This window comes from Mytilus californianus, unplaced genomic scaffold (assembly GCF_021869535.1).
Source record: "Mytilus californianus isolate M0D057914Y unplaced genomic scaffold, xbMytCali1.0.p SCAF_5, whole genome shotgun sequence".
Taxonomy (NCBI): Eukaryota; Metazoa; Mollusca; class Bivalvia; order Mytilida; family Mytilidae; genus Mytilus; species Mytilus californianus.
This window is the reverse complement of record NW_026262701.1, coordinates 55,516,323-55,588,411: the sequence shown is the minus strand read 5'-3', so window position 1 is coordinate 55,588,411 and position 72,089 is coordinate 55,516,323. Positions and strand designations below refer to the sequence as shown.

General features: G+C 31.8%; 1 protein-coding gene across 1 annotated transcript; it reads right to left on the bottom strand.

Moving 5' to 3' along the window:
* Positions 1-26,286: 26,286 nt before the first annotated feature.
* Positions 26,287-38,405, bottom strand: LOC127702662 (iroquois-class homeodomain protein irx-2-like). The gene is made up of 5 exons (XM_052206953.1): positions 38,101-38,405; positions 33,455-33,649; positions 32,857-32,969; positions 30,710-31,005; positions 26,287-27,188 (listed from the first exon to the last, which is right to left on the bottom strand). The coding sequence occupies exons 1-5, from the start codon at positions 38,155-38,157 to the stop codon at positions 26,626-26,628; spliced, it is 1,224 nt and encodes a 407-aa protein (XP_052062913.1). The 5' UTR covers positions 38,158-38,405; the 3' UTR covers positions 26,287-26,625.
* Between the last annotated feature and the right edge of the window lie 33,684 nt (positions 38,406-72,089).

Genomic DNA, 72,089 nt, shown 5'->3' with positions numbered 1-72,089 from the left:
AACAGAGCGTTTAAAAACATATTTCTGGATTTAGTCTCTAGATCCACCAAAGATAACCAGAATGAAGAGGAATAGATTGACTATATCCAGATACAGGTTCAAGGCTAATCCGTGTTAACATGAATTATCATTGATATGGTCATATTTATGAATCAACTTTCTCTATTCTGTAAACCTCATCCACAACCTCATTTATCTTGGGTTATTTCAAATAAATATCTGATATTTAAGCGCCTATTAGCGGGGTAGGATGCAGAATACTATTGGAGTATCTCCAAGGAGATTTTTCATGGTCTCTTAAAAGTCGGTGCATGAGATAAATACGCTACAACCAACCAACAAAAAGGATTACCTACTAGGAATACAAAAGCTATATAATATATTTTTATATTTTATTTTTTTTGCTGTTTGTCTTTTTGTCGTCTCTCTATGGTCATGGTGTATCAACGACAACACATGCAACTTCTTATTTCTTGTTTAAAAATTCTTCTCTCCGTCATAAATATGCGTGAAATATTTGCCACTGTACGTTCAGAAAACAACAAACAATCAATCAATCATGACATATTACAAATTAAGTCAGGAGTATTTTTTTTCCTTGTGAAAATTGCATACGTGTCAACGTAAACCAAACCAATTTAATACTGCTTCCATTTCTTCCATTTTCATTCCTGATCCCGTTAAAGTGTCCATAAAGAAAACGTCCGTCGAAAATATCCGCGTTCGTTTTTTTCTGAAAATTTCCGTTATTGATTTCCCGACTTTCACTGCATCATCATAATGAAACAACTACTGCACATATAGTTCATTGAACCGAGTATAATACTGATGCTTTTACTGAACATAATGAATAATCTACCGAATATAAAGAAACCGGGACCACTGAAGGTAATACATAATGTACTGCAAATAATATTGAATCTACTGAACATAATGTTGATGGTACTGAACATAATGAAAAATGCACTGAATATAACGTCAGAAGTACCGAACATAATTTAAATACCACTGCATATAATAATGAAACTACTGAACATAATAACCAAAGCACCGAACATAATGTCAAATCTACTGAACATAATGTGAAAACTACTGAACATAATATGAAAACTACTGAACAAAATATAAATACTACTGAACGTAATGCATAAAGCACCGAACATATTTAACAATCAACTTTAGAAGACAGTCATGGCGTTCCATAGGTTTGCGTTCACACAAATTTCGGATTAAATGGCAATGAACCCGGAGTCAAAACACTTGAGGAAGGTAGTTTGACATCCGAATTCAACCATTAGATTAATATAATTATGTGATGACGCCAATGCGTATTATTATCCAGGTATCAGTGTGTATGCTTCCTATTTACTATTTCATGCGCAAAAATACCACGTGCATGCATAAATATTAATTTCACTCGCGAATGTGATTTTTCGTTTTTCTTATCTAAATTCAGGACACGACAGTAAGAGTTTGACATGTGACTTTCAAGCATGGTCATCATTACTTACGGAATTCTGACCTCTAGCTGTTTCTCTTTTCATTTCTTTTTTGAGTCACTGTCCTTTTATAAACTTTGACATTTTCGAAATGCTAAGGATTTTCTACCCCAGGAATAGATTACTTCAGATGTATTCGGCAAAACCTTTGTTTCGAAATTTTGGGTCCTGAATTTCTTTCAACTTCGTACTTTATTTGGCCTTTTTAACTTTTTTATTCGAGCGTCACTGATGATTCTTTGTAGTCTTACTTAACTTGGATGGAGAGTTGTCTCATTGGACTTCAAACCACATCTTCCTATATCTATTAACTCGCGTCTGGCGTGCAGCATTTTAATCCTGGTATCTTTTTATATCAACATTTCTTTTTATAAAAATTGTTTCTTTTGAGAGTATGTTCAGGTATTCATAAAACTTCTGAAAATAAGATATTCTTCAAAACCAAGTTTTCCTGTAGAATATTTGGATTGATTTAAGTAAAATCAGGAAATCTTTAAGATTTGTGATGTTTTATGAGACCAAAATAAGTCTTTATATAAGAGGTCCCAATGAAGCTGGTGTGTTACTCTCAAGAAAAATACACAAAACCTTATAAGTTGCATGCCACAGGGTTTCACTTCACATGGAAATTGGGCTTTAAATTTATCTATACAACATCTACCATGAGTACAGAAAGCTTCAATAACGAGTTAAGAATAATTGAAGGCGTCCAGGAAACAAAATATGAAGATATGATAGATAAAAATAAATGCATCCAGATTATGAAGCAAACTGAGTGCTTAAATTTATATTGCGATTGGTTTGTGCAATTTGCATTAGACATCCGGTTTGCAGAAACTGGCATCTGCAATAGGCTTATGAAAAAATGATGTACACTCCCAAGTTATAAATAAAATAGTCGAGCCTTAAAATGTAAATTCAAATAGTAGCTGTATATATACACTTTTCTATTCACAACTATCCAACATTGCTTTCAACTGACTTGCGCAAGAATCTATACACAATTACATATTTTAGATAAAGTCGTTTTAACATCATCATTATCTTATTCTATTCACAGTCAATTATTTCAATTCAAAAGCAAACAAAAATTCAGCAACAATTTTTGGTGACTAGTCAGCAGTCTTGGGTTCACGTATTGCTTTTCTTTTTTTAAAGAAAGCAACTTGTTTTATAGATCTATTCTGTGATATGACTAGTTTGTGAGGCATATTTGTAAAAAGGCCGAGTTTGTTAAAGTCCGTGATTATTATGGCCGAGCCATCAGAGAGTTAAACGGAAACAGTAGGCATATACAAGTAATCCGAAACAGATGGTAATGACAGAAAGGACATCCAGAAATTATTTTAATTCTAGTTCAGTGAAAATGGACGTCACACTAAACTCCAAAACAAATGAATGAACTAAAAAAAAAAAATGTACAAGACTAACAAAGGCCAGAGGCTCCTGACTTTGGACAGGCGCAAAAATGCGGCGGGGTTTTTGAAAGCATCCCATGATGGATTTCAATATCGACTATTGTTCTTCGAAGTAGATTTCAAACTGCAGCATCAAAAGCATTGAAGGGATACACAATTCTGTATAATGTCAAAACTTAACATCAATTCTCTGTATGCACCAACCAACAGCTGGCCACCTAAAAAAAATAATGTGATGAAAAAAATACTTCTAACATCAAAGTTAGTTGTATTATTCATAAAAATCAACTTCAAATCTTAATCATCCAAGTCCTTCTTGTCGTTGCTAAGGAACATTAATTTCCTTAGCAACCAAGGAAAAATTTACCTCAAATTTTCATATTTGGTCTATAATACCAGAGAATTGATGTTAAATTCTCTAGAATTTTAATGAATCAAAATAAGATAAACGTTTAGTCATTATTATAGGTATACACGCATATTGAACCAATTACTTATAAAATTATAACCTTTATCAATGAGTTTTCTAACACCTAAACAAATTTTCGCAAAAAAATTGTAGAAGAACAATTCATAAAGTTTTCTGCTTAATAAATGGTATAACGGTAATAGGCCCGACGTAACATCAAAAATACGGAGTCAACTCGTGCAACTATAATGTGTGATAAGATTTTATGATGGAATTCGATGTTTGCTAAACCATGGTTCACTTTAACAAATTTCATGACAATACCGCTGAATAAATCAGAATGAAATTTTTTGCAACATGATTTTGCTCTGTATCCGTGTATTATATGCTAATAAATTAACGCTTTAAGAAGGCTGATTTTCTGTATAAAGTCAATAATTTTGTTGACTTTTGAAGCCCAAACTTTCTGTTGCTTTAAATACACTAACGAGAGATCAAAAACGATGTCAATACAGACATTTAGGTGTTTGAACTTCTAACAAAAAAGTTTGGGAGGTGAATTCGTTGTAGTATTAACAAGAAATTGTATTAAAAAATCTCACATTTTCTCCCTACGCAATTTACCACTAAGACTCAATTTGATATGCACTTGTCATTTTTATCAAATCTTACGCAATTCGATTGGCTGAAGTTATTATTGCTTCACCTTTAATGTTTCCCTGTTCAAATGTGTCCTTGTGTATTCTGTAAGCACACGAAATTGTATTACGTAACAATAATTATTGTTTATGAAGACAAGGATGGCACCTCTAGATCTGAAGTTAAAAAATCTTTAAGAAATTATAAGATTAACCTTGTTTGTGGATTAACAATTATAGTTATGGTTTGTCTTTATAGTTTTCTGTCCTAATATTGTACTTAAAGGTCAAGTCAATATTGAATTATCATCTTTTTTTAAAAATTCGATAAAACCAATGTTCTTTAACTAGAGTCCGTATATGTTACAGCCTTTCTTGAGAATAATAGGCAACATCAGTGAAGAAAAAAAAAGAAAAATGTATTGAAAATTAAAGAATATAGAAATGAAGATCCCCTTATCCAGAGCTTCATACTTATTCATGCTAATAATTCACAATCTAATTTTGCTGGACGATCTGAATCTGAATGCCTTTAAAGTATAATTATATTCTGTAGATCTGAAAACTGGTCAATTTGCATTTCTTTTTACATACACGTGTGGTTCAATTGGCCATCAAACTGTACACTGGAAGAGTTCATGATATTTTTATAAATGAAACAAAAGGTACATTGTATGAAAGGCAATTCTTAATTTTTCAAGATTTTTTTGTAATAATATTGACCTATAGTTGTTAATTTCTGTGTCATTTGGTCTCTTGTGGAGAGTTGTCTCATAGGCAATCATACCACATCTTCTTTTTTATATTTACAGTTAATTTGTACAATATTGAAAAGGCGCGTTCTTCAGAAATTTGAGAAACTTTACAGATCTTGCGTTTTCATTTTTTGAAAAATATATCATTTTGAAGAAAAGCATTGAAATATAGTTTACGCGTGTCTACGCAAGGTAAAACGCTTAATCCAACTTAGAGCAGTCAGTGAATTAGGCAAAATATGAGCCCAAAAGTCGTCCCGTTTATGATATTTTTTTGTAAGAGAAATGCCAAGAAACAACTATGTCAATGTCTTTTTCTTTTTTTTGTGTGCTTTATTTTCTTGTCTTTCAATTTGTCTTTCAATTTGTGGTATTGCTTCGCATCTAAAAACTTCTTGATGATCGGAAAATTATGAAAACACACAAATATAGAAAATTGTATGCATTATAACATATAAAATGATGTATTTAATAACTGAAATATTACGTTGAACAACTATCATATTAAATTTCTTATTTTGATGGTTTTTAAATTGTTATGCGGTTGATTTGCCCATTGAAAACGGAGCATCGTTAAGATTACACCTTATTACTTTATGAAGTGTTTCAATCTAATTCCCTACATGAACATCGTTTAGCTTTACATTAACATATATCTCTATAAAGCTTTTCAATTTCGTTTTATTACTTAAAAAAAATATGTAAGTTATTTTCTTTGTAATCATATCCGTAAAATGAATTTGTAATCAGATTTATTCAATTATTAAGGCTTTTTTAAGATTTGTAATGTTAACCCCATAAAAGATATATTTATTTAATAGAGAGTAAACGACAATGTTGAAAATGATGGTTTTTTCCATTTATGTTGATTTTCGCAGTTGGAGTCGTCTCTACTTCAATTTCACTAGCAAAAACTTCATAATTTTAAGTCTTGTAAACAAGCGTCACACTGGTACAATCTTATTCTTTTGAACGTTTATTTGTTGTGATCTTATTCAAATGAACGTTTATTTCAACTCTGCAGCGGGATATGTCGTCAAACAAATAGTATGGTCTGTGATCACCAGTATAAGAAAACATTCATCATGTTCCAATGTAGAAGTAAACTGGGCTGGAAACTTTGATATATATGATATTATTCAAATTATAAATGTTGAAAATATAAAGTTTCCTAAAACACGTCCATCTTTTCGTTGGAAATCCTGTAAACACCGTTTATTACCTACTGTGATTCAGTATTCGTATGTCATAAAGGCAAATAGTCGCTCAATCTTTTTGTCAAGTTATCAAGTTCTCATATTAACCATGTGACTTTACACAGAAAATAATTTGCTTCATATTATATTCCATACTTGTATGTCTTATTACAAGTACAATGTACTGTTCTACCATTGAAGTATCGCATTAAAGCTGTAGTATAAAAAAAAATATTGGAATATAAGTGTGTACTCATGTTGCTGCAAACAACAATGAACAGTTACAATTTCACACCTGGCTAAAACACGATAAAAGTATCTTTGCCATAACTTAACAAACTTCTTATCAAAGTCAATTTAGTTATTATATAATAATAAGTTGTTCGTTTGGTCTTTACGCTTGATGTCTGTTTAGCTGTGGGGGTGTATAAGTTCGCAGAAACTTCCATTCATAATGGGGACGTTAAATCCGATGCCTAGTGTATAGAGAGTGTGCTACGCTCTCTGCACGTTAGAATACTTTCAACAACTCTTTGAGGGTTCCGTAGGTGGCCTGTTGTAAGAGTACATTTCTGTCCGGCTAACCAATATACCTCATTTTCAAGTAGCATTCCAAATTGCTTGCCCTTTATCCAGCTAGGTGGAACCCCTATTACAGGACCTTATTATTGTATTAATCATTAATGTGTTCTCGCCCTATACTTGCATAACATATTGGCCACTGATGTTAAGCAAATAACAGAACAACTTAATACATTTCATGTTTTATATAATACTGAATATCTTATTAAACACAAAGATAAATGTATATCAGATAATGTATAACAAGACAGAATATGAGAGTCATGAATAAAAAATACGAATAAGACTTATCACCGAGTTTGTACTTAGATGAGTAACACCACGGATGCAACATGTGGAGCAGGATATGCTTACCCTTCCGGAGCACTTGAGATCACACCCAGTTTTTAGAGGGGTTCATGTTGCTCAGTATTTAGTTTTCTATGTTGTGTTTTGTGTACTGTTGTTTGTCTGTTTGTCTTTTTCTTTTTGCCATTGCGTTGTCAGTTTATTTTCGACTATGAGTTTGAATGTCCATTTGGTATCTTTCGCCTCTATTAAACAATATACATGTATATAAAAGGTTTTTTTCAATTTTCAGATGCTGATTTGACCCCATATTATCATGCTATATGGCTGGTCAAAAGAGAATTTCAGGAGGGGTCCCTTTTATTAGTTTTCTTTATCACCCGATCTCGCTCCTTTTGGAGTTCATGCAATTCCCGAGGTTTTTGTTTGTTGTCTTGATTTGTCATCATAATCAGATTTGAACATTGGTAAACTATTGTTGCCTTAATTTATAACACATCATACGAAACTAACAGAGTCCAGTTTTCGCTTGAATTCAGTAAAATATAATTTGGACTAAAGCCGAGTATGATTTTTGTTGCTATAAATTTATGGTAAAACTCTTTTTAAATATTGATTATCATAATGAAACATTGTATGAAATTGGAAGTCATATTTTGCCTCTTGTACAGATCAGAATAACTGTTTATGAACTGTCAGAACAAGTTCGCTCTTGTGTGCAATTAAAGGCATGCTAGTTTTCCCAGCACAAGTAAAATGTATTGTTTTTACATGGAATGACTTTCACTTATTTTAAACATAAGACATAAGAGTTTTGCATGCCTGCAAATGTAGAATCAAATATACAAAGCAATGGGACAATAAATTAGTGGTTTTTCTCAATAATTGTTAGTGTTAGTATCCCACCCCGTCCCCCTTTTCTCTGAATGTGACATACCGAATTAGACTTATCATCGGCTTTATACTTACATGAGCAACACAACAGGTGCCACATGTGGTGCAGTATCTGCTTACCCTTTCGGAGCAATAAATTGAGAACCTTTCAAACAATGATGTTCATACTTGTGATACAATGGAGGTTGCGTTTAATATTGACTATCACAGTGGCATTACAAAATTCTCGCCCGTTATTCCTGATTGATTTTTGGTTTAAATTGACTGCTCTCGTCCTGTATATGCATGACATATTTACATCTTGACGGTATAGAAACAGTCATTCTAAGTCATGACTTTCTATAATGTGTTATGCGTTCTGCAATAATCGTTTTAAAGATGAGATTTTAGTACAATTTATGTCTTCCCTGTATAGCGATATATTGTAGAAATTTGGATTGCCACTATATGAGAATATGATAGTTAGGGGCAAACAATTTGTAAAATTACAACGGGTCACATTCGGAACCTTGATGAGTTATTGTAAGTTCTATAGTAGGTTTGTATGCACTTGATATTGGGGCAAACCTACCACATGTTGTGCCAGTACATAGTCAGCCTTTCTAGACAGTTTTGTACGTGGATGTTTGTCTATGTTTGTATGTAGATTTTCTCGAAAAAATGAACATAATTTTGGTGATTCCTGTTATCCTGAAAGCCGGGCAATATCAAAAATTAGTTTGATATATCAACTCCATACTGATAATATCTGACTACGTATTTATAAATCAAACACTTCAGAAAAGTCGTTCCTTTACTGTTCTTGTTTTACTCTCTATTTCTATATACTATAGTCAACAATTGGAGTTCAAATATCATATAACGCACCGATTAAATGCAGCAGAATAAAATGCAAATGAGTTTTATATTTTCCTTTTTGCAGGAGAAATCAATCGCCTGACGCTGCCTTTGGACTATCAGTTTCCGCCCGAGGGTATCATCAGCTTAGTAGTCAGTACTTCGGCATATTTACATGATTTATAACAAACCTTTTTGAATTGTCCGTTTATAAATTAAGAAAATATTTATGAACTCGGGTTTCGACTCTCTCAGGCAGAGTTGACCTTCATGGATTTGGCTATTATCTTTAGGTCCTTTTTGGTCATACAGCTCTTTAACTGTTTCGGTTCTCATTAATCCTTGGCTTTCAAATATATTGGGATCTTTATTATATATATTGGGATTTGAGCTTTCCTGGTGAAGGCGAATCTAAAAGCGCTTCGAACGCATGCAATTTATCAAGTTTTGTTTTCTTTTTTTACAGCACTGAGTCGATACCGCTGGTGGTGGATTATCAGTCACCGAGGGTATCACCAGCTCAGTAGTCAGTACTTCGGTACTGACATGATTTATTACAAACCTTTCTTAAATTGTCCGTTTATAAATTTATAAATCATTAAGAAACTGAGGTTTCAACTCCCTCATGCAAAGTTAATCTTTCATGGACAAAATTATTTATTTTGTAAAGAATATTTCCGTACTCCATGTATACCTTGCAACAAAAATATTTTTATTTACCTGTGTACGTTATTTTATTTGGCGGCATTTTGTCCAAGGTTATGGTTGTCTTTCTGATATTGTTTTACATCTAACCCCCTTGTTTTATTAATTTTGTATTTACATTGTGTCATAGATCAAATTTATTTGTTCAGTGTATGTTCACTTGTTTTTGTTAATATGTCTTTTGATAGAGTTAAGCCATTTCAATTGATATTTTATAGTGTGTCTTTCTATGTTGTGATGTTACACTATTGTTTATAGTGTGAAGGTTGGTGCCTATTAAAACGTTTTAAACCCGCTGCATTTGTTTGCACCTGTCCTAAGTCAGGAACCTGATGTTCAGTGGTTGTCGTTTGTTGATGTGGTTCATAAGTGTTTCTCGTTTCTCGTTTTTTACATAGATTAGACCGTTGGTTTTCCTGTTTGAATCGTTTTACACTAGTCATTTTTGGGGCCCTTTATAGCTTGCTGTTCGGTGTGAGCCAAGGCTTCATGTTGAAGGCCGTACTTTGACCTATAATGGTTTACTTTTACAAATTGTTACTTGGATGGAGAGTTGTCTCATTGGCACTCATACCACATCTTCTTGTATCTATTGACTATTATTTTTAGGTGCTTTTTTCATAAAGCTCTCTTTTTATATACTTTTTTACTTCAAATATTCGACTTTGAGCGTTCCTGATGAAGGTAAATGCAGAAAAGTGTTTCGGATGCTTAACATTTATGTCGGAAATGTAAACAATTAAAGTCGTATGAATTTTCTCACTTGTGCTAAAACGAATAAAAAATGAATATTGATAAATTCAAAAAATTTCAAACCTCTAAGATGTTAAAATGCAAAGACTTTCTCTAACAAGTATTTACTTATTTATTGTTTTAATTGAAGACGAGCTTTAATGATGTCTGAAATAATATTATGTATGCTTTAATCTCCAAATATGGGTAAACAGCAGTTCTATGTCGAAAATGATTTTTTTCTATCACTCTGATGACAGTCAAGACATCTGCCCTGGTGATAGATCATTCTAACCTGCGTTGTCTTTCTATGTTTAAGTAAAAATTCCCTTGTCATATCAAATTGAAACTTTAAAACGATCTCTATATACTTGTAACCATGCGGTAATATTTCATTACCGTCTGCTGAGAGTCGTTCGGAACACACTGAGAGCGGAAGATAGTTTGGCGCCGCTATCAGTCGTCTGCATGTTAAGCTTAACAAAACACGCGTTTGTCCCCTTTAAAATGTCTAAAATACATATGACTACAGCTAAACAATCGATTAAATAGATTTAGTTAATGCTATTTGACGACGAATACGAAACCTAAGCACCACCCTCCGTGTATACGCTGATCAACACCTCTTGTAAATTAGCATATTTATTACTTTACGAATCATTAATTACAAAAATGAACATAAATTGAGGATGGCGTGCTAATATTAAATGACATACGCTCATAGATTTGCTTTATAAATGTATTGCTTGGGAATAATGAAAACGCGTATAAATTAATTTCGCATCATTTCATATTAAGTAAAGAAAGATCAAAGGTCATAGCTACTTGTATAACCAATACAACTCCATTAACCTTAAGAGTAAACATTTCAGCCACAGATCGATGATATGGTCTCATACTGGTTCATTATTTGGACACTCCTTAAATTTATGAAATGTTATTTGACCAGCACATTTCATTCATTTTTAAAAAAATCTAAATAAAGTGAGGCATTATATCCTTATATAATTTTTGATACCTTCTACAGAGCATAAAAAAGTTCTTTTTGAAATTATAATTTAATAAGTTGTGTTCATTAGTTTTGGTCCTAGCTTGAAATTTGTTAAAATGAATTTACCAGGCAAAATAGGTAGTTTTAATGTCCGCAAAAATCATAGTTCGGAGTAATGAAAGCAGTAAAATATTTTACATACTTAAACATTAGCATTTCCTATCATGGTTTCCTTGATATTGGGTTGTTGTTTACGAGGAATATATCTAACCACGGGTTCTTAATGTTAAAAGTAATACCGTCGAAGGTTTCGCTAACACAATCATGATATTATGGTTGACTAATATGGATTATGTATAAATATCACAGATGACAACCGAATATGTTCCATATTTCATAGAATCAATCCCGAACACCTCATTTTTCGGTTTAGTGATTGTTGTTGACTGTTGTGTGTCCTTTAATGATAAGTCTTGGTAAGGACATTAATGCTTTGACCTTGGTTTTTTTTTATTGTTAAAAAGTAAGATGGTATCGAAGGCATTCTTAGAAGAAAGTAAGACAAAACTATCTATACCTTATACCCAAATTAAGATAAAAATACAAATTTCAGATTGCAGAGATCTAAAAACTTATTAGTCACAAATAGCACACAAAGTACGTTTTAAAATGAGTAAAAGTTGTGGGTAACAACAGCGAGACAGCAACTTAACGACAAATGATAACCAAAAGACATTTAACGGTCTACATATAAAAAAGGAGAGATGTGGTATGATTGCCAATGAGACAACTATCCACTAAACAAGAGGATGTAAGCAACTATAGATCAAACAATGAGAAAACCCCGTACCATATAGTAAAGTATGAAATGTCCCGTCATGACAAAATATTGAACAATTCAAATGAGAAAACAAGCGACCTGATTTATGATGAACCAATAAACGAAAAACAAATACTAGTAGGACTGTCAGCAACCAACGAAACCCTCTGAATTACAGACTATGCAGGTACAGAATGAAACATATTTGCGAGCGCTCAACCCTTTACCCTAACCAGGGACAGTGGTGTAACAGCAAAATTAAAAAATAATAAAATGTAGAAATCAGTTGGAAAGGGCTTCAATCATAGTTATTTTTCAAGCCGATTTGACAATTGAAATACGATATTTAAGTTAGCAGATACCTTTTAGAAATGTTTCTGTTTCCTACTCAAAAGAAGTACATTGTTGTCTTCAGTGTCTGTTTGTATACCATTTAATACTGCTTTCATGAAGAAAAAAAATCGAAATGAGAGCGAATGACGATGATATTTTGCATGAACCTTGTGTTTGTTCTAAGTTCGACAAGTTGGTTTCGATTTTAAGGAGAAAATTACAAAGTTAATCCGCACAAGAAAAAAATATTAACAAAAATAACGAGCTCCAAGGTAAATTCAAAAAGGGGAAGTACATAAAACCTGAAAAAATCAAACGCTCGACTATATCAACGAACGGAACGAATAGAAAACAACTGTCATAGTCCTTGGTACAGGCATTTTCGGACAAAAATGTTGGTTTAAACCTGGTTTTATAACCAGACATGTCACCCTATGCAGAAACACTATTCTGTCTCCTAGCCGACCAGTTCTTGTTCTTTCTCCCATAAATGCCGCGTACTTAGTGGGAAAAAAACAAATATCAATTTTCAAGTCGAGAGCAAAACCCGACTTACGAGCTCTAGCATAAAAAACGAGCACAATAGCACATTGCCAGCGAGTCGGTTATCGTGTCCCTTTTTATATCTTATTAGATGTAAAATACTTACGTTGTACTAGTTATACATTTTAATATATAAACTAATCATTATATCGTATGCTTAAAAGGCGATATTTTGAATAAGACAGCAACCAAAAGTCATAGTAATTTAAAAATCGCAAACATCTAGAGGTCGACAAAAACAGTTGGTATCCCTTACAGTGTGTATAGATCTAAATCAAAAGCATGGAGATATGACACAACACATCAACTTATTAAATTGTCTCTAATGAACCAGTCACGTTAACCTGTTATAGAATAATTGAACGATTAATATACTTACCTCCAAAGGTTTCTGAATTTATATAGAGAGACCAAATGTTTCTGAAATTATTAACTATACAGGAACTTTATATGTTCGCATTCCATTAATCAGAGAATCTATATAGAATTGAGAATGGAAATGAGGTAGTGTCAAAGAGACAACAACCCGACCAAAGAGCAGAAAACAGCCGAAGGCCGCCAATGGGTCTTCAACACAGCGAGAAAATCCCTCACCCTGAGGCGGGCTTCAGCTGGCCCATAAACAAAAATGTGTACTAGTTCAATGAAAATGGACGTCACACTAAACTCCAAAACATATAAATGAACTAAAATTAAAAAAACATACAAAACTTACAAAGGCCAGAGGCTCCTTACTTGGGACAGGCGCAAAAATGCGGCGGGGTTAAACATGTTTTGTGAGATCTCAACCCTCCCCCTATACCTTTAGCAAATGTAGGAGAATAAACAAACACACAGCAATACGCACAGTCAAAAACTCAGATTAAAAAAACTCTGTTTCTCTCTCCCACACTTTGAAGTAGGGTGAAACTATTGTGGCAATAAAAGTCCATAATTAAAACCGGCGCGGGACGTTTGCGCTTTTTGATAGGCCATTTGCCCTTTAATTTTTAGGACATTTGTGCTTTTTAAAATAGGACATTTGCGCTTTTTCAATACATTTGCGCTTTTTAAAGTAGGACAATTGCGCTTTATCACAAAAAAATATAGTATATGTTTCTGGGTAAACGTTTGCGCTTCATCAACATAACACATGAGTTATTATGGTAAAAAAGTTTAAAAAGTCATTTCATATAAAAAACACAAAATATTCATATATTTATACATGTATATAGCTAAAAAAAATCAACCTTTCCTCATCATGCTTATGTCATGTCAGATAAAAACGACAACACTTCAAGAGGGTTGATAGAAATAAATTCCTTACTCTTTTTAAAAGTCAACATGCACAGCAGGTGATTTAAAAATCAAATTTCGGTCTTCACAAATTGATGGGTTTTACTCATTGTTGAAGGCCGTACGGTGACCTATAGTTGTTAATTTCTGTGTCATTAGGTTTCTTGTGAAGAGTTGTCTCATTGACAATCATACCACATCTTCTTGTTTTTATAGTAAATAAACTATGATGGTACAGTTCCTCGGACTGTTCGTGCAACAGAATGGACACAAGAGGCCTAGGAATATTCTTTTTTTCACTTTTTAAATCCACGAATTATAAAGATATTTATTTAGACCTAATTTCAATATTCCGTCCATAAAGATTTCGATTTCTCTATCGTTTACACAAAAACGTATACTATATTTTTTATTATATGTCTTGTTTGCCCGAATTTTTATTTTTTTGATTTTTCGTTTGTCCTGTCAATTTTGTTCAGGAGTATCAAAGTTTAAAGCGCAAGCGTCCATACTGTTTGGAGCGCAAATGTCCTTTCGAGTTATAACTTTCAGGTAAAAAAGCGCAAACGTCCTGCGCCCCTTATAACTTTAAAGACAAAACAACGAAAAAAACTAAAGATTGAATAAATAAATAAATAAATAAATAATCTTTATTTCAAGAGGATAATCCCATTAGTTAAAACTAATCTTCCTGAGAGTCCTCAAAATAATAATAACATATTTATAAGTACATACAATATTATAATGATATATTATACACAATATACAATTGTATCTAGATAATAATGAAAAAGCATATTAATTTGCACAATTGATGAAAAATTTGTAACATTTTGTTTTAAAAGATACAAGTGTATTACTCATTTTTATTTCATTTGGTAAACTGTTCCATATTTGAGAACCTGAATATGTAAATGTTTTCTTTAAAAAGTTTGTTTTTGGTTTCGGAAGATTTAATAGTTTTTCATCAGCCGAACGTAAATTATAATTCTGATTACCAATAAAATGAAAGTTTTCTTGTAAATTGTTAGGAACCATATCATTTAATGATTTAAATACAAGTATTGCCTTTTGATATCGAATGCGTTTTTCCACATTTAACCAGTTTAAACTATTAAACAACAAACTGGATGATGTCATTATGTTAGCTTCTACTATAACCCTAGCAGATTTCTTTAATAACTTATTAAGTTTATTTATTCCACTTTCATAACGTCCTATGGGAAAGGCCTAGCATTTGTACAGATTAAATTCTCTAGCATGAGAAAAAATATCTTTCTTAAGCACACATATAATTGCTTCAAAATTCTCACAATTGCAATATTTGTAGTGCAGTCCCAGAGTCTAATACATGCTGATTTTGTATGCATCAACAGAAGGGTAATAGTTGATTTTTAAAGTTTACATGCTTAAAAACCACCAAAACATATATTGTACCACATATTGTAAATTAATTCAGAAATGTGAATTAAAAAACATATTCAAAGACGTCAATAATCGCTAACATTCTTAGCTAAACAAAATCTACAAATTAATCTGTTTAATTTGGAAATAAAAAAATACGATTCCAATGAATATAAATTAGTTATTACACTACAACAAGTATTCAGAAATTAATTTGATATTTATTTAATATCAACAATTGCGTATAAAATGCCTAAATACCTATGAAAGAACTATTAAATTGATACAGTAGGTATATGGTAGAACATAGTCTTCAGTGATAGAAGAATGTACTGAAAAAAAACGATATCCTTTAATTATAAAATTATTTGGATTAAAATATACACATATACTAGTACGAATAATAATTCGTAAATTTATTTTAACAAAACTCACACTTAATAACTACAAAACCTTACAAAAAGACATGTGTCGAAGTCATTCTACCAAGCGGGATAGAATATTTACAATGACGACATGTACTTCTGGTACAGATAAAAACATGTGTTGCCATCGTTGAAATACGAAGGCGTTATATTTATTTGTCTTTTGCTATTGAAGTTAGTATATATATATATATAGGTAGATGTTCTGCGAATGCCTTGCCAAGCGAAAGGGAGCTTACCTCAATAGATATAAACAATTTACCAAAGTTGCATGCAAATTGGTTAAAGCATTTTTGATTTATTGTTCGAAAACTGGAAAATCCCCTTTTTTAATGAATAAAAGCCCACAACTCGGAAATTTTAAAATTGATAAAAATCGAAATGGAGCTCACGTCAATAGATATTAACAATTCACTAAAGTTTCATGCAAATTGGTTAAAGCGTTTTTGAGGTATTGTCCGACATGTTGACGACGGACACGGACGAACAGACGGACGGACAACGGTATACCATAATACGTCCCGTAAATGGGCGTATAAAATGGGAATCGCATGAACTCCAAAAGGAGCCCAGTTGCGCCGAGTAAGCGTCTTCTGCGTGCATCAAAGTTAGGGATGGACCAATCTCAAACCTTTGGTAAAAATTAAATAATATCAAACGAAATATGCTTTATGACATTTCATACCTATTGTCATGGTATCAATATATATATAATACATTTACATATACAGTTACATTATTACATGTGAGATGAGAGTGCATTATCTACAGTAGTTCTTTAAACAAATGTAAATGTTCCGCTTTAACGTTCGTCCCAACAATCAAGATCTTCAAGCGGGTCCATTAGACGAATCTTTTAATTGAGAATTCTGAATGTCACCAGGTTGTCAATCAAGCACAAAACAACACCAAGTATTATTTGTTGACATCATAATTCCTCTGTAATAATATCAGAAAATAATTAATTTTTCAGACGCCAACGGCATATACAAAATTTCAAGATAGGAAGATGAATTAAGATTGTATGAATTTCTTTTCGTAATACACATTTTGTGAACTCCAAAGTATGTGAACCGGATACAAAATAGCAAGACATTTTTGGCACGGTTGCAACAAAACCGTCTGCAAGATTTACACATATGTCCCTTTTCCATCCTCTCAAAACGTTACATGCATTTAGACATACTACAGTGCTCGTCAAACCTCATGAGAATTTAGTAATACTCATATACTTCTCTAATTTCTCTCCTATTTAGAAGGAAATCGTTGATACATGAGAGTTTTGATAAAGTTGTATACTTGTTAGCTTCAGTCGTGTGTGAAAATGATTTATTTGGAAAGCCACAAATTTTACAATTCAAAATATTACTCGTTAAAATATAATTACAATTATTTCTGTTGTTTTATGTCAATGTTAATGATTTAAAGGTTACAGTATATTCTCAGAAAAAAACGTATGTTGGATGTGTACTGATTGATAGTTTAATCTAAGATAAATAATTTTGTGTGTTAGTTGTTACTGACAGCTAATTCAAAGCCAATTTGAACTAGCTGTCAGTAACTGCGAGTACTCTCAGATCTGTACTTGGTGTCTTTTTTGTTGTGAGGGATGTATGAATTCCCTGCCACGTCCGGTCTGTGCTTTTGTTAGTTGTTTTCTGCATTGTATCGATCTGATGAGTTAAGCCCTTTTCAACTGATTTTGTTTAATAATTTGTTCTTATGTAGTATACATACTGTTACACCATTGTCCCAGGTCAGGGGAGGGTTGAGCACTCACAAAAATATATAACCCCGCCACATTCTTTATGTGTTTGTCCCAAATCAGGAACATGTAGTTCGGTTGTTGTCGTTGGTTCATGTCTGTTATATTTGTTTTTCGTAAATTGTTTTGTTATATATTAGGCCGTTAGTTTTCTCTATTGAGTTGCTTCACATTTTTCTTGTCGGGGCCTTTTTATAGCCGACTATACGGCATGAGTTTTTTCATTGTTGAAGGGCGTATGGTTGCCTATAATTGATCACATCCACTTCATTTGAATTTTGTTGGATAGTTGTGTCATTGGCAATCATACCATATTTCTATAGTAATCTATAATTCTGACTGAAGGTTCTTGATGATGACATTGAAGTCGACTTTTCGTAAATTTTACAGACGGAATCAAACTTTGTTGGCCTTTACGGAATATTTGTGCCATGAATGACCAGGGGAACGCTCCATCCATCCTATCCACGGTCCTTACCATCTGTGTCACTTTTGTCTGTTTGTCGTGAGCAATACAACGGGTGTCGCTGGCGGAGCAGGTATTGCTAACCATTGCGAATAATTTGTTTTGGCATGTTTTTTGCCTTTAGGACTATATAAAATAAGAAAATGTGGTATGATTGCCAATGAGACAACTCCTCTAAATGACAACGGTAAAAATCAAACGTAGAAAATAACGGCCTGATTTATGTAAAAAAGAAAATAAACGAAAAACAAATATGATAAACATCAACAAAAGACAACCACTGAATTATCGGCTCCTGACTAAGGACATGCAAATACAGAATGTGGTAGGGTTAAACATGTTTTAAGGCGCGTCTCTTCGTCCAGTTCTTTTTGGTCATATTATTTTCTGTTCTTCGATATCTGACTTTTAACTGTTTCCTTGGCATCTTATTAATTTGTCTTTATACAAAAAAATAATAATACTATTCGTACCTAATTTCAAATGGGATAGATATAGATAGAAGATAACAAGGTGCGATTAAACGTTCAGTTCTTGTTTCTTCTCTCCTAACTGAAACCTCCTTTTTCGATGTGCTTGTGCGATCAGTGCTGTGTATTATATTGCAGCTAAGTACCTTTGAATTTTGTCAATAAACCCTAAATTTATAGTAATTTATATTTCAAAAAAGTATTTAAAGCTACATGATTATATGAAATATATTTGGAAACTACTTTAAAATGTCAATTGAGTTTTCTAAATTTTTAAAAGATGTAAAGTTAATTAAATGCTATACACTATAATCACCATATTCAATTTCATCTACTTTTGTTTAATTGTAAACAGACAGACGTATCAAAAATACAACTTCGTCAAATAGTCTCCGTGGTATTGTCCTGCGATGCATGCCTGCGGGTAGAAAAATCCTTTTTGAGTTATTAAATATGATTTCTTTTCTTTTTACTTAAAATATCAGTTATTTTTTTGTAAATCTTGCCTCTCATATTACTTGAAATGTTTATTTGTGATCTTTCATTCACAGCAAATATCAATTTATTTTCTAAATAGTATTAAAGGTTTCGACAAGCACTTCATTTTAACACAAAATACTGCTAACTTAAGTAGTTAAGTGGATTACGGATTTCTTATTCATTAACAAACAGAAGACGCTAAAGAATTTGTTTTCAATTTACAAACTATCTAATTGAAGTTTTCTACCCGCATGATTCTAAACTAAAAAAATTACATGTCTTTCACAATCTGATAAACTCCAAAACCCACCGGCGTCTTAGACTGGAGTCTAAGCACAACGTGTTTCGGGACCTCCTACTGGTCTAACACAAAGTGGGTGAAATAAACTTTCACTTCTGAATTAAAGTTTTTATATCTGCTAACATCTTTGCCTCAGTGCACATCAATGCGCATATCATGGGATTCAATTCTTGATAGTGTTACGGGGGGAGTCAAAAGCCAAACGCAGTCATCAAATCTCATTGTCATTTACAATGAATTCAATCTGTTAGTATGCTTTCATAAAAGCTAATTAATTCTGCATCAACAATTTAGCTCGTATAATTAATTTGTATATTGTGTCGATTTAATACTTCATGAACCGGTATCCACCGGTAGTAGTAACAATGTTAAATCAAACACACTCGAATGTACTCTCTAAAAAATTCCTATTCATTTTAGGACAAGGGGATTAACCAGAAAGGTATGATAAGGCTAATGTTTGTCCCTTGAATATAAGAACATCACAAAATAATACAAAAACGAATGTATCGAATAAAAAAGAGAGGCGGAAGACATCAAAAGAATATTGACATTCAAAAATCAAAGACAAACTGTCAACGCCATGGCAAAAAAAGAAAGAAAGAAAAACGATCAAAAACCTTGTAATGTAACAGTTTACAAAACACAATACAAAAAACTTGAGCCTGAGCAAGACGAACCCCACTAGATTCCGGGAGTAATTTCTGTCCAGAAAAGGTAACCAGATCCAGCTCCACATGTGGCACCCGTCGTGTTTCTCATAGTATTAAATGCATATTATTGACTAGTAATGAAAATACATGTAGCTTCGTCATAGATAACTAGAGACCCCTTCCAATTGAGTACAAAACAAGGACTATATAAGATATGCGCACATGAAAACAGCTTTAACATTACACAAAACTAGAATTTAGATCTTTGCCAATAAAACCGGTCAAATGCATTGGATTTGTAAAGGTTTATAAAGGCATATAATGCAAGACAAATAATTGATACAAGTAAAATGTTTACATTGCAAGCATGATAATATATAAAGTATGAAAAATTCAATTTCAGATAGATGAAAGATTGCATCAGAGCATAGTTCAGGTCCGTTACTGTTACGGGGAACTAGGCGTTAAGTTTTGTAACAAGAAACTTTTCCATAGAAACACCCGAAAATTTGACAATGACCTCATTGTGCCAAGGGACCTTTACAAAACTTCAATTTAAAAACACAATGTTGTGCTCTGTTTTCAAGGGCCAACTCGACACCATGATCAATGGCGTAACATCGATATTCAACATCTAATTACATGTAACTAAATAATAAAAACATGTTACACTTTGAGAATTAAAGAAAATTTATAAATTGATTTATGTAGCAAGAATACAATACAAAAATCTTAAGCTATTTGATATACGATGTCGTTCGTACAATGCCGAGACACGCGAAGTGGATCAATTTCACGAACGATTGATACCGCTGTCAATTGCATAGCTACCCGTTGTCAATTTTCGTTATTCGATATTGAATTCGATCCATTTTGGGCGATGTAACTTTGACGATTTACTACTAAATTTTCGGATTGTTTGTACATAATTAAGTCCGAAGAGACATGTTGTAACTAGAGTTTTCTTCTGGTAATACTTCGAAGATAAACCAAGAAACATGGCAGCTTCTGCGGTTTCTAACTCCGAGTTGTATAGTAATATATAGCAACCAGATCAAAACGGTGGATAGCACTGTGACTAGAGGGTAGTAATTACGTGATCTGTTGTTATTATTTTCAGCATAATTTAAAACTACTTTGTTATTAATTTTGAAATCATTACATTCCAATCGGAAATGTATGATCACAAGTCGAATGAAAAGTCTGTGACGGTTGTTGAAGTTGTAACTGTTACAGTAAACTGAGCTGTATCGTAAGAGAGAACATGAATTTTACCTTAAAACAATGATTGTTCATGTATGACACTTTTGTTTCTTAATAGTGTTCTAATACATTTTTACATATTTCAATAAATGAAATATAGAGTCAAAATATATTTTATAATATCCAATTAGTTAAACGTTGTCTACACTGGGAGTTTGTTCATTTCTATGACCATTTTGAGATCTAGATCCAATTGTCTTATTGGCGTTTTCTCTATTCTAAAATAATAATAAAAAAAAAAAAAAACACACACACAAAAACAAATACACAACAAGGTCACCATGTGATCTATTATACAATAAATGTTGAAAAACATGCGAAATTGAATAAGCAATTTTTACTCCTAAATTAAAATAGACAATTTTGTGAAATATTTGGTTTTTACAGCATTGTTTTTTTTTTCATAAATTGGTTTTTTTATGAACTCCTTTAAGTCATTTGATAGAAAAGAAATGTTATGGGGAATCCAGCCATGACACAAATTCAGTACTTGCACGGCAAAAAAAAACCAAAAAGCAAAGGAGCAGTGTCACAATGAGCCCTTCAACGCTTCTTATCATGCTTATATATCAGCATTACCATTTTTTTTTATGGTTTGTATCTAAATGTCACATGTTTTCTTCCCCATGGATATTTCATTTTAATTTTTTTTCGGATACAAGATGATATAAACGTTGTAATTGTCGTTTTTAACTAGAGCAGGACGCACAGGGTTACGATATACTCTCTTAAGATATGTGTTACAATATCTTCAAAATGATTTAGTGCACGGCAAAGAAATTAAATATGGATCAAACATGACTTAGAATTAAATAATTCATCCATACGTGTTGAACATGTATCCATTTTGCTCAAAACAGCACGTTAAAATAAATTAACAGGTTGTTCATGTCAAAGGCTATGAATAAAAGAAAGAATTCGAAATATATTGCTAAAATGCTTGGTCGGATTTATGTCTTTTAAAATGATTGCTCCCACCTGGTTAAACATTACAATGTGTGTCCAAATGTCCGGACTGGTCATCTAACACGTGTTAATTCATTGTAATTCGCAAACAGTGGACATTGGCTTGCATAATGCAAATGATCTTTACCGAATACCACCGTGAAGAAGAATCTATCTTGTATTCTATGCAATTAGAATGTAGTTATTCGTTCAAGTTTTAAATTAACACTCGTTTTGAAGTTTGTGATTACATTGTGTGATTTCAAGTATACTATAAAAAATGTCAAATATGTTAAATTGGAATTTTTCGGGGGAACAAAATAATTGAGATTAAGATGATCTCAAAGTATTAAATGTGAATTTTCCTATCGATAGATGTGTTGATGACATTTAATTGACAAATGGAAATGTCACACTTTTAGCAATACGCAAATGACAGCAATTAGAATAAATCGTTAATTAAAAACATATAGGTTGCAAATATTAATTCTTACCCAATATGTTTCTTTGTAAACAGTCATACCTGTAACGTTATTAATTCTGTTACATATGAAAACACGTACGTTTTGTTTGTTAAATGCCGATTGAATGACGCATTACGGCAATTCATTGTTACATTCAAAACATGTTGAGGGTTAGAACTTGTGATACTAGTATTCCCCGCAATGTTCTCGATGGACATGTTTCAACACTTCTCAGTAAACCTAAGTTTAAGCAACATCAACCCCGCTAAAAACCGGAGCTTGACTTCTCTAATTACTGCTGCGAAGCTTATATGGTCGATTTAAAGTACTTGCATTTATCTCGATCAGGCAACAAACTTTCGTCTTTCCATAATCATAGCGGGAACCTCAATTAACATGAGATCTGCCGAAAATTATATTATATTTCATATTGAAGACGCGGTTCTGGATAATAAAATTGAGAAAGAAAACGAGGAATGCGTCAAAGAGACAACAACTCAACCAAACAGCGGAATACAGCCCAAGGCAACCAATGGGTCTGCACCACAGCGAGAAAATCCCACACCCGGAGGTGGGCTTCAGCTGGCCCCTAAGCAATAATGTATACTAGTTCAGCAAAAATGGACGTCACACTACACTCTTAAACATGTAAATTAACCAAAGTTAAAAAAAAAAAAACAAGACTAACAGAGGCCGGAGGTTCCTGACTTGGGACAAGCGCAAAAATGCCGCGGGGTTAAACATGACTTGTGAAATCTCAAACCGTTATTTGGAAACACTTAGAGAAAACATGTAGAAATCTAAACACAAGTGAAAATATTTTAAGCAATAAATCTAAAAGGCAAGTCCAAACCAGATGGTCAACTGTGTTGTAGCTGTTTAACATTGGTAGTCACCTTTCAAACCTCCAAAGTTAGAGATCGCCCTTAGAAGACAATTTTTAACTGAGATGGGAATTGCCGTAAAACTTATTTTAATTTGTCTTCTACTTAGTATTTAGATTTTCAACAATTCACATGCAGGCACCAAATATAATTTATATTTTGAGGACAAAGTACAAATCAAACACAACATGATAAATGACAGAATAAGCAGGAGTACTCTAACAAAAGTGATCATTTAAAAAATTACATGTTTTACTTAACTTTATATTTACATGAACGTAGGAATATATTCTTCCTCAGTTCAAATATGATGCTTATAAAATATACATATGAATAGAATTCAGTTAGGTAAGAAACAGCTTAAAATCTTTACAGCCAACTTTACAATTATTGGTGAGTTATTTCGTTGAACTATTTCGCTGAACTAGTATACATTATTGCTTAGTAGCCAACTGAAGCTCCCTCCGGATGCGGGATTTTCTCGCTGCGTTGAGACTTATTGGTGGCCTTGGGCTTTTTTCTGCTCTTTGATCGGGTTGTTGTCTCTTTTAGACATTCCCCGTTTCTATTCTTTATTTTAACAAACTACGACAACATGTCAGATAGATTGGGAACTCGTTATAATGTCGCACAAAAGTTGCAAGAATAAAAAAAAAACATAACTGGACAAGGAAGACCTTGGAAGATGTAATCTCCAACTTGGAAGTTTTCAACTTCCTGTCAAGAATCCGGCTGTCAAAGCAAGATGATGATGATGATGATGATGATGATGATGATGATGATGATGTAAGTTTCATATTTATTTGCAAAATATTGTTGTAAGTCCGGATAAATTTGTTTTTCCTCTTGTTAGAACAAATATGCTGTTTTTGTTGCTGTATTTTTTGTTGTTTGTTTTTGTCTTGTTTTTTTATAGGGGTTATCGGGCGATATTTTCATAAATGATAAGAGAGTTTGAGAAGATGTCAAAATGGTCCTATGCATGTATGATTTTACATGATGACTCTAGGGATTGACCTAAGGTTAATATTATAAAGACTAAGTCAAAAATTTCTGTCTTGTCTGCCTAAGAATTTTAAAAGTAAATCGATAGCTAATGTGATCTATTAACCTGATCATAATGTGATCTATTAACCCGATCATAATGTGATCTATTAACCTGATCATAATGTGATCTATTAACCCGATCATAATGTGATCTATTAACCCGATCATAATGTGATCTATTAACCCGATCATAATGTGATCTATTAACCCGATCATAATGTGATCTATTAACCCGATCATAATGTGATCTATTAACCCGATCATCAACTGATCCCTCACACTATGCTTAGCTTCTATTGTATTTTATGTATGTAACAACAATAATTTTTAATAAAGTTTTGTTTTTATTTCGATTTGTTTGATTGTTTATGCTTTGGTTTTTTTTTCATTTTAATGATGTTTTTTAGGAGGCTATAGATCTGTTAGTAAGTGAATTTATACCTTTTGACTTGATTGCGCGATTCCATTCTGGATTAAATTTTATATTAATTTAATTGTCGCATATCTGGTTATTCTCACGATCTGGTAATATAAGTTGTAATTGATATAAAAATAAGGAGATGTGATATGATTGCCAATGCGACAACTATTCATCAAAGACCAAAGGTCGGGGATCTAAACAACTAAAAGTCACCGTTCGGCCTTCAACAATGGGAAGGAAAATATCCGTACCGTGTAGTGTAAAAACCTTCGAAACAACAAAATTTGAAGAGAAACAAACGGTCTGATTAAAGCTACAAATATATGAACATTCAACAACTTTCATGGCAAATAGCAACCAATGACGACCACATGCACACAGGAAATGTAGTGGGTTGGAGATATTTCTGAGCGCTCTATCCCCTTCGTAATCTGGGACATTGTTGTGACAGTACAACTTTAAATAAACTGTAAAAATCAGCATAAAAGGGCTTTACTTATCAGATCAGAAATAAACACAAAAACACATGAAAAATACAGCTGGCATCTTGACAATAGACACAAAATACTAATCCAAGAGTACTCGGATTTACTGAAATCAAGATGACCTCACAATTTCAGCTCATAATACTAGTAGACCATGAGTTGAGTTAGAATGCTATGTACTACTCGAGTCACGAGTACACGTTATTGAATAGAAGCTGCGGTGACTACCTCGCAAATTTTAAATAACAGATAGAACCTACAAGAAAACTGATGTGGTCAAGAATAAAAATAAAAACAAGAAAACATATCAGTGTAAGAAAAGTAAATTAATCACAACTGACGGTTTGGGTAGTAATATATCACACCAAACCCGTTAGATTCACATTGCTCCTGATGATTCTGCGTATTTATAAATCTCTGGCTTCTAAATATTAAGGTTTGAACGTTTTTGGTGAAGGTCAATAAAGAAAAACGCTTCGGAAGCACAAAATTTATAAAGTGTAAATCCAGGTAGGGGTACAATCTGTCTGTTTGTCTATCGAAGAGATGCGATATATACTAAAGCTACATTCAAACTAATAAGTCAAAAAAACCTGACAAAGCCATGAGAAAAAGCGAAAAACTACCAAAAAACAAACAACAAGATACACAATATAGAAAAATCAAGACTGAGCAATACGAACCCCACCAAAAAAAACAGTGGGTGATCGAAGTCTCGTCATCACCCTATCAAATGTATACGCATTTGACTGACTAATAAAAACAAAGTTTATACCTAGACTTATTATAAACATAATTCAATCTTGTATATTTCTATATCAGAATATTTATATTACTGGGTTGCTGCCTTGTTGACTCTTATACATTATGCTCTTTCATTTATAAATAAAGCTATAAATCATTTGAAAAATGTCTGTTTTATTACAAAAATATTAATACATAATCAAAAAATATATAATATCAAAGTACAAAAATATAAACAAAGATCTTAAATTATTATCTGAAAGAGCATTTTGATATGTGTCTAAAGTTTTTAATCCAAATATACAGGAAGCACTTATTACACGTGACTTGCTTTGGGTACTTCGAGATTGTCGAGCAATCCTGCAACAGATGTGCTTAACCATTACACATGTTATCATATATTCACAAATAAATAATTAGTACACATGATAGATTTTGCACTTGTTTGCATAATTTAAATTAAACAAATTCAATATTAAGACCTAGTAAGGGGTCATGAATCATTATCCGAGTCACTCGGTGATACAACTGTTTCAATTCTTGCTCTCAATCCAGTTTGGTTTGATTGTGATTTCAGTCCATTGATTGTGTATTTGCTATTTTGTGAACTGTCTATCGAACTAGGTCGCTTATTTATTCTTTCTGGCAAAGTACTGATGGTGGCGATATTGTCCAAAGTCCGAGAATGAGTTTGATGATGATGCCCAGAAGTATTTGCTTTGTTGGAGTCTTTATTCATGATCTCTTCAATAGACCAAATTTTTGGTTTTGTATTAGTCGCATTTGAATTACTTTGACCTACGTTAACTGTCGGACAGTCGTTGCGCGTTGCTGGTGACGAATTTGTTAGCCTGTTTTCACAACGGTAAGACGGAATGGAATTAGTGGGTGGTTCGGAATGTATGCTTATTCTACTTCCCATTCCGATAGATCTGCTGTCTTCTAATTCGATTTCTGCGTCTGAAATATCCGAAATGTCTGAGGTTACTTTTATATCAATGTCTTCGTCATCTGAATCATTCCCAGAACAGCTTATTGGTGACATCTTCGATTTATCTACAAATATAAAATAAGAAATTATCATTTTTTAAGGTGGTACCAAACACCTGGACTAAAATTAATTTTGATCGTTTGATTTTCATAAAATTTTGACACAATATTTACTTTGACCTTTTGACAATAATATAAAAATTTCAAAAAAATTGAACCACACACTTTATCGGAAAACTTTCATTGGATATATAGCAGTTTAACAAACACTAATTTTGATTATTGAGAAGTTTTATTTTTAAAAAAAATATATATTTCCTTAAAAAACGTTCGGCTGCTTTTACAGAGTTATCTCCCTGTAGTGTTATGTACCACCTTAATAAATTATAATTGGTTGGTTGTTATTATGCGACGCGTTAACATATGGTTTTGGCGCGACAAGAGAATATGTCCTATCGAAATATAAAGCATTATCACGTCAGTCTTAAAATAAAACTACCAACAACCTATATATTTATAAAATATTAGGTCAATGTCAGAAAAATATAAACTTTTTTTGTATGAGGCCGAGAAACTTAGTTTTGTGTCGAATACAAAAAAGTTGATATTTTTCTTACATTGACCTAATATTGCTTTTATACTGCAACTTAAATGAATACATTGATAGCTATTTAAATTGTAACACAAATTTCAAACTTATTTTCATTCCTTAATGAACCCCTGATGCGGAAAAAGTGATCCATGATGAAATTGACATTGCACAAAATATAGCTGTGTTACCATATTTAGGAAATAAACACAACTAGATGCAGTATAAAGTAATTTTGTTTTATTCACAAACAGAAGAAAATCTCAGTAAAAATAAAGCCAAAATGAATTAAAAAAAATTAGCAATAGTTTCGTGTTAGAATTAGAAAAAAAAAACAAATATGTTATACATTTTGAAACCGATGAAATAAACTTCATTAATATTTCATTGCCATATTGGGCGGAGGCGATGTACTTTACTAACGATATCTATTTTAAAACTTTGTCTTGTGGTCTTTATTTATCTTGTAATTTAATATTCAAAAGGTCCGACCAATAAATCAAATTCACAAATCCAATAAATTTAACTTTTTGACATGGCATATGTTTATCCATATTAAAAAGCTCTATAATCATGTTAATAATTCATACCCAGTTATTACTGTAATAATATAAAAATTTGAATATCATACATAATATAAATTATTAGTCTAGATAAACGTAGAATGTATCTCCATTTTATCAATTTAGAATTTATTAGTTTAGTGGTAGCATTATTTGTTAAGGATGATAAAATTTGACGAAATCTGACAGTTTACATCTTTAAACTGTAATTGAAGACTTGACAGTTGAATGAAAACACTTCTCGTAATTTATCGCGGTATTTAATTCCAGATCATTAATCAACGTCTCTAAAACGTTTATATTATAGGTGAAAAATAAAATATGTTATCACTACATTAAATCACTCAGGAACTTCATTACCATTTCTAATAAGGGTAATCCTACCCGAGTCTTGTCGGATAGGGACATGATAACATCTCCGGCAAAATACGGGCGAACAAACAAATCTGAGATGTGTGATATTCAATTTCGTGTAGGTAGAATGAAGCTTTTTCATTAAGTTGGATCATCGAATCGTTTTCCTTTATAAAGGACAAGATATCAAAGATAAAGGTGACAATGTCGTGTTCCGCCTCGTTTTCATACAACAAGGAACAGGAGATTTGTCATGAATGAGTGCATTTGTATGCTAGGTTGATTATTCATTTATTAAAATCAATAAAATGTCAAAAGAGTTAAAATTTTATAAAGATTTCAATTTACCAAAACAGCCAACCAGGGAGAACCTGCTGTGTAATATATTCAAAAAACGAGCGGGTTGTAAAATGGCAAAAAAGTATGTTTTCGGACTTGATAGCCATGTAAAATTTCAAAAACAAAATTTACTTTCTCATTTTTTGAATATATTATTAAGAAAAAAGAAAAGACAGGTTTGAAAACATCTGACGAGACTTTCGGTTAGTTTGTATCGTATTTTAAATAGAAATCCACCATCGTATCAATGTGCATGTACATAAAACAAAACAAAACTAGTGTTTAAGTAAAAAAAAAACAAAGTAAAAAAACGGAAAATAAAAGTACTCATGTTGACCTAATAGTTGACCAGTTGATCTCTGATCATTTTAGTGTACCAAACCTAGACTGATACATGAAATTTTACAACTTAATTCCTATAAACGTATATATGCTTTAACTTTATCGTTCTTTTTTTTTTCTGATTATGCTTGAAAAGGGTAAAATATAAAATAACAACAAATACTGAAATATATAAAGTACTCTTGTACTCTTAATATATATATATTTAACAGTTGAAACATGCAGGTGCATGTTTTCTGTCGAAAGAACATCGATCAGAAACATTATATTGATGCAATTTACTGTCAATTTATTTCTATCTTTCAATATCTATATTTTAAAAAGGATCTGATTAAAATGCAAGATGTCAAAATTAATCGTTATTAATTTGCATCAAATCATTTCGTCTATCCAAGGTTAGTTTGATAATGAACCTTATACGTGGGATAGGTGTTATGCAAAATTTACAACTTCATGAAAAAAAAAAAGAAATACGAAACGAATTCTTAAATTATAAATACGGACACGGTGTTCCTGTGGTGTTACTAGACACCTTTAAGCGACAATTATTAATAGCAGAACAAGAAACCTCAATAGTATACAATGTAAATTCTTTAAGTGACAACTCTGATATAAAAGATTTAAATCTGAAATAATATCAAATATTAATGTGTGTCGCCTTATTATATTCGCAAAATACATTAACATTTTTAAATAATGTTTTATAATAAAATACACAATGACTTGAGAAAATTAGAATATTCAATTTATGTAAGTCTATAACCTTTTGAGATGTTTATCTTATAATTTGTTGTAACTTTATAGTTTCGGAGATTAATGCTACTCATAAAATTCCGCCGATGTTTCAAGTATTGAAATAAAAAGGGGCTTGAACGACTTAAACAAAGCCGATCTGTTGTCGAGATAAGATCGCTTGTCAAATTTGAATACCTTGCACCATCAACTAAGAAATAGATGCCGACTAAGAACGTATACCCTATTACAAATTTAAAAACTATATATGACAGAACTAAATATGTCAAGGAAGTCTGATGATCGACTAGAGAGTTTTATGTTTCCTGTTAAGCGGAGTTTTTCATTTGCTGTATCGTGTTAAATTTTTGTTGTTCAGCAGTAAATTCGACATAAAATTCTGATTTCTACTGTCGGAGACTTTGTGGTCCAATTAGGAGCAATTATGGAAATTTGCTGTTTGCAAATTGTCACAAGTTGACAGATTTTCCATATCTGTCTTAAATTTTTATAATCCCATATTCAATCTTGTCCGATATGTTATTTATTTGTAAATAATGATCCTAACTTTTCTTATCGTCTTTTATTTCATTTTTATTTGAAATATATTTACAATATCATTGGTCAGATATCCCGAAAAGGTCATCCGATTGGAAGTAAATACTGACCTTCATTTTCATTGGTTCTTTCATCGCCATCTGTTTCGAAATCACTGTCATCTAAATCTCTATCTTTTCCGTTCCATCCCGTTTTACTCTCTTTTTTAAGCCGCCGTCTGGCGTTTGCAAACCAGGTTGAAACTTGAGTTAGTGTCATTTTTGTAATAATTGCAAGCATGATCTTTTCACCTTTTGTGGGATATGGGTTTTTACGATGCTCGTATAACCATGCTTTCAGTGCACTTGTTGTTTCTCTTGTGGCGTTCTTTCTTCTTGCGGCGTTATTGAGATCAAGACCACCATAGCTATAATAAAAAATTCCACAACTGAGTATTGTTCTGTTTTGTTTTGTTGTTTCTATTTTTAATTTTCTTATTTTCTTATCTATTCGTTTAATTAATTAATTAATATTTATTCAAATATAAATACGTGTTACATGCATTATTTCTTATATTTTGACTCTATAGATAAAAGCCACATTGCACCACAAAAAAATAATAGTTTTTATCAAGCAATTTTAATCTAGGGAAATAAACCCTTAAAACGAATTTCGTAAATTTTTTGACATGAATAAATAAAAGTATTTGATAAATTGAGATGCATAAGTATTGAGTAAAACAAGCATTTCTACTCTTGGCATCCATTGATAACCCGATAAGGCTTATTGCAAAAGCACGTGTTGTGCATTTTTAATCCCGTCCTTGTAGTAAACTTTGTGACGAAGAACATAAAGACTTGCACATAAATGTGTACGTCCATTACAACAAAAATGAATGAAGTGTCTTCCTTTTGTAACTTTTCCGTTTTATAATAAGATGTTCCCTTTTCATAAAATCTTTGGAGTGTTACAAATCAATTACGCTTTTTTAAAGATTAAGAAAAGCGTCAAATTTCATAATAACCGAAAATATTGTTATCTGTAAAACTCTCTAGAACTCCATTTTCATAATATATCATTCAATAAAAGTGAGAACATGATTTAAATTTCACATCAATGAAAAAAATATATAATATATGTTTATCAATTAAAATTGTTTCAATAATTATAATGAACAGATCGATTCCAGGTCGATTACAGGCATATAAGAAAAATCCTACAACGACAACACAGTCTGACGAAATAGACTTATAAATAAAAAGAAACAGTGGTGTCTGCTTTAGTCTTATTTTTCATCTTTAAAACACATAAAATTATATCATTTTGATGTAAATTTTACTAATTAAAGATAGTGCTATCGTAACACTGAAAAAAAACCCATTAAATTGACGTTCTTGTCACATTTAAAAATATGCAGCACGAAATGGACAGTTTCATCACATATCTCATTAGGCAACATGGAATGGACAGTCTTATCACATATTTCAATAGGGAACATAAAATGGACAGTCTTATCACATATTTCAATAGGGAACATGAAATGGACAGTCTTATCACATATTTCAATGGGCAACATGAAATGGACAGTCTTATCACATATTTCAATGGGCAACATAAAATGAACAGTTTTATCACATATAGTTCAAAGCGGTAATATGGAATTCACAGTCTTCTCATATATATAGTTCCAATGGGTAACATGAAATGGAAATTCTAAACACATATGTCAATGGGCAACATGACATGGATATTCTTAACACATAGTTCATTGCAGCAGCATGATGAAATGAACATTCTTCTCAAATAGATCAATGTGCAACATGTAATTGACATTCTTATCACATACAAGTTCGATGCAGCAACATAGAAAGCAGATTTTCATCACATATTTCAATGCGGATACATTATAAATATATGGATATTCTTTCAAATAGGTCATGAAATAGACGTTCTTATCCCGAACCGTAGCAGACAATTATGGCCAAAATTTATAAATTGATGATATAAAAAGACATTTGCCATTTTAAACAAACTGTCTTGAAGCCGTAACAATCGTCAAAACATATTTGCAAATTATTTGTCTTAATTCAACTGATCCATGCAGTATTTTAAACTGGTAGAAAGACGAAGTATTTTCTCTTATTTCCAACACTATTAACATTTATCAATATGTTGTTTAAAAAAGGCGTCCGAGGAGTAAAGTCTTTCACTTCCAGGATCAATTTTTAGAGAGCATGTTTGACAACAAAACTACTAGTATTAGAAAGTATCTACTTACAATGAAGCATAGGGATGGCAAGCTAGCATTGGGTCAAACGGATAAACAACTGGAGATTGTCCTGGTATTCCTTTCCATTCCGGGGAACCAGTCAAATGACCTGGTGGACTTCCCTAAAAAAAAAGACAATCAGTTAAGATATATATGCACACGTGTGTATCGATAATAGATTAATCGGTTGAAGCCGTAACATGTGCACAGCAGATGAAGCAATAAAGAACACTGCAAGAGAGGAAAAGCACTGAAAAGACGCAAATATATCTTTTAATGTTTCAATCGAGCTTTAATACTACCATGGACGTTTATCTGATATTGAACATATTTAGTGTTGTGAGGTTGTTGTCTCATTGTGGTTACTCCAAATCTTTATAACTGATATCGATAACTGCGAAAGAGGTACAAACTTTAACAACAAAATAAACAAATATAAAAACAACTTTAAAAGATCTTTGTGCTATTTCATATGTTCACCTGAAATAACCTACTGAACTCATAAATCATATTGACTATTAAGGACGTGGTGTAGATTACAAATTATGTCCAATTTGAAATTATCATGCATTTTGTCACTTTGTAATTAAAGAAACACTACACCTACCATTGGATAGAAAGCTGATGGCTCTACACCAAGTCCGTTTGATGTTAATGGACCTTGACCATACAGGGACTCTGGTAATCCATTCATTCTTGGCAAAAAGTGTAATAACGGAAGACCTGATTCGTGCAACAATGCTCTAGCTTGCTCCATGGTAGATGGCGCTGTTGGTGAATGTGATTTTGTTGATAACATAACCTGAAAATGAGAAATAAAATCAGGTTGTGAATTGGGAAAAATATTTTTTTGTATATTTCCACTGAAATTGGACGTCCCATAGCAAAAAAAATAATAAGAAAAAAAGAAAGTGGAAAATAATGAAATTACAATTCAGTAATTGACAGTTATTAAGAAAATAAAAAATCCTTCTCATTACATGCAATGTAAAGAACCTTGTTTTTCCGCTTTGAAAACAAGTCTGCAATGTAACAGTCACTTTTTGTTTCTTCCAACCACTAATGTGTTTGAGAGTTTATTTTAATTTTTAACAGTGAGTTTTAACTTCGCTTTGTTATTCAATAAAAACAAAGAAGCTATACCAGGGGGATAATTATAACAAACCTGTCGAAGAAGAGAGGACAACAAAAAAAAACAATGAAGAGCCAAACAACAATACACAGAACACTACAGAATTAATAACTTGAATAAAACCAAAAAGGAGGGTTGAACCTGCTTAATATGTAGGTTATTTCGTTACATTAGCCATACACGATTTTTCTTTGGACTTTCAACCTGCGTACATGAAACCGTCAAAAGGAAAACGTGCTTTCTTAACTACTTTTTTATTTAGGTTGACCAGAAGTGAAACGAAAATGTTATCTGTCATTTTATCACAACAATAAATGGAGAATGTGTCTCGTGCATATAACGTTATAAAGGGACATAACTCAAGAACGGTAAAAGTGACGCAACCCAAATTTGAACTTGATTTGTGTTTTGTGGTAATAAGCATTGTGTTATAGTTTCGTGACATGTGGTTGAGGCAAACTAAAGTTAGAAAACGGAGAGACGTACAAACGGACAAGGGTAACACTTAATGCCCCCTCCGCTGCGACGGGGGCATAAAAAATAAATGTTAAACGAAAACTATTTACTAATCTACACAGAAGAATAAAACCTTTTAGTTAAATCATTTTACCCTTATTTGTGCAATATGTAAAAATGATTTTTTATTGAACATTAATATGCTCTATGGTTATATGTTGTTATTCATATGTTGTAATTAGATTATTTGAAAAGATGTTACATGTATATATGCAGTTAACTGAATAAAAAAATTAATCAGACACAAAGAATCAATTATTTGCAGATGACACGTTTTGTATCCTTCCTATCTTTATTAATCTTTTCGTGATTTTAATTATTTCATTATCGATAATGATATTTTTATTTAAAAAAATAATGTAATTTGAAATTGCATTGCGGCATCTAAAATGTATAATTCCATTGAAATCAGATAATTACAATTAAAGACTGACATGAGATCTAAATGAAAATTTTATGTCATATTTATTTATCATATGATTTGTATTGTTAAGGGCATTGATTTATTAATTTAAGCATCAATTAACACTGTATGAAATCATACGTTTACATGCAGACGTTCCGTGTGTATTGCTGTGCATTCAATTGCTTCATGTACTACATGGGCGGGTATAATTTTTCCAATTGATTTTGTATTGTAGTTCAGGATTTTATGTGCGCTATCAAATGTATAATCTTGTCTAATGTTCCGTTCGATGCGTTATGCAACAATATTAGTATGAAATTTGTATAAAACGATATATGGCGTTTTGATCGAGTATCATAGGTTTCTCTAGATTTATTGCAGAAAATTTAAGATAACTGTTTTATCATCATTTTATTGTGGGAAATTGTATCGTTTATCTGATGCATTGTTCGATATTTTTTGTTTAATCGAAAATTAACACAGGAAAATATTACAGTTTATGGGAAGCAAATGTAAAGCATTATAATGAAATTGGAATAAAAATTTCGCAGAACCTAAAATTAAGCGGTTTTTAAAAGAAATGAGGGTATAATAAAATGGAAACTTGTTATAAACTCAGGACAAATATTCCTGCTTATGGAAAAGAAAATTATAAACATTAAAATGAAATTGAAATAATACCTGCACAGTACCTAAATTAAAACGTAGTTTTTAAACTAAAAAAAGGGGACACAATAATGAAAGTATGTATTTAAAATTCAGAGATAATGACGAGAAGATTTTCGTTAATATCTCTGTATATAATTCTTGTTTCTTACAAAAATAAATAAATAAATAAGAGAAGATAGCAAGAAAGCATTTCAAAAAAATAAGTCGGTGAAAGATGACAACATCATGATGGTCAAAACGAACAAAAGACAAACAGACAAACAGACAACAGACAAACAGACAAACAGACAAACAAAGGTAATACTATACAGAGTATTAGGTATAGACTTTTTTTGGCAAACACGAATCCAAAAGAAATAAAACGATCGCCGCGAATATACTTTCCACCGGCTGCATTTTGTTTCATTAAAAAAATATTAATAAATGGATAAATCGCAATAATAAATAAAGTAAATTAAACAAAAGGCAAATTAAATTTTATGATAAACACCAAAATTAAAGCTTCTCTCAATTAGTTTTTAATATTATTATCATTTGTACGATCCTTAATATACGTTTAGGTTCTTAATAATAAAGATGTTCAACAATAAATAGATTTCTCGGGATCTTTCTTTAAAATAAATTAACAGAAGGAAAGAAAATATTGTTAATGTATATCCTTGATGTTTATAAAAATACTTTGTATAAAACCACAAATATGTACTCGCACTTTCTTCAAGTTTTCAAATCTTTGATAGTTTTAAATTGAAAACGAGATTACAATTACATTTAAATATAACGGAAATTAAAATTAGTTTTCAATGCCGTTTACTCATTATTTTCATTTTTGATAATGATACTTCATGTAATTGTTTAAAATCTTTATTTGTTAAACATTTTGAGAAAAATGGAAATTGTCATTTATGATTCAGTTTGTAAGATTATACTTACTTATTGAAACAGATCTCCAACTTCCAGTTTTTAGTTTATCTTCAATTCTAATTATTATTTTATATATTCATTAACAGTAAAATAAAATAAAAAAAATATATATATTAATTTTTTTCTAGCGCAGACTTGAAATACTTTACATAGCAATCAAAGCTATATGCGCTGCAATTGACGAACTGTCTCTCTCTTGGCTCGCTACTTTCACTTTCTAATAAGTAGTCATACATGTAAATTTGTATCATTATCAATTTATAGTGCAAATTGTAATACAGTTATGATATATGCTGCATGTATTTCATTTTAAAGCTTGAATTTGAACTTTTTCTGCAGGCAATACCTTTCAAATTTTTCAGAAATGCGAAAACGAGATCCAAAATCACTTTAACAGTACATGTTTGACTCTGTCATTTCTGTATTTTTTAAAATTTAATATCAACTTTTGTTTGTAGTTGCTTTACCTATATATGGGTAAAATGCGCAAATATAAATTATAATAAATCTAGTACTTAGATTAAAGAAAACAATATACCTTCTCACGTGTTCTGGAAATTTAAGTGTAAGGATAATCTGAAAGAGTTATCGAGATCTTTTTTGGAACAATTTATATTTTACATTATTAGAAATAAAAATAAATTAATAACGAGTAGGCATACTGTCCATTTACCACAAAGCAGCAATAAACGTTTTTAAATGAAAATATTACTCGAAGTCCACTGCCTTATTTTTTCAAAAAAATTCCAGCAGTCAAAAGTTAAACTATCTTTTTTAATAAATCAAATTTCTACAAAAATGTTATAATATTCTTGTCAAAACGCTTACTCTTTCATTTCCAAAAGCATATTTTTTGAAAATATTTGTGAGTTTCAGACTTTTTGCTTATAAATATGAGGTACTCTGTAGTTTCTGTACCTTTCGTGATCGTACATACGCAGTTTGCTTCTATGTGCATGTTTATCACAGTCCTCATCGACGGTCTACATTGGCTTGTTTCTTACCTCTTTACAATGTTTTGAGTAAAACGAGATGCAGAATCTGTATGCAATATACTATTATCATACACTATTTTTCATAGATCATGTATATGACTTTTTTCTTATCAAAAGCATACCGAGATTCAGAGATGTATTTTACCAGACGTATATTAAATACATTACATTACATTACTCTGGTAAAAATATACATATTTCAATTAACAAACAAACACATATCATTATATATAATATCATTTAAATATTTTATTGTCACTATAAATCTTAAAGACTTGTGACAAAAATAACCTAAACAAGAGACAGAGAGAAAAATCCAAAACCCAATGTTGACATAATTATCTCTTCAAAGGATGTGCAAATTGCGACATCTATTTCAAATCACATAGTTGCAATGTGTATGTCAATACAATGCATGTGAAGGGATGTAGTTTTCAATAAAGGAGAAGTTTTTTAATTAAATTAGAAGTTGGGAGTTTACACTCATTAAAATATCACATTATGATAAGATTATTTATACATCACGAGAAAAAGTTTAAAATAACAAAAAAAAAGTCACTCTTGAAGTTTATAAATACTTTCTTAAACTTAAAGTTTTCTTAATAATTAATTACCTGTGATCCTGGCATTGATGCTGTACCTGCATGAGTATATTGATGTGCAAAGGCCATGATTAGTAAGTCCAATCAACCAAAAACAATTGTCATCAACATGAAACAATAACGCACGGATAAAAGTTAGTATAACGTTTTATGAAACTGATAATCGGTCTTCTGTCCGCATGAACTCTAAAGAGATAGTACTTTGTTTTATCACGTAGGTTAAAAGTACCCGACTAATTTTGGGTATTGGGTTTGTCTCAGATAAGCAAGATTATGTCAACTGCCTATTGGGTATTTAAACAGATAAATGAAGGGTGTTCACACTATCTCTTCTTTGATAAAATCTTTGGTGCGAAAGAGATGACAACTTTATCTCCGCCCCTTTTACGTTGCGGGTACATCAAGATTTATGACTTTTTGTCGATTTTAGGCGTGAGTTACGGTACAGCTAATAACCTGCGTTGATTCGCCAGTTCCGATTCACGAATCTACCGTAATGTATCGTAAACAGCTGGGATTATCCATTTAAAATTAAAAAGTGTCTGACATATAATTAATCAATTAAACCTAATACCTGATTGATAAATAAGTGATTGAAAGAGTTGTAAATTTCTTTTATTAATGTCAATAACCTAATTATTCGAATGATCATTTGGAACAGTAAAATGCCCTAGGGTCTCAGGTGTCACCGGTAAACCTGAATTAAAGGATATGTAAGGCAATCCGGGTAGATGTTGTAAAACTGACCAGAGATGACCAGTTATATCAGATACCATGTAATGTACATTGTTAAACAATACTTTAATCACATGTCAATTTCATATTTATGATTAATGTGGATTAAATAACTGTTCTTGATACATGTTTCAATTTAAAGTTTTATCAGCAGAATCAAGATGGAAATCGTTGATTACCAAATTGGGACATGCTGATCTATTGTCAGATTAAAATTGAATTTTAAAATTAATTGAAATGATTTTTAATTTTTTTGTTTTCAACATATGACAGGATAATAAAACAAAAATGTCAACATATTTACTGACATATTTTTAATTTTTCAATTTCACTTGAAGCAGAAAAAATAAAATATGGTCCATAAAATATGTATAAAATTTTAATTTACTCGAAAAAATATCATACTGTGACAGCTTAAAAACAGATACATTTAGAAAAAAATACAAATTTAGGTTACAGCACCTATTTCACTTTAAATAAAAAAAAACATAAAAAAGGCGATTCCTCATTAAAATAAATACCCCGTTAAAATAGCATTAATAAATAAACACAGTACTGAATTAATGATTGAAATGTATTTTTAAGTAAATTTATATGACTGAACTAAAGAACGGATAAAATAAAGTAATACAAATAATAAAAGGACAATATTTTCAATTTTTATTTATGGCAAATGGACAAAGTAACTTTTTAACGTTTATTTCAAACAAATAACCACAATGTATGATTATATAGTGTATTGCGTTACGTATTTTCCATCTCTCCCTAAACTCTCTCTGAGAAAGATAACTTTTAATAGCCATTTAATTTTTCTCCTAACCTCAATTATTTGTAATAATAAAACTAATTTTCCACTTAATTTCAAGCCATGGTGTATTTTACTTATAGTTGCAAATATGGACCAGTTACATGTATGTGGACTTTGTTTTTAAATCTTGTCATGGGAATACTTGGGTTAATATTCTAAATGCAGAGCTCTGTTCAAAATGTTATGTATAATTATTCGTAATAACTATTAAATTAACGTACTATGCAAACTAGGTTAAATTGATAAATAATAATAAAATTTGTTTCACGGATAATAAAATTCTACAATTCTTCTGGCTCAAACATTTTTGTTGAATAATATTAGATTTAAAAAAAAAAAAAGATTCAACTGACCGAAATATAATTTAAAAAAATATATTTTCTTCACAATTTCTGTATAAATGTTGATCTTAGCCATAATTTTGAAACTGTTTTGTGGTCTTTCAGTTATTTACAGTAACCGAATAAAATAGTTATTGCGCATGTCTTTCGAATATTTGTTTAGTCGGGTTGCAGTCTCATTGAAATATAGTCTACATCATGAAAATAACAGTTAAATGCATTCCGTGCGTCCGAAGAGCTTTTCTGGATTTAATTTTTTCAGGAACGCTTATCCCTAAACATGTAAAAGCCAGGAATGTATAAAATACTTTAAAACTTTATAGGAGCTTCGTGGACATTTTTAGTATTGCGCAATAAGCGATACAAAATATTTCTATCTATTTCATCTTGCGTTGCTCATTTCGAATACAACAACTATGGTTCTATCAATAAAGAATAATATTATTGAAAGGAACAATGCGTTCGAGAGTTGTCTAAAAAGTGTTTTTTGTGTACAGAGAGCATTGCTGTGGTCTATTTTGACCGAACATTGCCTATACAACTCAGCTTATCCACCACTAGAGACAAAAAATGGTTATTTTTTTTAAATTCTGGCGGATACGAATACTTTATTTCTCATAAAACTACAATTACATAGTTATAGAGAACATATATAAACATAACTATAATGTACAATTATTACATGCATATGTGAAAAATACAATGAAATTAACTTGGAGGACTGACTTACACATTTATAACTTTGATAAATTGACATAATTTTTCTAATATTACAATATTTGATGAGTTAAACAGTTGATCAAATTTATAGATTTTGCGGTTAAAATTTCTTTCTTTCTAACTCAAATGTTCTACAAGTCTTAATGTAATGGTACTCTTCACCAATGTCGTTTGATCACAGAGACGGCACACTCTGTCTTCTCTCGGTAAACTCTGACACCTTCCAGATTCAATCGGCAGATGGTGACTACCACATCTATATTTGCATAATGTATAAATGAAATTGTAAGATGAAAATGAAAAATAGTTTTCAAATTGTACATTTTTTTTGTTTTAGGTGATTCTGCAACAAAAGCAAAGCATTCTTGTTGAAACTGGTCTTTGAGTTTTTGCTCAATACATTTTGACACCCATTTATCAGCAAACTGTGCATTCCATATATTGGACATATCACAATTATCAAAAATATTTTTTATATATGATATCCACATAGTTTCTATTCCGTAATCATTATAATATAAAAACACAAGTTTGTATAATACAAAACAAATTTTACTTTCTTTTCCATTAAGAAGTCTACTCCAGACATTTATCATTCGCAACTTCACAGACACAGTAATGGGTATCTGCCAAGCTCTGCATACACTATAAAATTTGGAGTAGACTGTTTTAAATGTAAAATCATTTTACAAAATTGCAAATGTACACGTTCAATAAAATAGAGAATGGAAATGGGGAATGTGTCAAAGAGACAACAACCCGACCAAAGAGTAAAAAACAGCATATCTATATTTTCAAATCCCCATATTTCTGAACCATTGGCATATAACAGTATTGGTAAAACCATTACCATATCAAACAAATCAAGTTGACCTTCTATTGACAAATTGTTTTGTCAACATTTTGTTAATACACTATACATAGCTTTTGTGGCTTGTTCCTTGAGATATTTTTTATTTGATAAAAAGGATTCACTTCTAGAAAATAAAATACCTAAATATTTGTATTCTTTTACAATTTCAATATCGTTACAATTAACTGTGAACTTGAGATTTGCTGGCATTCTGCCACTGGAAAAGATAAAAACTTTAGTTTTGTTTGTATTTATTTTCATTTTCCATTCTTCACAATATTCGTAAAAGATATTTAACATGTATTGTAGATCAGTGCTATTCTCTGCTAATAAAACATTAGCGTTCTTAGACATATCAAATGTTTCATCCAAGGAGGTAATATAAGTCATACCTTGGGATCAACTTAAGGATGTTCGCTTCCTTTGGTTTTGACTTTTTGTCAGATATTCGGAATCCTCTAGTTTTATCCATATTAGTGCCAATAAAAATTTTTCCCGCTAACCCCTATTTTCTTTTCATAATTTTATTACATATAGTTTTAATAGTCATATTTGAAAATGCTATAAATCCCTTGATATTTTTTCATAATTTTTTAAAGAAAAAGGGTGCCAATGTTAAATGCATGAAAAGTCTAGAGAGAATTATTTCCCGCCAACTTTTCAATGGCTTATATCTATAAAATAAGCACACGGACCCTTAATTTTTTTCTGCTTTTTTAGTTCCTTTAATTATATACTATCAATTTATAACAGTCTTTTAAAAAGCTTGTTATTTTGAAACAGAGTAGCAAACATCCTTAAGTTCTGCCGTAATGTGCTTTAGAAAACCTAACCCGAATAATTCAGTCGTTATATTCCTCTGCTCTACGATGGCTACCATTAACCTAAATTATTTGGGTTATAGAAAACCTATTTAAGACCAATTTTAAATACTATATATACATATAAAGAACTTTAAGAAAATATGTTGTTGTTAACTATGCACCAACAACATAATTAAAATACAAATAGAAGTAACCATTAATCATAGTAAATAAATTATTTTTACTTGCAGGTAGCATTGCTTAATGTAATTTTAAGATAGATACTACAGTAGTAGATTATTATTTTCATTGATGCATTTGTTATTTTAAGGATATAAATATCACGAAAGGCAAAATACATAGCGTTGTTAGTATCAGACAAAATACACATAGCTTTGTTAGTATCAGACAAAATACACATAGCTGTGTAAGTATCAGACAAAATACACATATCTGTGTAAGTATCAGACAAAATACACATAGCTGTGTAAGTATCAAACAAAATACACATAGCTGTGCAAGTATCAGACAAAATACACATAGCTGTGTAAATATCAGACAAAATACACATAGCTGTGCAAGTATCAGACAAAATACACATAGCTGTGCAAGTATCAGACAAAATATACATAGCTGTGTAAGTATCAGACAAAATACACATAGCTATGTAAGTATCAGACAAAATACACATAGCTATGTCAGTATCAGACAAATTACACAGCCAAGTACATACAGAAAAAATAAGATGAATTTCATTTTCTACAAAAAACTGGGGATTTTAAAGTGCTATCTTAAAAATCAAAACTTCATACAGCAACTTTATTCAATACTTTTAGAAGAGGATAACTTAGGTAGTAGTGGATGCTATCTGGATATACAAGATATAGTATGATTGCAAATAAAACAATTCATCACCAGAGACCAAATGACGTTAACAACTGTAGCCTTTAACAATGAGCGAAAGACATATCGCATAGCATGCTATAAATGACCAGGAAATGACAAATGTAAAACAATTCAAACGAGGAAACTAACTGCTAGAGTTTAGGACCTCAGTGGTAAGTGGTTGTGCGTACTTATTATTGTCCTGGCTTTATAGATATAAGAAGATGTGGTATGAGTGCCAATGAGACAACTCTCCATTCAAGTCAAAATTTATAACAGTAAACCATTACCTATATACAGTGTCAACAAAAACAAGAGTTGCTGGTCTTGACATAAATTAGCATAAGACATGTCTTATTTTTTAAATACTATTGATAACAAATTTAAGAAGAAAAAACAACTGACCAAGAAAAAACAAAAACAAAAACAAATTAATAAATTGGATATCAAAGGGGCAATGACAAAAATAAATCATATTTTGAAAAAAGGTGAGACTACAAAAAAAAATAAAACATAAAGATTAAGCTACTTCCCATTAAATCTAAATTCTTTGTTTTCTACTCTTAACGCGCCCAGTGAATCCTCTCGCAGAAATAATGAACAACGCCTTTAGTACAGCAAAACATATACATAACTAATTCAACAGCATGATATAAAAGCTGTAAACATTTAAGTCAAATGGATATACATGTATAAAAGATCTTTTCTTTACACTGAAATGTACTTTATCAAATTTTTAAAGGAAAAAAAAAGTGTTTTCCTGTTTTATAATTTATCGATAAATCAAAGCGATGCGCATCTCAAACATCTTAACTCATTTTTATTAAGGATGTTTTAAATTACCTGATTTAAACCGTGTATATTGTTACCCTGTAATTACAATTTTACTTTTACCGATAATCTATAAGGCTATTCAATTTCATGTTTAACCAAATTTTGATTTTTATCTCGGCGCAATTTCACACTGTACTTATCAGTCCCGACTCGTTGTATAAATAAAATAAGTCTACTTAAGACACCGTTGGTCTATAGTCTAATACAATCATATACAAAGTGTGGTCAACGCTCAACAGTTAAGAAAAACAATTATGCCAAACTACAATTTAAATCGAACAAATTGATAAGTGTATTATCTTTTGAGCATTACCGCCGACACATTGAAGCAGATTGTATTCGTATGCAGGAACAAACATGGTTGTCACATGGATATTAATCACAAGAAATGTCCAAACAGCTCACCATGTTTGGCTACAATAATAAGCCAAAGATTAAAACAACTACATAGCTTTGGCTATAACATATGAACTAGTAATGAATGTCCAGTCTATTTTTGTTCTTTTGTTTTTGCTTTGGAACAGACATACGAAATAAAATGTTTGAAAGTCTGCGCTGGCTTCCAAAAGATTGTAAAATTAACATAGAACTACTAACCGCGGGTAGTTGTCTTCTTTCTCTAGAGCAAAACCAAACCATTTTCAAAAATGTCTTCGAGTTTATTAAAAGTTCGGAAAGATTTCTAATTGTCTAGATAGCAAACCATGATCGCACACACATCATCATCTAAGTAAAAGTCTTCCTTTTTTTCTTTTTTTTTTTGTTTAATTTGTATTTTATTTTTTGTTTTTGTTTTCTAAATATTCATTTATTTATTTTATATATTTATTTTTTCTGTATAATGGTTTTCTTTCTGTCTTCACTTTTCTGTCTTTTGACATAAATCCATATATATATATATATATATATATTAAATAGATATACCATTCTATACATGCATGCTCATACATATATTTTGTATTATATTGCTATAAATGTTGAATGGAGAAGACTTCATAAGTCTGTTTGACTTGTGTCTTATCCAATTTGTACTTGAACAAATAAAATATGTTTAAACTAAAGAATGTGGTACATTAAGTGATAACACAAAATCAATGCCTACACTTGAAAATAAACCAAAAGCAAAGGATGAGCGCTTGTATTGCTGTTCTTCAGTTCAAAGTCACAATGAGAACTTCAACATGGAAAAAACGCTCACACCTCACTGCAAGAACAAGGACGTACCAAAATTTCAAGATTTTATTTAACCACTCAGACACAGATACATGTGAAACAAGATGTCATCATTAATAGTATTATATAAACATAATGAAATAAATGTGTAGTATCAATAATACAGTATATACATATAACATGTAGAAATAACAATATTATAAAAATACATTTCAACATTTAAAAAAAATATTAGCATTTTATAGCATATATAGTCGATTATACAGTTGTACATAACATATTGAAAGAAGACCTTCCATTTTTTTTATAGTTAGGATTTACTACAGTAGCTCAATAGAAACTTTTCCTTCAAATCAACAATATGTTGATTAGTACATGCAAATAACAAATGAAATTCAGCACCGAGCAAATTTTTAACACAATTCTTTACTGTTGAAATGCTGTATATTTGCATGGTAAAATACAGCTATGATGTTCATATAATATCAACTAGATTTAATTATAAACTATTTCGGACAGAAAAATTTAACAAATACTGTCATAAATTGCCAGACAATCTTACAATGTATTATGTTTTTTCTTGCTGTTTTTAATTGCCTGCATAAGGTTAATGAAAGTATATGCACACTAATAGTTCATATAAATACGTGGCGATGGCCCGAAGATAATTAAATACGTATACTTATGCTTCAACGTCCAATAATGTTTTTTTTTAATTGTATCGATGCCACCATGCAGTATTTTTTTTTTCTAAAAAAACCTGTCTCTCTAGGACAGGAAGGAAAAAGAGTGTTTTGCGACCTTTTCGATATGTGTTCAATCAAAAATAAAAAGAGTCTCGCAATTATTCTTCTCAATGGCTCATACTTGCTACAAACAATAAATATTGAAAAGAATTGACAGTCGAATGTAAATGTATACCACAAAAATACTAACTCTAACTTTTAAAATACTGAACTTTTCTTTGGTATTCTCAAAGTTCAGACATAATTTTAACTGATTTTACAGGTACATGTTTTTCATAGGAAAAAGAAGAATCGTGAATCTTTTATGAAAATATTGTATGTAAGGAGATATCAGACACATTTCCATTCTATGCCTGTCGGGGTTCAGATAATATTTAATAGTAATTTTATCATTAAGACAAGTAAAATAATGGGGTTGTATTTATTTTATGAATATTAATACAAACTTTATTCTTCGCAATGTCATGTGTGTACGTTTAAGGTTCTCGTCACCGTCTTCAATTTACACGAAATACTATCATTAATTCTTTACTTATGGTTTTTATTTCACTGAAAACAGTGTCTTCACAGATACGAAATGATCTTTTTGCGACCTCATATATTTTTCAAAATATTAAATTACTTAAAGTAAACAACGTATGTTTTCATGACTGTAAAACGAGTATGATAAGTTAACCACATAACAGACTTCGAGTAGATTTAATAATTTACAAGAAAAATATTAAAACATGGAATTATCCTATTAAATCTATTTAGCTTGAGGGTGGTGTTTACGATGAGTGTCAAACAACCCCGAAATCATCCGAACGTAAAGTCACCCAAAACAGAATTTAAAGCCCTCATTTTGCTATCTTTTTGATCAAATTTAATAAAATTAATTTTAGACTGGGACAGTAGTTGTTCTCTTTTGTGTGTGCTTAACTCCTCTTGTATTTAATGGACGTTTAATACCCGATTCTCAGATTATGATAACATAGACAAAAATTTTATACACTGAGAAATTTTACACGTTTATAATGATGCAATATAAATAAAAATATTTATGACGAAGTTTATTCAGACCACCGGGAAAAGACCCGATGAAGAATGTGTAAGGGCAACCTTGTATTATAAAACAGCAGAAAATATTCGAAAAAAATGCAATCATAGTTCATAACAATATTTTACTGTTTTCGTGTAGACACAAAAGAAGGTTGTTGGATGTTGACATGTGTTTATAAAAAAAGAGCAAAAGACGTTATCAAATTAAACGGTACTACTAAACCAGGTTAATGTCTCTTCAGTAATGCTCGAGGCCAAAGTATTTGCAAACCAAATTCTAATGGAAACGTCAAAACCTGTTGTACCAAAAAGGTCCAAAGTATTGCCAAACCATAAATCAGAAGAAGTAAAAAAGGTAAAAATAAAAAAGAGAGAGAGAGAAAAAAAAAAACACATATCCCATTGTTACATGTCCAGTGTGAAATATTCAGACAACACATTGATCTAAAAGATATTAAAATGTGTAAAAAAAAATATCAGATATTTGTTCAATTTTATTTAACTTGTTCTGAAGTATTTACTCAAACGTTTTTCCCCGTTTATCAAAACATTTCCAGATACAAGTCAAAATACGATATACAATCATAGGTCAAGACTTTGTCATTCGATGCATGTTTGACATCTTGATCTACAAATTTGTCCCAATAACAAAGCACGCATAGAAATATTGCTTCACATTTACTAATATTTGGCCTTTGAAAAGCATTTAGACGTATCTATATTTAAAGATATTTAATTGTTGCATGCTTGAAGATATGGAGATATAAAAAAGAAGATGTGGTATGATTGCCAATGAGACAACTCTCCACAAGAGACCAAATGACACAGAAATTAACATGTATAGGTCACCGTACGGCCTTCAACAATGAGCAAAGCCCATACCGCACAGTCAGCTATAAAAGGCCCCGAAATGATAATGTAAAACAATTCAAACGAGAAAACTAACGGCCTAATTTATGTACAAAAAATGAACTAAAAACAAATATGTAACACATAAACAAACGACAACCACTGAATTACAGGCTCCTGACTTGGGACAGGCAGATACATACAGAATGTGGCGGGGTTAAACATGTTAGCGGGATCCCAACCCTCCCCCTAACCTGGGACAGTGGTGTAACAGTAAAACATAAGAACGGACTATAAAAACCAGTTGAAAGAGGCTTAACTCATCAGATGGATAAAAAGAAAATACAAACACATGAAAATAAGTTTTCATATATTTCGTGTGTCCGACGCTCTTTTCTTCATTTATATCGAGTTATATTAATATGTTTGAAGCAGCAAAGATCCACAATGCAAGATCCAATGCCTTTAAGAGGACCCAGACTAGAAAATGAAATAAGATTGGTAAAATATCGCGATAAACAACCCAGTTAGACAGAAAACAGACTTCTAATGCCCCTAAGCCTCCTAATTTAAGCATTTTGATATGGATTATTAGTCATGACAATTTAATTTTTTCAAAAATTTTATACAATTTCTAGAGATATATGAATCTGTGTCAGTAAATATTTTTCTTTTGTTACAAAATGCATGCTATGAACGATGACGTAGAGCTTATAAGACCTTAAAATAAGATAGTCACAACCAAAAGAATTTGACCATTTAATATTGTATTGTCTATCATGGTCCTGTTTTGTCAAGAGCATACAAGTTCTTGGATATATGTAACTAAATATTCAGTTTCTTACAACGGCTGTCATTCGTTGACAGACAAAGGATTTATAATACTATAAACTTAAAAAAGAAAAAAACAAGAATGTGTCCATAGTACACGGATGCCCCACTCGCACTATCATTTTCTATGTTCAGTGGACCGTGAAATTTGGGTCAAAATTCTAATTCGGCATTAAAATTAGAAAGGTCATATCATAGGGAACATGTGTACGAAGTTTCAAGTTGATTGGACTTCAACTTCATCAAAAACTACCTTGACCAAAAACTTTAACCAAAAACTTTAACTAAAAACTTTGACCTGAAGCGGGACAGATGGACGGACGGACGAACGGACGGACGAACGAATGAACAGACGCACAGACCGAAAAACATAATGCCCATTAATGGGGCATAAAAAAAAATGGAGTACATCGTTATATCAAAGACAAATGAGTTTGAAATGGACAGTGAAAACTAATGGGCTAAGATCGGGCATTGTTCAACAGCCTTCAGATGATTTTGATTTAAAATAATTTCACTTGAGATATAACAAGAATCAGCCACCGTTGTGGTTTCTGACTTGGGACAGGTACACGAGAATGTTGCGAGGTTAAACTAGTATAGTTTAGGGTACAACCGTATAATAGAAACACTTACAAATAAAGAATAGCATATAAAAAAGGTTTTTTTGAAACGTTACAATTGACCACAATCCAAGGAGCATATACGTTGCAAAATTTAGCTAATTATTTTTTTTATGAAAAAACTTTTGATATAACCTCTAATGCAGTCTGATAATAAATAAGTTTATTCAAAATAGAAAGTGCGGACTCTTATTCTAACATCTAAATGTATTCGCAACTAAAAATAGGAAACTCGATTTATATAGCTAAGACTGAAACATATATTCCCAACTGTACTGGAACATAACTGACAATTGTGACTTGCCGACTTCGTCGTGAGTTTGTGGTGCCTTCACTTTTATGAACATATTTATGGACCGCTATATGTCAAGGACTTTTTTTCTTGGAAATAGTGTCGGTAAATTGGTGTACAATTTTTATCGCATCAATTGCCTTCATTTTCTTCAAAATGCTTCAATCTCTTCACCACCGTGATGGAAAATTTAGATAATATATCTAGCATTGTCGACCTATACTATCATTTCTTATTTGTCACACACATGTCTGAGATAATTTTTTATCTTTCGCGGAACAATAATTTAAAAAAAAATACTGTAAATACAAATTGTTCTGATATTTTTGATATTTTATTATCCCTAAAATGAGGCGGAAGATATACTAAAAGGACATTCAAAACTCATAAGTCGAAAAGAAACGGACAAAGACGTGGCAAAGTAAAAATAAAAACGAAAGCTGCACTAAGGGAGTTACCATTTGATTTTTATGGGGGGGGGGGGGGGGGGGGGGGTGCTAGGATGAAATTTGAAAAAAAAAACAGGACAGGAGTTTTGAGTAAAAAAAAAGGCAGGATGAGATTATTTGCAAAAAAAAAAGGCAGGATGACAATTTATGTAAAAAAAATAAAGTCAGGATAAACTAAAAAAAATAAAGGCAGGACCGAATAGAGTGAAAAATAAAAAGGCAGGACCGAATAGAGGGAAAAATAAATAGGCAGGACAAAATTTTTCATCCTAGCCCCCCATAAAAATCAAATGGTAGCTCCCTAAAGAATAACAGCAGCCTACAAAATACAATATAGAAAACTAAATACTGAGCGATACGAGCCCTATTAGAAATCGGGGGTAATCTCATGTTTTATTAAGATGTCCTCTTTATGACGATTTTAGAAACCATTTATTTTATGTTGCTGAAACTTTTAATGAAAATTTTAATACTTTAGATGATAACCAAAAGTTATAGTGTTTTTATTCGCAGATGTAAATATGATACGTGTGTGTGCCAAAACCTGTTATTTGATTTTAAAAAGGCGTAGAAATTTTATATATTGTAAATAATTTTATTTCATATTGTTTAGCGTATTATATCTATGAATTTTAATAGTCTCTTATAATTCTGTATGGAATGGCTCTCATTTTATTTAGTATTGTTTTATATGTATAAATATTGATTGTACTTGTTAAGGGATGAGACTTTAATAAAACATTGAATTGAATTGAATTGTGTTTCGTGTCGTGTTAATAACCACCCAGTTAAGTATTATTTTAAATAATACATATACTCTAGATTTTGTACAGTATACGACAATACAAATTTGCGACGACATATCACGCGTTTTAATGTCCCAAAAGAAGATAACTCAAAAGTTACAACTTTAATTTTTATAAGGTATCCACTGAATTAAACGGACATTAATGTAAATTATTGTAGTCTCTTTTGAAATCAAACTATAACATAGATCATCTAATTGTATAAAATAGTACACTGCATTGTAATAAAGGTATAACAATTGTAATACAGTATTCATATCACATCCCTAGTAGTCTCAACGTCGTCAAGTTTGATCGAAGTCATAATTAAAAGGTAACTTGTTTCGCTATCTATAGCTTATGTCCAAATCTTAAAAAAAGTTTTATGTTTTATTGGGTTTAATTAAAGTGATGTGCTATATTTATTATTGGTTTTATTTACAGCTAATGAGGATATTTTCTCACCATGACGTTTGAAGGGGGACACTAGTTGTGAAGGAACTTCTTACTCTTCCGGAGAACCTACCAATGGTCTTTTATACAGCTGCTATTTTTGCTATTCAACTTTCTGTGTAATGGTTTATTGACCATCGATTTGTTCTTTTCTGATTTAACATTAAATTATCCGTCCTTTTATATTCGGTTTCTAAATGCTCCAAAACATGGTTTTGTATGCAATGTGCTTTTATTCCATACTAAGGTTTTTAGTGTTGTAAATAGTATTGTTTTACCTATTATGCTGTTTGTTTTGCTCACACATTGTTGTCAATATAATGGAATTCAAGCCGACTGTCATACAAGTGAGAGGTTTAGCTAGTATAAAACCAGGTTTAATCCACCACTTTCTCCATAAGGAAATGACTGTACCAAGTCAGGCATATGATAATTGTTTTCCATTCGTTTAATGTGTTTGAGCTTTTGATTTTGTCATTTTATAAAGGACATTCCGTTTTGAATTTACCTTTGGTTTTTTTGTTATATTAATTTTTTTTTGTAGACGGCATGTTGTTTGTCTATACATCGTTTTTTGCCTTGATTTTGTCGGTCCTTATTCGACTATATAATAAATTCTCCCTTTAGTATCTTCCGTCTCTTTTCTTAGATTTATGTTGTCAATCCATGCACCTATTCTCACTGCATGTCAAAACTTAGTTCAGTTTTTTATCTACTCTTATTCATTTTAAAATCCCGTTCTGCAGACAATGGGAAAAAATCTTTTCCACTACTATCATTACATCTAGAGTTGCTTAGGTTTCTCTCGTCTATTGAAAAATGACCGAAGTATGAAAAAATTAGTAAGCAATGGTGACAAGGAAACATTTTGTATTTATATTTTCTTTTTCTTTTCAATTTAGATGCGGCGTACTTCTGCTGAAATGGGCTATACTTAATAGACAAAGGGAATATTTAATGCACATTATATTTCCTGTAAATTGTAGGAGCGAGCAACCATTAAAAACGATTTAATGATTTAAATGATCGAAAGCTTTTCTTTCTCCTTAATCTAGATAAAGAAAATATGCCAATGATCTCACTTTGATATGCTTTTCCGGTAGATTACTTCATCTGGCCTGCACACATTAATTATCCAAATTTTGACATAAAAAACAACAACAAAAAACAACACTATTTTGTTAACAGATTGTGTCTTTAACTACTTAAAGGATCAATTCGAAACATTTTACATATATTATGGTTTTATTGAAGAAAAGTAGAATCGTTCTGTTTCAATGCAAAATTGTATTTTTTCATTTCAACTACCTTGTACTAAAATTTGGTTGTAGTAAAATTATATACGTGATGTCATCAGTTGTAATTTTGTCAAATACTGATTTTGTAATTTATGTCGTTTAACTGTATGTATGGACTTTTCTATAGAAAAAAATAAAAAATCTAAGAAATCGAATAAAGCAGTAGACATATTTTTCTCACACTTGGGGCTTGTATAATATACCACTAAAATAATAATAATGTTTTTTAACGATGTCTCGTCTTTCTTTGACACAAAAGAGACTTTAAGATACTTTTTTTTTTTTTTTTTTTTTGGGTGATGTGCTATTGACTCCTTGATGTATACTGCCACATCTGTTGTTCACACCACAAGTCTTTGTACATGTAACATATGCTGTGTTGATTCTGACTATTTTGCATTCTCAAATTTGTTTGTTTGTGGTTGACATTTGATAGAGCAGACGACGAAACATTCAAATGTGCATGCGCGGTATAGGCTTTTCTCACGGTTGAAGACCAACCGGTTACCTATAGGTGCTTATTTCTACGTCATTTGGTCTCTGGTGGAGAGTTGTTTCATTGGCAATCATACCACATCTTCTTATTTGTATAAGTACAGTCTCCGATTTCCTTCAGTTTTTTAAGGAAAGAAATATAACTTAGACTTAGGGAAAATGCCAGAATGTCATATATCAAATTTAGACTGCCTTGTATGTCACAAAAGATGTTCAAAATTCTTTCAGGTAATTTATCAAGTTTTGAATGTCAGATATACTTTATTAATTTAGCTATATCTTCAAAATGTGTTTCGTTTTCCAATTTCTGGCAATACTATTTCCTTATTTACGCAACATTTGAATGGCTTCATCAGCATCTATACATTGCAAATCGATGAATACGAATTCACTGTATTACAGCTCTTCATATAACAACTGAATCATGCGTTTTAGACATTTTTCTCACAGTGGTAGCTAGCATGTATATAATTTAAACGAGTCTGTTTCCAAGGTTTTTCTTTTGTTTCTCTGACACATTTAAGACTGCCAGAGAATAAATGTAATAGGATATACTATACATTATAGACATTGTCATCAACAGTGTTCGTAACATATGTTTTGTCAAAAATAAACACTATAATTTTATTTGTTCTACTTTGAATATCCTACCAGAATAATGTTAATATTTAGTTACGATTTTAAAGCAATGTATGCGTTACAATGTAATTATAATGACACCACATGACGTTCTGTGTTCTTGTCGAAACACCTTTTACAAGTAACATAGTGTATTCAAATAGTGTTCGTTCTGTATGATGATATGTTTATGGGGAATACTATGAAAATCTTTTTGTTTGTCTATTGTCAAAGCCATAAGCCAGCTGATGGATTCAACACCTATTCATCAGCTAAAAAAGCGTCAAAATTGAGTAGGGCAATTTAAAACCAGCTATTAGGGTGTCTTTAAATTGTAGGACATAAAAGAAGTATATCGTACAGGAGCTATGGAGTTATGGCACAGTACAATATCAACGGCAATAAACTGACCTTTAACCCCTTTAATAGGATCATAATACGAAAACAGATACACGTTACATACATTAATGGTTCACGTTGATTTACATATGTTTTGGAGTCTTTATTACCTTAAGAATTAAGTATCCTCTGTTTTACATTTGTATTCATACACAGGGAATCATTTACATACAGGATAGACGTAAATTTAACCGATTTCTATACAAAAACCATGTGAATTGTCACATATCTTGACATAAAAATTTGAAATAAAACGTCTTGGATGTTACATTGTTTAAACCCAGTGTTTAAGCAATGTATAGTGCAATAAAAGGTTCAAATTTATTTTAATTATGCAATTTTAATACGAAAAAAGCTACATGGACTTTTCAAATGCAATATAAAGTTTTGTAATATTGTAATTTAAAAAGCAAATGTCTTGAGATGAAAAAACCCAGCATTTGTCCTTTTAAAAAATGCGTATTAAAACAAATGGTACAAAATTATAAAGCTTAATTATGTTACTTTGTAGTTTTTCTTATATCTTGGTTGATTCGTTTATTTCTTTGTGATTAAAGCAGCACACATATAACCTAGACCAAACGACTATACATAGCTAAATAAACTATAAAGTACTCATTTGTCAGCGAAACAAATTTATTACACCCACAGAAATAGATTCGTTGCATTTTAACAGCTAGTCAATTCATAAAATTTCAGTTCTTTTTGCCTCCAACACGATTATAATTTCGATCATTGTATATTGAAGGTATAAATATATGCCATGTATGTCCTTTAAATGCGATTTTTTTGTCGTTTGCAGTTAGTAAACTTTTTCAGACTGTATCGTTAAAGCTATATAAGTTTAAACGATAAAAACAAAATGTATTATGGAAGATTAATCCGTTGGATGAATCATACGATACAATATGACAGGTCTTTGATTACACAGGAATTAAAATGGCGATGATTAGTTTGTGTTGGACACCAAACTTAGTCCAGTATCACTTTACCAGATTATCTGTTATAGACACTGTGGGCAACTGCCGGATAGGGTTATCCTTCTCAAGTGGCAATGTTTGTCCGATCTTAATCTATAGTAGTATAACAGTTTCCTTAAGGAAATGTGTCGAGTATTTTTTTACATTTTTATCTAAGCATGTTAGTATGGATATTTATACATAAACCTTCTTCTGCTTTTCAAATTATGTGAATAAATTTAACATAAATAATGGTCTTCTAGTATTTTAATATCACGCGCAACACAATAGTGTCGCCTGTTAAATGACTCTATCTACCTTAGTATCAATACTGCAATATACCACCAAAATAAAGATTAGTACAAAATTGATCACAATATTATCATCAACCTTAAAAATGACATTGCAACAAATACAGACTTGGAGGCACGAACCATAAAATCGTTGAGTAATACCATGTACTGTAGTCGTATTGTCTAATAATCGGTAACAAGTTTAAAAAGTTCAGGACAAGTCAGGGAAATAACTTGGTTCATCTCAAAGCAACTTGCAACGAATGATCAACTACACTTTCTTTATTGATGATGTTGTTCGACTGATTGTTGTTTGTTTAAAGTCCAGTGGCAATTATTTCATGCACATTATAAAGACGAACACATTAACATTAATAGGCAAGGTCGTCAAGGTAGGGAGAACGGGTTGAAGGGCGATATTTGGACTGCCACTGACAATTAGGGTAATATCGGATTGCCACCTATGGGCCCCAAAAAGAGTTGTTGCAAGAGTTCTTCACATGCAGAGAGCATGACACCCTCCGCACACAAGGTATCCGATTTAACCTTCCCAATGAGAACGTGCTTGCGTATTATACACCCCGCATATCTATTTACTGAAAGCCAATATTTCACGTAAAAAAACTATTTTACAGTAAATAGTTTCAAAAACTATCTGCTGGGACCAACCATTTTCCTGTACTTTCTGTATAATAAAACACTTATTTATTGGCTTATCGGACAATAGCCAGTTTATTGTACACAAATTAATTCTCCCCGCAATGGTTGGTGTCTTGAGCGGCAATACATTGTCTAGTGTTCTAATAACCGTTAAACAATTGTATACTAAATACCATTCAACAAAATATCAAATGGAAGTTTTGCATGTTACTCTTTAAAAATCTACCTGAGGTCATGCATGTATCCATGCTAACTTTTACAGTAAATCTTGTAAAGATGTTGATGGCCATTGGTTTCTATAGTAAAACATTGCATGGTCGGAGATCCCTTCCGCAAGAAAGTTATTTTCCTATATTTACTTGCATCAAAGATTATAGCCTTATAATATTTTTTACTTTCACCAAAAATTAAATTTAAAAGGGACAACTTTGGTTAAATTATATATGAAATTCAATCGTGAATGTATATTTTCTAAATGAATAAACTATAGTATCTACTTCAAGCCGTCATAGTTTTGAAAGAGATTGAGGAGTTTATTTTTATTTTTATTGCATTAGATAACCGCTCTAACCATATCTTCTCTTTTCAAATACATTTCAAGAATAGTTGTTTGTGAATGTAAGACTTAATATTTATTGTGTATTCGTTCAACTTTTTAAAGAAATAAACAGTGATTAATCTATGAATATTGATTCTTTTTCTTATACATTTTTTTCTCGGATTTGTTTAGCCATAAACATCCAGGTTTTACTAAATTAGAGAAAAAAGGTAAGTTCGAAATATTGAAGGTAAAAAAAAAGGAATGTCCATTATAATACGCTACGTTAAAATTGCAAAAAAAAAAACAAAACCAAAACATATCATTAAAAAAATTAAAAAATCTACAGAAATATATAAAATGAAATTGTATAAAAATTTTTAAATTGCTGTTGTTTGCACAGTGTACAGTATTTCAATTATTTCGTGATCATTATCACGCTGTCAACCTATGCTACCTAAATACAGAAATTTAAAACCTTGTAATGATATGTCAGAAGGTTGTTTGTGGTCATCTCATGGATAAGATAACTTCTTATGACTGGTCATTTGTTTGTTTAGACTAATGTCCGACAATGTTTATCTAATTTTATGATAAAAGTGTTGTGTTTGACACGAAAGAGTTGTCCCTGTCTCGATAATACCCAGTTCACTTTTCCGACAGAATCATGTACTTATCTTCCTTTAACAATGGCGGGGGGACATACAAGTTCACCAAAAAATATACATAAAAAATAAAGAGTGATCAAGACGAACCCCCAAAAAATCTGGGGCAGATATCAGGTGCTCCGGAAGGGTAATTTTATCATGCTCAACATGTAGTACATTGTACCCGTTGTGTTGCTAAGTGCAAATAAGAAACATATATTCGATGCTAACTTTAGTTTTAATGATAGTTATTTAGACAACATTAAGTTATTTATTATTGGTTTGTTCTTTAAAAAAAAGCACAACGGAATAAGGCTGGGTGATAAGGACTGTGCCTTGAAAAAAGGGGTTATTTACACTTTTATATATACTAGTTATCATTAATATTGGACGTTATTGTTAATGTTTCATCGTAATAAAGTAAACTATCCGTACTAAAGACATATATTTCAAGGACGTAAAAAAAATGAAAACAACACGTTATAAATTCCATGCGTCTGAGTGCTTTCCTAGAATTTTACCTTCATCAAGAACGCTCAAAGCCGAATTTTTGAAAGCCACGGATGTATAAGAACCGAAACAAATAGAAACGTACAAATCAAGAAAGTGATCTTAAAATTATTCATCGTTGTAATAATTTGCTGTCTTCTACCTGAAATCCATTGGCCAATATTTGAAGTATAATTAGGAGGAATACGAGCCAATACATGTAGTACAAATCAATTATATTTTTTTGGAAGAACTTGCAACTGTAAAATTTTAATGTCGACATAACTCAAGTTATAAATTGTGGACATTTTTGAAGACTAGTACTATTGGTGTAGCATTGACCAATAACGAATTTAAAATTATGCACATTCCTTCAATAGTGGCAAAAAATCCAGACTTCCGTTATGGCATTATCTACCAAGATAAATCGTGGATAATATTTATCCATTAAATTCACATTAAATGATCAAGATTAGAATTTAATTTACATACAGATTGAACATTAATCGTTATTTATCCATTATATCGTCACTAGATCCGTAAACAAATAGTTATATAGTGTGAAATGGTATAGCTAGATATTTGTATACAACAGGCTGTAGATAAAACATTGACAGCATGTGAATACATTGAAAACGGGATAAAACACTGACAGCATGTGAATACATTGAAAACGGGCGTAATTTTTCCCCCAAAGGCGAGAATACTAACATTTCTAAATTTTTATACAAATTATTTCTCAACTTTTATAATTTAAAAAAAAATCTTGGACAAAATAGCACTAGTATTACTAGTAGTAATTTATCAATCTAATTAAAGTAAGTTCTCCGCACTTGTTCCTCATTTTCGATCGGTTGTGCGCGACATATAAACAACCGAACGAAAATGAGGAGAAAGTGCGGAGAACTAATTTTAATTAGATTGGTAATTTATTATTCTGGTCTCAAAACTGAAGACAAATATTGGCATGACCATTTCCCAAGAGAGCTTGTTTATAGTATCCATGGCAATACATTAAATTTATGAAAATTTGGAAGACCTTTCGAATAACTTACAAGAGCATCTTTCCTTGTGTTTCAAAGTTTATGTTGTAGATACACGCTACAGTTATTTATAAATTAATAATAAAAAAAAAATATTGTATACCCTTACATCCAATCATAGCGCTCTAAAGTTGATTTCCTTCACCTGCTTTGGGTACACAAAAGGCCGCCAACAAAGGGACAATGTAGATACATTTTTTGTACATCAGTACCAATAAAATAAATCAAAATAATTTAAAACATTTAATATTTGATTCTATTTTTTCTCTTTAATACAACACGTCCAATAAGAGAGACAGCAAAGTTTATACGTGCATTCTTTTCTAGTGTATTCGTTAATAAGAATTTTATCTATAATGCTTCATTATTTTAACCAATGATTGTTTCCTGTAATAAACATTGCAAACCATTACCAATAAACAGTCACTAATTTTCAATATAAAACTATGATATCATAAAATATGTACCGTTCGATCTGAAAAAATGTTTTTGAAAATTTTCAAAAAGTCTTTGAATGATCCAACATTTAAATTTTTTAAAACTAAATCTATATGAGTAAATTCTTTCAGATATGCTTTCAAAATTGTCGAAGAAAAATTGTATAACTATCATAATTGTGTTTGAATATGTTGAAAAGAAATACATCTTCACATAAAAATGTCATTTGATATGTCAATGAGACAGCGCAGTGTCAAAAATGCCGTTTGTTGAGAAGTTAGTATGCGGTTTCCAAAAAAAATTATATATATTTTTTTTTATTTCACTTAGCCCCCTTCGCCAGTATTCCTTCGAAAGATCATACATATTTATTTCAGACAAGGGAAGAAACGTGAAAAAGTTGACGTAGATACTCTTTTCGAAAAGATTAAGACTGGGAGGTCGTTGATACAAATCAGAATCAAAAACCTTAATGGGACTATGAAAACTCGTGCCACATCTATCTTCAAAGACCAAAAGGGTTGCTTAGCATTTGTCCTATACATATACAGGTACCGCCATGATAAATAAAGTATTGTCTCATCATACAAAACAATATCGGTTTTGTTTTGTAAATTATATTATATACACTACTTGATAAAGGTATTGACAATTATCTCGCAAACTAAACATTTAATCCCAGGACATTAAAAAACAAAACAAAAAAAAAACCAATAATTTTTAGTAGGTCTGTTTTATTTTCTTTCGGAATTAAGGGCAAAGATGAAAAACTTCATTCTTCTAAATTTAAAATTATATAAGTGGACTAACGAGCAACGATATATTTTTACATGGTTGTGCCAAATGCCCCCATGAATCCTCCTTCCAAATTATTTACATCTATGTTTGAAAGATAGTCCTTGGGTATCGTCCCCTCTTTTAATAGTTCAATAGTTCAAGCATATATTTACAACAGACACCACCGAAACCTCCAAACTCAGTCTGCTTTTGAAATACTTTCAGTTAAAAAAAACATGCTGCGGAGTTATTAATAATAAATATTAAGTTTGAATTAACATAGCCAGTTTTTATTTAAATTCTAAATTCTAATATTCTATCTATAATTATAACGTGAAATGATATTGCATTAAATCTTTTTGCACTACATGTAGCATATCAGTAGTCGGAAGATTTCCAATAAAATTTTTACAAAGGAATACACGCATTCTTTTTTTTAATAACATACATGTATTTTTTTTTTCGCTCATGAGTTTGTACATGCTGATATATTTTTTTTCAACGAACAATTCAAAACAGTAAAATGTATTTACTTCATAGATTGAAATTGAACAAGGCATCATATATATGTTTTATCCATGGCGCAAAGAAGTGGGGATTCTATTTCTTGACACCAATGGACGCTACAAAACTGATTCACGATTTTCATTTACATACGAAGATGATCATTTTGCCAATTCTTCATTTACACACAAAGATGATCATTTTGCCGATTCTTCATTTACACACGAAGGTGATCATATGGCCGATTCTTCATTTACACACAAAGGTGATCATTTTGACGATTCTTCATTTACACACGAAGATGATCATTTTTCCGATTCTTCATTTACATAGAAAGATGATCATTTTGCCGATTCTTCGTTTAAACACGAAGATGATCATTTTGCCGATTCTTCATTTACACAAGAAGAAGATCATTTTGCCGATTTTGTTCCTGTGAACACAGTAAAGGAAGCCAATGCAGATGAAAAGTTATGTGACCTCAGCTTGCAAAAAGAAAATGTTGACGTCACAACTTCTATGCAGAAAATACTTTCTGAATGCATAGAAGAAATTGATCAGCAAGAAAACCTAATAAGAGTCATGAATATGTAATTCAGTTTTGAATTTTTGTTCCCTGTAAACAAAAATGACAAACTGAAAACTCTTGAACTTTGTCTTAATGTAGAAAATTTCGACAATATGGTATGTTCTAAACAATAATAATATCAGTTAATGTTAAATAAGGAATACACGCATTGTATTTTGAATAAACATTCATGTAGTTCCTTTTCCGTTCACGAGTTAGTACATATTAGCAAAGATTTGTTTGCTTTAACGAATAATTTAAAACATTAAATGTATTTATGTCATAGATTGAAATACTAGGAATCATAAATATGTTTTATCCATGGCACAAAGAAGTTGGGGTTTTTATTTCTTGACACCAATGGACTATTCAAAACAGATTGACGATTCTTCATTTGCTCACAAAGAGGATAATTTTGACGATTTTGCCAATTTTGTTCCTGAGAATACAGTAAGGAAAGCAAATGCAGATGAAATGTTATGTGACCTCAGATTGCAAAAAGAGAATGTTCATGTCACACCTACTTTGCAGAAAATACTTTCTGTTTGAATGCATAGAAGAAATTGAAGAATCAGAAAACCTTATTGTATTTTAAAGATTTTTTTTTTTACATTTTTTACCGATTTTGACAATTTTGTTCCTGAGAACACAGTAAAAGAAGCAAATGCAGGAGAAATGTTATGCCACGGTGACCTCAGCTTGCAAAAAGAAAACGTTGTCGTCACACCTACTATACAGAAAATACTTTCTGAATGCATTGAAGAAATGGACCAATCAGAAAACATAATAAGAGTCATAAATATGTAATTAAATTTAAAATTTATGTTCCCTGTAAAGAAATGACAAACGGAAAACTCTTAGATTTGGTCTTAATGTAGGATTTTGAGAATATTGTATGTTTTAAAACAATAATAATATCAGTCAATGTTAAATAGACACGTCTTTTATAGCAACATCGCAAAAACAAAATCGACATGCCTTTTACAGCAACATCGCGAAAACAAAATAAGACATGCTTTTTGTAACAAAATCGGATCGACATGACACTTAGGTATAGAACCAACTCATTCCAGTCTCGTCTGAAAGATTAATCAATAACAATGTACATATTTCATACAAAATAGTTCCTACGAATAGCAGTAAATTTTAAAATATGTAACATATTTAGGTAATGTTGGTATGGAATGAAAACTGAACGACTAGGGTCATTGTAGAAACCTAGTTGAATGATTATAAGAAATAATAAAACAACTATGAAATTGAAACACAAGGGCATATTTTGCTTGTTTCTCCGATCTAAGGTACTTGTGTTTATACTTCCGAACGTCGGTGAACCAAAGGGTTCTAATATGCAAATATAGTTATGTTGATCTTTCCTGCATGAATAACCAGCAGATATTGTTTTGACATTGAATATAAATAAGAAGATGCGGTATGAGTGCCATTAGACAATTCTCCATCCAAGTCACAATGTGTAAAAAGTAAACAATTATAGGTCAAAGTACGGCCTTCAACACGTAGCCTTGGCTCGTACCGAACAGCAAGCCATAAATGGCCACAAAAAGAATAGTGGAAAATAATTCAAACAGGAAAACCAACGGTCTAATCTATATAAAAAACGTGATACGAGAAACACGTATGAACCAACAAACGAATGACTGTCACTTTATTTGAACTTAAGACATAAAAATTATGAATGCTTGAAATTGAAGAATTTAACATAGAAAGCAATGGGACCATTGCTTAGGTTTTTTTTTTCCTCTACAGCAACATCGCCAAAACAAAATCGACATGCCTTTTGTAGCTCCATCGCGAACAATATCAACATGTCTTTTTTTACAACATCGCGAAAACGGTGCTTTATATTAGGTTGCGTAATTATCTGCCTATGCAACTGTATCGTATGCCCTTGAACTTTTGCAGGTTTTCCCGCTTGCATGCTGTTCTTACAATATAGCGTATAGGTCGTCAAAATCAAAAGCTACAGACTACAAGCATGTTCCTGTGTTACGAACAATTTTCTTACACAAATAACAGATGTCCGTACAAGCTATTCTTTAATTACAAACTGAATTAGCACGTTCATGCTAATCTTTATTTTGTATTTACAAGATACTATCCGTGTGGTTTAATATACACTATTTATTTAATGTAATCTATTAATTCCATATTAGATTTTAATCGAATTGATTAATTTAAAAACATTATTTCATTGAAATTGTAAAATTTATTTAGCGGTATAAACCATCGCATTATAAAAATTTAAATTTTCAAAAGTTTAAATGTTCAAATTTTGTAATACTCTTTGAAATGTATTGTCTAAACACGTGCCATATGAAACAGACCACCTCTGTTTTTGGAAGAAAAAATGGATTTGGCGATGTTTAGAATTTCATTGGCAATTAATTAGCATGAATACGACAAGGGATTACCGATGTCAATTACTCGAATCCGCGGAAAATCTTCTTTTGATATGTTTATACATAGTTGAAACATAAACATTAGATTATAATACATTAAATTGTGTGAAAAGTTTGGATAACATTGATTTTAAAGGAACAACACGTGTTGGTGTATTTGTTGGAAAGGGTGTTGAGCTTTTAATTACGATTAAACATTGGAAATATTTAAATAATTATACAAACAGTACTAGGATGAGACCAGTTTTGCTACCATAAGGTGACCACAAGTCAAACGAAAAATGAAAACAGAAATGGTTAGTTACTACTTTATCAACTCGAGTCTCCTTACAACAGGTTTAGCTCAGCTAGACACTTAAAACTTACCTGCACGCCATATAGAGCAAATGATCTAAATTCAGGGTGCGGGGATTTTAGAGGCTTTGATTCTGTCAAATTATTATCAAAAGCATGATAATTTGAAGAGCACGCATTACACACGTATACGATGGGACGAAACTATCATATCTAATTTTCTGCTTACCGTACCATATATCCATTTTTTAAATTGTAAATCATAGTTGAGAAAAAAAAAACCAGATTCAATTTTATAATAGATTAACATGTATATTTTACTTTGAAGATCTTTAAATATTAAAATTAAATGCTATGTTTTAGACATTTTACGAAATGAGAGCAAGTGACATCTTGCTTAAATAGCGAGAAATGTATACGAAATGTAAGCAAGTGTATGAGGAGAAGGAGAGAGAGAGATTAAAAAAAACAATCAGGATTACATATTGTTGGAATGTTAGTCAAAATTCAAATGATTGGCAGAATTCAGTCTAAATATTTGCAATATAACTCAATTTGTTATAATCGGCCTTCTCTCGATGTTTTATATATCTGCAAACTTTTTAAGTTCCCTTCGTGCGAAGGTTTGAATAGTAAACCATATATTCCGACATCCACAATTGTCCTAAATTGCAATGCACTAGAAAAATACCTGTTTTTGGGCAAACATATAGCAGTCGATTGGGGTCGTGACATATCGATGGTCTGTAAAAGTTGAAATTTCTTGATAAACGAAAGGAATCTATCTGTTTCAGTATGGTATACAACTTTCAAGTCCATAACAGGATAGAGATAGCAGTAATTGCTCTTGATCGATTTATTGTTGTCCGCTTATCGTCCAGTGGCAAATATTTCATGCATATTTAGAAAGAGAACACATTATGGTAATTTTTGCAAAGCCGGTCGACCGAGATGATGGCGGATATTTCTATTTCCTCTGTTAAATGAGGATTGATTGATTGATTGTTGGTTGCTTAATTTCCAGTTGCAAATATTTCATGCATGTTCAGGACGAGAACAAATTAACAATGAATACAATAGGTAATTTTTTTTTAAAAGAGGCCGGCCGCTGAAAAATGAGGGTAAATTGGATTGCGACAGAAATTTTGCGTTACAACAGGCCACCTACATACCCCTCAATGAGATGTTGCAAGGGTTCTTAACGTGCACTATCTCCACACGAGGCATCGGATTTGGCTGCGTACTTGATACATCACGCACAGCCAAACGGACGCCCCATTTTGGCAAGGGTTTTACGGCCGGTCAGAAGAAGACATGTAGTCACCATATTTCTATTCTCCAGTCACCCTTGGGGTCGTTTGTTAAATGAGGACAGACGATTTGCTACAATAAAGGAATACGATGTTGTATTAGGATTGCCAATTTGACAACTATCCACCAGAGACCAACCATCTTAGAAGCATGAAATGAATTATTGCAAAGGTTCTTAAACATGTAAAGCGCACGACACAACACGTAGCATCGTGACTTGCTATCCCTATTACGACACGACGTTGCTGCGTATTTATATATCCAACAGACATATCTCTTAAGTAATACAGGGTAGAAGTCGAGGGACTACCATATTTCTATAACACTGTCAATCATTTGGGTGTATAATAAATTCTTCATAGAATATACTCTGCCTCAGAATTTACGATATATTGAACTTGAATTAAAGGTCGTGATACAAATTGTCAAGAAGCGATAACAACAATTGCAATATAGCCATACATGGTAAATATATTGTACAGTAAGTATAATACAGGATCGGCGGTTGGTGTCTTTGCTTACGCAGCGAACCTTCTAAACAGGGTCAAGGTCAAGGACTGTATTTCAATAAATTTTGGACACCATTTCCAACCGACGGGCCGGGAGGGTTTTCAGTCTGCTGATATCGAATATCGAATTTTTCCATCAGGATCCTCAGATCCAACTTACACCTGCAGACAAATCTATTATGAATTTGTAGTAGCTGCTGATTCTGACAGACAACTGTTTTGTCTTGTTTCGTCAGGCAAGACATCATTGAAAGCTCGCACCCGTACCACATTAAATCAACGAAAAAGAGCGAAAGGAGGCAATTCATACTTATAATCAGTTCGTTACGATAGATAATCGGGTTTTATCAGGAAAAGGTTTACCCATTTTGTGTTTGCACTAATTACTACCTGCCATGTGGGACAAGAAGGCAATCAAAGACTACGCAAAAGTAAACGTGCGCATGTTCGAAAAAATTCTGACCTCGACGGCTGCTGCTGCTGAAATAGTTTCTACAGGTATGTATTTGTGGATGTTTATTCCACGTGTCAGTTCTATGCAGGAATTAGCTTGAGAGGTCTCAATCAGCCATATGATCGAAATCCCAATCTTCGATATTATATATATAAGGAAGTTGATGACATTTGCTTAGTTACTAAAATATTATTTAAGAAAGTAAGGGCCAACTTTTAGCAGCTACGTGTGTGCTTAAAAAACGGCTTGAACGTGGCCAACAATCATCACTTCTTTGTTAACAAAATCGCACAATTACCGCAAATATTGTTTTCTTTTTTAATATGAGACGCGAAAACATATTTATTTGACTAATGTTTCAAAATTAAATACATTAAAAGTTGTTAAAATCATAAAATGTTTGAAGTTGGAAAATGGACAGAAATTATGCCTAGCCTCATCATGGGCCCTCAAAAGAAGATATGCCATTTCAACTGGCTGTATATGCGTATTTGTACCTCCAAAACATATGATCTCAGTTGAGGTCTTATTGAACCAAAGGGAAAATCCAAATACATATGTAACAATATTGTCATGTACGTTTAGGACCTTATATTGGAATATCATATCTCCGTTGTGTTTATTTTTCTCTTGCATGGCCTTATACAATGTATTGCAATGAACAGTATAATGTTTGCGTAAGATGAAAATGTTGACTGCAAAAAGTGAAAACTGGACAAACGCGAAATTCTAATATGACGTTTTTCAAACGCTTTGAGTACACACCCATCAGGGTAAAATATTATTATACTGTATATCAGCTGATCGGCAAAGCCATGATTTGTTTGGGGCGTTTCCATCGTACTCCCAATGTTGAAACCTGCTTGTTATGAATGAGTTATACCCGATGTCAATCGGTGCAAATGACGTCATTGAACGATGACGTTAGAAAATAAGCATTGTCTACTAAATGCACGAATGAAACTGTGAAAATCATCAAAATACGGAAACAAGTTTGTGATACTTTTGACAGGTACAAGAAAATCGGAATTGTCATAATTGTTAAAAATACAATTATTAAATGTCAGAACAAGTGCTTTCATGACCAATAGTCGATATTCTAAAAAAAGATTTATCACAAGTGATTGTAACGTGGTTAAAATGATGCAGTTATTTAAGAATTGAATGCTTCTTTTTGTAACTTCATTGGGGTGTAAAAGCGTTGACCGAAGTACATTTTGTATGAAGCGCGGAAGCGCTTCATTCTAAAAATGTGCGTACGGTCAACGCTTTTACAACCCTATGAAGTTACAAAAAGAAGCATTCAATACTTATAATAACATTTTTTAGCTAGGATCATGAAAACACGATTTTTATCAAATTTTTATTTAATTTACCTGTACACTTTATTGTGGGACCTCGTGTCATCATGAATGATAAATTTCATTGTGTAATGAAGTTGATTAAGGAATAACGCGCGAGTTCTAAGTAGTTCTACATACTGGCGACCAGTTCTTAAATTTGATTGATTGTTTGACTGTTGGTTGCTAAACGTCCAGTGGCAAATATTGCATGCATGTTCAGGACGAGAACAAATTAACAATAAATACAATAAGTAGGTCCTGTAAGAGAGGCCGTCCGGGTTGAGGTCGGGGAAATTTGGACTGCCATGGGAAAATGAGGGTATATTGGATAGGGATACAAATATAGCCCTGCAACAGGCCACCTACACACCCGTCAAGGAGCTGCAATGTTTCTTAACGTGCGAAGAGCTATACGAGGCATCGGATTTAACGTCCCCATTCTGACAGGACGTGGCTGCGAACTTGTACATCCCGTACAGCCAAACGGACACCCCACTATGGCAAGGGTTTTACTGCCGGTCAGAGGAAGACCAATGGTGAGCATATTTCTATTCCCCAGTCACCACTGGGAGTTCTTATAATTAAATTTGAAGCAGGGCTTTTATAATTACAAAACTTATATACATAAATATCTTGCAGACAATTTGTAATATTTGAGAATTATATACATAAATATCTTGCAGACAATTTTTAATATTTGAGAATCTGTAAAATCATTGAAATTCCCGAGTCTTGTTAAATCATCGAGTGGTTACGTGATTGTAAAAATTAACTAACACCAGCTTCTTTTGCAGATTTTGCAGTCGCTTAGTTCAGAGAATTTAGAAAAATGTATCCGATTTTTTTAATGATATAGTTTAAAATTTAATACTTCACGTTTTTGATTAATTATACATAACCTCGAGTTTCCTTTTCTTCAAACAAAACTGATACCATTGAAATAATTACAATGCTGTAGAGCATGTAACATATAAATATTACATAATATTCCATCGTCCAATAGAGGAGATCATAGAAGTCTCTAGCAGACTTGTTTTTAAAATAAATTTGTGAACCTTACCTATATATCCTTGTTTGTGGGTAAACATTATCGAATTTCCTCCGTGTACACCCATTACATAAATCTTACGAATTGTATACAGTGTTGTTACCTTTTTGTCGCGATTCTGAATGGAATGATTGACAAAGTGTCGTCCTGAACATGCATGCGATATTTGCCACTGGACGTCAAGTAACCAACCATCAATCAATCAATAAAGTGTAATGAATCATCTAATTGTTAAACAAACACAAGGATTGAAGAACTGGACACTAAGGGAAACACATGAGAGAATAACAAACGTTACTCAGATTGACCGATTGATTTTTGCTTGAATTTACGTCAAATGGCAAATATTTCAACGGGACTTGCATAGAACCAGAATGCTCTCCAGTTTAATACAAGAGTAACCAACATGTTGGTGGCCAATCTAAGGATCCTAATTGTCGCCTTCAGGCATTTGTTTGCAGAACATCAACATATGATGGACACCTGTCTATTGTTGAAGACTGTACATGAAATTATCTGGATAAACTTCGTACGTGCGAATCGCTTTTCATGACTTACTTTCACCAGGAACGCTCAAACCACCAGCATTTAAAAAAAACCGCATCATATTACAATGCTTGGGATACATGCACGTTGTTGATTATTGTTAATTTGTTCTTATCCTAAACATGCATGAAATAACAGCCACTGGACGTTAAGCAACACCAATCAATCAATCTATAGACGATTTTTGTCGTTACGTTGCTCTTTCGCTTAATATGTATTTTACACACATCTCTTTTTATTCATATTGATAATCCGTACTGAATTGTTAAGTATCCAAGTGTTTTATTGAGGGTGTAGAGTTGGTGTGTTGAATTAGGTAGGGTTACAAATTTTCTCTTTTAAACACGTCAACAACGACGATACACTGTAAAAATTGTGTTTAGAGTCTAAACATAATCCTAAACGCGAATTTTGTTCTCACTTGAGCACATGTTTAACCTTAAACATGTTCTACTTTGTGCATATGTTTAGGTTTAGAACACCATAATATACTGTCTCATAAGAACATGTTTAACCCTAAACATATTTAACCCTCTAGAACATGTTTAGCCTCTAGGTGTTCCTTTCCTAAACATGCTTAACCTCCGTCATGTTCCAATTCTAAACATATTTAGCCTCCGTCACGTTCCCATCTTAAACATGTTTATTAGATATATTTGTGCTCGAGTATTCGTGGTAAATACTACTGTGACAAGAGTCATCCAATCAGTCATCAAAGACCATACAGTAACTCCAACATCTACTGTAGGTGTATAACATTACATTGGAATCTTCAGATGTGCAAGCAATCGCAACCTGAAACAGATTAAAACAATCCACAAAGTATCATGTATAAAATATCTTAATTTTAATAATATTTCTTTGAATATAATTATACGATACGTTTGTTTGCGATTCTTTTTATAAATAATAACAAAAAACGAGAATTCAGATGTGTAGATGTAAAACAAATTTCAAATGTATGCCTCCCCCTTTTTGTAGATATTGCAAAGAACCTTGTGGTGTTTGAAATTTCCTGTAAGGACACTCTCTAGATTCACCTAAGTACATTGTAGTTGACAATAATAATAGATAATACTTATCTGACAGTTCCGTTGACGCTTTTTGAACCTTCCATGGCATGAAATGTTGATCTTCTGCATCCCGGAATTTCAAAATTTCAAACGTATGATTTATTTGCGCACGCGCCAACAGTGCTTCCTATTGTTTGTTGTGTTCTAAACCTAAACATGTTTAGGCAAATGTCATGTTTAGTTTCTAGTTATATCTAACTTCAAGTGTCTTGTGTTCTAACCCTAAACATGTTTAGAGGAACATCACGTTTAACATTGAAGTGTTTAGGATTAGAACATTATCCTAAACATGTTTAGATCTAAACATGTGCTCAAAGTGTTCTATCTCTAAACTCCTTTTTTACAGTGTATAGTTTTGAAAAAGATGTTCCTTTTAATGTGTATAGATTGATTGTTGGTTGCTTAACGTCCAATGGTAAATATTTCATACATGTTCAGGATGAGAACAAATTACCAATAAATACAATTATAATAGGTAGGTCCTGTAATAGAGGACGTCCGGGATGAAGGTCGGGGAAATTTAGACTGCCACTGAAAAATGAGGGTTTATTGGCTAGGGACAGAAATTTTGCCTTGCAACAGGTCACTTACGGAACCCCAAAAAAGTTGTTGCAAGGGTTCACCATGCAGATAGCGTGCCACTGTCAACACGAGGCATCGGATTTAACGTCCCCATTCTGAACCGACGTGGCTGCGTACTTGTACATCTCGCACACCCAAACGGACGCCCCACGTTGGCAAGGGTTTGCTGCCGGTTGGAAGAAGACCAAGAGTAACAAAATTTCTAATCCCCAGTGACCTTTGCAGTCTTTTTGAATGTGGAAGAGAGAATGGTATGAATTTAACGGAACGTACTTGCTCAACTCCCAAAATACGATGTTTTCGCAGTCTTTTAAATTTACCTAATGCGTCCCAATCCCTATTGGAACATCGTGTTGAATTGAGTGTTGGGTGATCAAGCATACCAGGACTATTCTTTGGAATTCATGCGATACCCTCAGGTTTCGTTCATAAACTTGACTAGTATATATGGATTAACGAGATTTAATCATCAGTTAATTAAAGACTGTCACCTCTAAATCAATCATGTGTTCCGTAGAAAAAAATGTCTGAAATTGCTCATTTAAAAAAAAAAAAATTATTGCGATTTTTAATTGCGTTACAGTGCGCAGAATATACAATATTAGGTCTGTCTATAGCAGTGTTCGTCGTATTTTTAGTCAAAATAGTAAAAAGATATCCAATCTTCAGAACGTATGCGACTGCTAATATTTTAGATAAACATGCGAGCCTAGCTCACGGATCAATTCCCCTTGCACTCCCATTGTTATACGTTGGCTAAATCCATATATTGAAATGGAAAACCTCAAAAAGCATACGGATTACATTTAAAATCAAAACATGCATAATGACATAAACTATTATTAGCTTACGATTTTTTATTTTTTTATGATATTCTTAATTGGAATTCAATGAGCGGTTGAAGTACAGTTGCGGCTACAATTTGCAAACAGGTGAACTATTGATTATTGTTACTTAACGTCTAGAAGCGAATACTTTATGCATATTCAGTTCGAGCACAAACATAAATACTAACACCAATAGGTATTTTCAGCAATGATGTTCAAACGCAAAATATAGACCGCAATTGGTGACTTATTGTATGATTGGTCAACAACATTTTGCCTTTCAACATACCACCAACAGAACCGTCAAAGAGAGAGTGTTGTACACGGCATCGGATGTAATGTAGCAATATACAGTTAGGAGTTTGGTCTCGCATTTTGGCCACTGTGATTTTTTTAAATGTATAAATTATTGTGCAATAAAATTGATTTTTAGATAGCCGAAGAATAATATAGCCTTCAAAGTGGGTTTATATGAACCAACATCAAGATTGTTTTTGCATGTTTTATAAAAAGTAAAATCACAAAAATACTGAACTCCGAGGAAAATTCAAAAAGGAAAGTCCCTAATCAAATGGCAAAATCAAAAGCTCAAACACATCAAACGAATGGATAACAACTGTCATATTCCTGACTTGGTACAGGCATTT

What these genes read in the sequence shown, in the direction of transcription:
- LOC127702662 (XM_052206953.1), bottom strand. Translation starts at nt 38,157, where the DNA reads ATGGCCTTTGCACATCAATATACTCATGCAGGTACAGCATCAATGCCA. An exon ending in CATCAATGCCAGGATCACAG is followed by an intron (nt 33,650 to 38,100) that starts GTAATTAATTAT and finishes TCTCATTTTCAG; the next exon opens with GTTATGTTATCAACAAAATC. An exon ending in TGCCATCCCTATGCTTCATT is followed by an intron (nt 31,006 to 32,856) that starts GTAAGTAGATAC and finishes TTTTTATTATAG; the next exon opens with CTATGGTGGTCTTGATCTCA.